Source organism: Cydia pomonella, chromosome 7, assembly GCF_033807575.1.
Source record: "Cydia pomonella isolate Wapato2018A chromosome 7, ilCydPomo1, whole genome shotgun sequence".
Taxonomy (NCBI): Eukaryota; Metazoa; Arthropoda; class Insecta; order Lepidoptera; family Tortricidae; genus Cydia; species Cydia pomonella.
In genome coordinates this window covers 14,601,945-14,671,250 of record NC_084709.1, presented here as the reverse complement: position 1 = coordinate 14,671,250, position 69,306 = coordinate 14,601,945, and the positions used below count along the sequence as shown (strand labels likewise).

Sequence of the window (69,306 nt, the reverse complement as noted above, 5' to 3'; positions counted from 1 at the left end):
TAAGATGCTATGGGACATGTTTTTGAGTAAGATGTGTACACCCATATTTTTACACTTGACTGTACAGTCGATCTCCAAGATATTTCGCCTTATTACAAAGGAGTAAGCTACGAAAATGTAAACATTACTTTTGGCGTCGACTGTACTGCGTTGAGCCATTATCACAGTGAACTCACAACAGTCTTAAGCGCCATAGATCCTACGGGCCCTACATTTTCCAAAAAAACGAAACAACAGAAAAATTATATCGAATTATCGACACTGCTCACAAAATTTATATGGAATCGATTGAGAAATGCAATCTGGGGAGGGGGACATCCGGATCCGGACATACAAAGTCATTTTTGCACAAGCTGAACCGGAAACCTTTGCTAACGGTTGGTCAAAAAAATTAAAGTATGGAGTGTCCCCATTATAATTTATATTTTTCATTATTACTTCCAAACTTAGCGGGTTGTAAAATATACCTACGTATATTTCAAATTTAATTCAAATATGCCTTATAGTTTTTGAGAAATGGATTTGACATACGAATAGATGGACGGATGACGGCCGGACAGATGAACATGACGAAATTATAAGAGTTCCGTTCTTGCCAATTAAGGTACGGAACTCTAAAAATTAAATTCTAAATCAATCATTTGTTTCACTATCACGATACCTATGTATATTGACTGCCCAGTTTCCATCAGCAACATTGAGATACACGCGAGAGTGATTCGAACTTGCGAACTTGAAATCAGTAAGGTGCGTTGGGGTAAGTTGAAAACAGGTGTAATACAAAAAGTCCTCCGTAATTCCAAATCACGTGTAATATTTTTAGCCCCGAAAACATTTCAACTACCATGTAGTTCACCCCATACCCCATCGCTCAGCGGTCAATCCCCACTAGAAAACCGAAATATTTTTAAATTTTATTTTATTTATTAAATCTAAGTAAGGCTATTTTTCGTGCCTAAGGATTAAAAACACGTGTCCGTCTTAACCCAGCAAAATTTCGTGGAGTAAGATAAATATTATGCGGTTTTTTCACTAGTACCTATACTACCTATATTGCATACTCTGCTTAGGTAAGAGTACATATTTAACTAAATATGTTTTCTCCTTTATCTTAACGTTCAAATATTGAGTTCGTAACATTCGAACAATTTATCATATAGGTAAGTACTTGCACAGCCGCATCCAAAGCGCTCACAATTACCTGGAAAAAAAATACACATAAGATACAATGTTGCGACCCGATCCACTTGCATAATGTTTTAACTGATAAAACGCCTAGAAATATACAAATTTAACCTAAAACATTGAGCTCATAAACATCGATTCTTATAGGCATATCAAGAACTAATTATCCTCTTACTTCGTGTATACATGTATATCTAATACTATATACATATGACTACGAAAATGGTTGCGATTATTTGATTTCATTTAAGCTTCCTAAAAAGAATAGCATTTTCCTCTGATACCAGTTTAGAAAAAAAAAGATCCTACTTTAATTTTTTTTACTTTGTCGCCTGTTATGTAACACACTGATTTATTACACGATGTTCATATATTATGATTAAATTTAATCGGAGTTAATCGCACATACTTAAGAATTAAAATTTCTTCCGATGTTTCGATGACCGGAGTGCCGTCCCATTAAAGAAAATAATAATGCCTGATATGTACTTATGTAGTAAATACAGTTTAAAAATTATATTTAAATTTATATTAATAACATTAAGAAGTTAAAGAAAGTATAATTAACTATTAGTTAATGAAAATTTGGCTTGAGTTTATGTAGGTGTCACAAGATTTAGTTTTTAATATATATAAATATTAAAAACTACGGCAAGCGAATACAATAACCGGTGTTTTAAGTTTTCATACAATTAACGCGAAAATGCTAACAAGTACAAGTACTCTTTAGGATCAAAACATCGTGTAACCTGTTTGATACAGCGCTCCGATTTTTTATCGCTTCCTCGCTATTATTCGGACTGCCTACTCGTGGACGCCCACATTCATAAGGAGTCATGTTTAAATTACGAACCGGTAATCGGGGGCCTGCGAGAAATATCAGCAATACATTACTGATTGAAATTTCTCATTACGAAATTCAATTTATTTTGTGAAATGACTTGTGTAAGTTATCTTCTTACTGCATTTTCTTAAAGTTTATTACTGCGGGCGCTACAAAACTACAAACTACATTCATTTAAACCTACATAGCATAAGTAACTACAAACTTTTTATTAATATTGTTATTCAAAATATAACATTTATTTTTCAATAAAGTAAGGATGCTTCCACATTTCAAAATAATATAATGTTTCATACAAAATTCAAGGTAATATTGAATACTCCGATGGCTAACTGATAAAAAATAACAAGTATATGTTTTTGTTGGTTGCTGAACCCTTTATGCTTCTTATCGTGTTACACTTCAAGTATTTATTTCCACAACATTGATCAACTAAAATCGAGTAAAGAAGAACGTTCGCTGACGCGTTCAAGGTGAGTGTTAACGGAATCTCCCTTGAGGCGTTTTGACTTCCTGGTCTATTAACTGGCGATGGGGTTCCTTTGATTGTTTCTTTGAGGAAGTATCAATGTTTTGTTCATTGCAAGTGTAACTAAACATTTCACGCATTTTTCCTGCAACACTACTCAGGTATTTCAAAGATTTTCCGGATAAGAATACCTTTTGATTTAGAAATAGTAGTGAGGCAATCTTTCTCCTTCCGTTTTTCATGTGTGTTTAAATACAAATCATTTTTTTCTCCAGTAACTCTTCACGTCCTGACTTTTTTCATTAAAACCCTTATAAAAAAATTTATAGTGCGCAGGCAGAAGACAGAAGTGGTTGGTTTAAAAATTCCTATAAAATTTTGAAATAATTATGTACGTAATTAATTCATAAAACAATACCTAATTAAAAAACAACGGTTAGCGATGCCGAGATTTTTAGTCATTTTTATTAATATTCATAATTTATCTCATGGTGAAGCATACGTAAACGGCACATTAATCGGTCAAAATTTTATTTTATTTCATATTATCAAACAACTATATTATCACATGTGTGAACACATCGTAATAGTATAAGATAATTATATAAGTAATATGCAGTAAGTATGTAATATTATTACTTTACAAATTGGACTATGAGAAACGGACTTAAGTTTATTGAGTGGATATTGCTTAAAGATTACATCCAGTCTCCTTCGATATTAGTGATACTTTCATAGTTTGACGAGCACCGCACAGCTAGCGCCCTTGAGAACCAGACCGTCGCGTGCGGTTCATTGACATCATTGTTTACTTCGCTATATTTTTTCTTACTAGCTATGTTTTATAGATTCAACGTTCTATGCTCAATTACTTTAATGACATAGTTGCACTCATACCTACATACAATATTATACAAATTAGTTTAATAAAGAAAATATTATTAATTAGGTTAAAGCTGGTATGTACTATAGTACTTTTATTTTGTGAAGTAAGTATTTGATATTTACTGCCGTATTGTGCCACAAAAATGAAGTAAATATAATGGTGTTCCCACATTAGCTGTTATAAAATGTTGTATATGTAATATCGTCTGAGAGAGTGTGTGTGTTATTAGTGTTTTATTAAATTGTCCCTGCCACACAATGTTATATAACATTTTATAACAGCTAATATGGGAGCACTATAAGTAGACACTATAGTTTTGGAGGAAATAAGTTTAGACTGTAAAGGGTAGTTACTCGTATGTGACCTCTTTAAGAGATGACGAAAGCTCCCTTTAGCAACATTGTCCGCATACGATAGTCCGGCCACTTGATTGTCACCGTCTCGTATCAAAAACATTTAAACCACATAACATTGTAATAGGTTTATTTACATTTGTAATTAAAAAAAGTTAAAAATTTACATCTTCATGAACGTTGCCTCTCCTACTTTCATACTTCGCTAAAGAGGTATCTAGTGTCCTTAATATAATTTAATTGATAATAATTACTCACATCTACTGGTACACATATATGTTCGACTAAGTACTGTCGTGCTCTAATATGTCGCAGTAAAAATAAGTTTTTTGCTTAAACTCCCACACAGATAATTAAAAATAGGCATTCAACTAATAGGCCTAGACTTTCAAGCATTGCATTGTACTGCATTCATCACTGATGCAGCAGGCGTTACGCTTTTGGCGCCCTCCCACGATGTCACTCAATCATTCTGACACCCAAATTTGTATATAAGAAACGTCCAATCAAATTTGACCTTTGTATCAAAAGACAGTTTATACTCCTTTAAATAACCTCTGCCTCGGTTTGATAGAATCAAGGTCTGTTTTAAAATGGTTGGTTATAATTGTTGTATAACGCACTTTAACTCTTGAGCCTACCAAGCGACCCGTAGTTGACATCAACCGCTGTAAGATTTATGGACTTCCATGGGCGGTGATAATTTAATTAAAATGGGTGACGTAACAGAACTTACAGTGTTGCCCAAGCGGGATGTAGGCTGTTCAAGCTGCCAAGCTAAAGGTTGCAGCAGATGATTTAGCTTCACGTAAAGATCGCCCGCATCTGTGCGTATGTGTATAAACGCAATCGCTTTTACTACCTGTTTTGTCCTGTTTCACTAGTAGGTGTATTAAGTATCACCTCATACATGTCAGCGGCCGGTCATAAGATCAGGCAGATCGTGATATTCGGAGTCAAATCGTGAAAAGTGATAAATCATTGCCTCGTTCCCTGAGTCGACTATTTCTGGACAGTTTGCCATTCAACAGTCAACTTAACGAATCCATCCTACCTATCTATTGTTTAATTTGACTACCGTCAAACAATAAGAACATCCCGATCTGCTTGATCTTACGACCGGCCGCTGACATACACACAACTTGCTTTTAACTTTATTCATGGAAACACATTACTCACGCTTAACACGGATCATATTAATCATATCATCTTCCGCGCGCGATGATCGAAGTCATTGTCAAGAGTAATTATATTGACTGATGTTCTAAGTCATGCAGCCTGACATACCAAGAGTATCTGATCTTCAATTCAATAGCCGTGTTGTAATCGAACTCCAAAGACAGAAAAGCCACGGCCAAATGCCATCAAGATTGCTTTCGTTGTATAATTTATCAAAGACAATTTTTGATACTGATTTACCTGTAGCTTCGCAGTGTTAGCCTTCATGTTAGAACTCAGCCATACAGAGGCTCATTGTATGATAATATACTCGTAATGACAATCAAATTTGAACCTCCCATTTAATGCTCGCCCATATATTTGAGGAACATTAAATGTGACAGTGACAATGTCCGCCCACCTCGATAGTGCGTGCAGTCGACTGGTAGCACAGCATCACTACGCAATTATTGCACAAAGATCGTTGCATACGCATAATATGTCGCTTGTCGTTACATATTTATAAGCCGAAAGCAATAAAGTTACCTATATATTCTACCAATGCGACCTCAGGCGCTCAATTCACTTTGTCGTAAATTAAAGTACAAAATGACTTCTCAAAATAAATGCCTTATAGAATATTAAGTTCATTAGTCCTTCGCCTTAGATTAAGTCATCCGTTCTTCAGATTTACTTTCATAAGTACAGATATGTTCGGCCATATGCATGTTTTGGGTCAGATGTAACGTAATGCCTGTTCTTATTTGGCAAAAAAGAGATTTATTTCGGACGAACACCAGTAGCGAGCCGATTACAAACGACTGTATTAAAAGTCCAAACGCGTACTCCGGCAATGGATCAAATGCTAGCTGAATGTATATTAGGCAATAGTCTGCTTGCTGAAATTATGTCTTGTTCTGTACTCTTACGTAAAAAAAAAAATTACAACGATATAATTTCACTGTATTAAGTTTGACCCCAAACTAATTGAAAGACAAAAATATTTAGGTATCAATAATACTCATTAAGCAAAAACCGACCGGTCTGGCCTAGTGGGTAGTGACTCTGCCTATGAAGCCGATGGTCCTGTTTTGTGATGAGCACAGATATTTGTTCCTGAGTCATGGATGTTTTCTATGTATTTAAGTATTTGTATATTATATATATCGTTGTCTGAGAACCCAAAGCACAAGCCTTCTTGGCTTACCGTGGGACTTAAGTCAATTTGTGTAAGAATGTCCGTATAATATTTATTTATTTCTTATTTATTTAAAAACAATAACATTTCAACTGAAAACGTCCTTGTTTTGGGTTGGGGTTATGATTACGAGTATGTGCATAATATAGCAGATTATGAGATTACACATTTTGAGCCCGCACACATCGTCTCACTTTAATACATTAAGAAGAAATACTAGTGGTATTTTTTTCAGCTGCTATTTTCTCTTAAAACTTACTTAATGGTAGAATAGTAACTATATTATGAGCAACTTAAATGTCAAAATGATATGTAACGTCATCTACGACATTGACGTTGGCAACATTCACGCAGCGTTGTATGTGCCTTCTTTATTTACTAGACTGATATATTATAATTCATCAAAAGAATTGAAATTCTTGTTGCACAATGTATTTTATTCTACCAAATCATTAATAATACAGCAGGTTACATATTATTAGCCCGTATACATCGTTTTAAATACTTCAATAATTTAAAATCTATGTAGGTACTTAAAGTACTTAGTTAACAACACTTGTTAATCGCGCTTGTAATTTTGCGTGAATTTAACTCGAATAAAAGTTTATTTTGAACTGGTATAAACAATTAAACAGGTCGCACACGAGAGAGGTCACACATGTATAAAACATTAATACATAGAATTACCAATCTAGTCGGATTTTATGGAATTTGTATAAGTGTTTTAAGTAATTTTCTTGTCCAATATCGGGAACGGCAGTAAGATTTACAATGTAGTAAGTATACTGTAATTACCTACCTTTAACAACTATTGCTTCAGAAATATGCCAGAATTCTTTAAACTTTTTTTAACTACATAAGTTGAGAGCAAATCGCTCCTGCTGTACTTTCCTACCGACGTCATAATGTAGGTATCATCCATATTCTTCGCCAACTCGCAAAACAATATAGAAGATTGTTAACTAAGGGATCAAACGCTCTCATTTTTGATGAGATATTTTGAACCGAATGTTAAGACGTAATACGAGCGAGACTCATGGGCAAATGATGTCTAAACTCGATTAAATTAACATCAATTTATAGCATCTTTTATATTACAGCAGTCTCCCGCAGCGTTTTCGAGTAAGTGAGTGGAGTGAGTACTCCGAGGAATATTCAGATTAATCCTTGCCGCTTCTTTCCGCCATCGCTCTAGGCGACAACATTTTCATCTTCACCACTTAGATGATTGGCAGTCCTGAACTGTGTGTTTAACCAGAAACTTCCTGCGGCACGCAGCGAAACTGTGGAATATACTGTCAGCCACGGTATTTTCGGACCGATACGACTTTCATACCTTCAAGGAAATATCATAATACTCCTTATCTTAAAGTTCGATAAAGTAATTGCTTACCATCAGGCGATTCGAAAACTCAATACTGGTAGCAAATAATTATGACTTTAAAAAATAAGCAGATCAGACAATTCTGCCATACATTTTAGTAGGTAAGTGTGTCGAGTAGGGTGCCGCAGCTTTGTATAGATACACCTTAGGCTGCTTGACTAACAGCGAGGGATAGTTAGTCTATCATTATTTAATCTACACAACGACCACCTTAGACGTTTACAACACAATTTGACGTTGATTATTGTTATTAACACCAGAAGCAAAAAGCAGCAGTAAACAAGTACTTACTTTTGTTACTCTGAAAATACTTGTTAACGCATAGCGACACCCTCTTGTGTAGCAATTTTCTGCAAGTTATAGTGTCACCTTACCATCTTGTGTAGCATTGTCTGCAGGTTATGGTGTCACCTAACCTAACCTCACCTAACGATTTTTTGACAATTGTCGAATAAAAAAAGAACAATTGACTTATAAGTATGTTGGGATTGTGTTGCATAGCATCACATTTGTTGTCAAACTTATAATTATTAGCTATCTACTTATGCATTAGTATTTAATGGGACAACTTTTTTACAACCAAATAATGCTGTCGAAACTATGATTACAATAATCAAGCAGGAAAAATCGAGTATTGACGCCACTTGACCGTTGTGACCTGTCTTTACTGCGTAAGTTTTTAGTAAGTACTTGAGTATTTCTTCCAATCTTACTAATTTATACCAACGTAAATGCATTGCATTGTATACCATACACATGCAAGTAAAATAGAAATTTTGCGTAGCTAAACCGCGGATTATGGGAATGGTTTCTTCATATTATGTAAATATCACGAGTCGTAAGTCAATAAGAATTTGTAATTCACAGTTTGGTAATCCACAAGTTGTAGTTATATTCGAACTTTAAAGAGAAAATGCGGAGTGATCGTTAGTGCTAATAACAGAGCCTCAAAGATCAGCAATCTACGCATTGCAGAATAAATGGAGCAAACCACAGTGCGCTAAGTTCTGAAGGTACTCTTTCGTAAACCAAATTGCATGCAAAATCTATCGGGTAATGGATGAATAAGCAAATTGCAATGCATCTCTTCATATGCACCAGGTGATTGGATGACCAGATTAATCGGTATATGACATTAATATTAAACTTTAGCATTATGACTACGATTTTCATTCACAAGCATTTTCATATAAGCAGTGCTAATATAACTGCTCATGAAGACAAGAATGACACTCCTCCAGAGCAAATTTACGAATTGTAGGTAAATAGGTATTACATTTTATTTGGTGAGTTCTTTCTTTGAGATTAAAATCCACCTCACACAAGACAATTTGGAATCTATTTGACGTGTTTAAAATTCTCACGTGCGTCTACTATGTCCCTAGGTATAGCACAGCGGTTCCAAACCTGGGGGTAATTACCCCCGTAGGGTAAGACTGGTTTTACGAGGGTAATAAGCTCAATTAAACATAACAAAAATAAAACCTGTAAGAAAGAATATTAATAATTATTGGGAGCAAGGGTAAAATCAGGTTCCTAGTTAGTCATAGGGATGGCAGAACTGAAAAGATTAAGAACCCCTGGATAGCACGTCTTCCTGTTGTAGTCCTTGAATAATAGGATCTTTGTTTTATTAGTTCTCCAGACATTAGTACCTCGTAAACGTCAGGAAACTACTTAAATGCTTAAGCGTTCGTGACGATTGCAAGGTTGTTCAAATTAGGTTTATGATTTACTATGATGATGCGGTCATCCACTTTTAACCAATTAGTATATTCAACGACGGGATACGAAAAGTTGCAGTTGCTAGTAATGTTTTCTGCTGGCTAATTCAAAGAAAATATAGCAATAGTTACTTCGTAAACAATGTATACTACACTATACAATATACATACATTGACGACCGATTTGGCCTAGTGGGTAGTGACCCTGCCTACGAACTCTACGAAGCTGATGGTCCCGGGTTCAAATCCTGGTATGGGCATTTATTCGTGTGATGAGCATGGATATTTGTTTCTGAGTCATGGGTGTTTTCTATGTATTTAAGTATTTATAAATATTTATATATTATATATATCGTTTTCTAAGTACCCTCAACACAAACCTTATTGAGCTTACTGTGGGACTTACTCAATTTGTGTAATAATGTCCTATAATATTTATTTATTATTTATTTATTTATTTATACATACCTACATTTATAGTCAATATTTTTAAATAAGTATTAGATGTGGACATAATTCGTAAGATGGCAACATGACGAGAATGAGAACAACAAGACGCGATAAGAAATTGGTGCCTAAATAAAAGTGCAAATCAGTAAAGTTATTTACAATTATCTTTCAAACATTTATTCGAAATTAATATTTTAAGCTCACAGTAATCGGTATAAATGTACCTAGGTATATTCTTCGCATACTGAAAGAGTCAAAATCATAAGGTTACCACTATTGTAACTATAAGTTACCTAACAACGTTACCAAACTCGAATTATTGAACTACTATTAGTTTCGAACAGCAAGGGCTACTTTACATCAAATTGAACGAGAGCGCGAATCTTCAGTGTTGCAACTATTGCGAGAAAAGTCGTGACAAATTATAATAAACTGAGGCCGACGCCATGACTTTGCACACGATAAGCAACTGATTCTGCAACTTATATATGTTTAACACCATATTATAACTCGACTCTAACAATATTCGAGATTATACGCCGGAATCATTCATACTTAAGAACTGCAATACCTATCACTATAACTTTAACACATGAGTATGAAGACGTATATTCTCAGAGATCGTCTGTAATTTAGACGGCAATGTGATCGCTTTCATCTCTTGACGACTACGAAGAAGTTTCTTTTTAAATTGGGTCAATTTTAGATGTTGAGAATAGCACTTTAGTTTGATATTTAAATCTCACGAACTGGAAAACTTTCCTTATAAAAGCTGTCAAGGTCATTCATAACCCATAAGCCCATAACCCAAGCGTGTATTTTCTTTAAACTGTATTGCAGAATTAACAAAAAAGAGTACACATGGCGGACTTTCTACCAATCCATCCAATAATAGGGTTGTTTCCATCTACAAATCTTAGGACAGAATTATATCCCAATAAATTCTGCTGGATTATAAGAACATGTTAAACTACTTTTAGGGGACCTGTAATGTAATGACCATATTTTTTTTAAATATTGAATTTAAAATATCTTTTGGCACACGTCACGTGACCAAACTCGAAACGTCATTGAAGATTCTGATGAAGTCACAACTCTCGGATTGACACTGTTAACAGTTAGGCGATAAACAACAAATGAGAGTCAAAATATATTTTGTTAATTTAACATATTTAAAGGCGTTTTTAGTATACAAGTTGAATTTTAGGGCAACTTTTAGTTAACATAGAACGTAATATAATAAACAAGGGTTTCAAAAATTTGGAAACAACCCTATTACCATTTAAAAAGAAACAAAGTTTTTTTTTATTTATTTAAATATGTTATTCCTGCATGATTTTTAGGACTTTATATTTTACATTTTGTTAAAAATATTTCGCGGAAATACTTTATCCACGAGTTCAGTGACATTTACTAGAGATGGGTAAATATTCAGTATTTACTCAAAGCACCCGATACATACCCGTATTTACTCATTCAGATGAGTAAAAACGATTGCTAATAAAATATATAAAAAGTAAGATTTAAGAACTAAATTAACAGTTGCGTATTTACTCTGCACTTACGACCTTTTATTAAGGGAAGGAAAACTCAAAAATGGCTCAACTGATCATGTTAAAAGTATTTTTAGTACTCTATTTTACGGCTAATCTCCCGATATTTTATCTTTTTTTATCTTTGGTTTGAAAATTAAAAAGGGATAAACATTATTTCGTCTTTTAGAAACGGGGTTTTTCCTATAAATATTCAATTTATCCAAAAAAAAGTTATTTTTAAAGACCCATTTAAGGATGTGTAACACGTTGGTGGTTTCTGATTTTTATTTTTTGTGACAATTAGTTATATGTATGGAGTGCCCCCCTTAAAAAATATTTCTTACAATTTTGAGTACCTACTTACTTAGTCCAGTAGCGGCTTACTTAATACACCTATTGGGTGGTTGCATTAATTCCCGCTGTTCACATATAGATGTGGGTAGCAATTTTAACAGTGAACTATATTTACTGTGACATGAACATTTTTGGAGCTTGAAAGTGTATTAATAAAATACAGTTGACAGTCGGCATTTTAATATTTATTTAGTGATATTTGGTATTAGTTGTCAAGCAGACCCCAGGCTCCCATGAGCCATGGCAAAATGCCGGGACAACGCGAGGAAGAAGAGGGAGAAGAAGTGATATTTAATATACAGTGAAAAATGGATCGCGATAAGTTGTTTTTTCGATGTGTACACAACGGAAAAATTTCGATTTGAAAAAAGTGTGGCTGAAGCTCACCCATTACTCGCGACATAAGTTTTTAAGGGGAATCTGCTCCATCCGAAACAGCATGCAGAGATTGGTACATAAAGTTTAAAAGCGGTAATTGTGATGTTTATGACAATGAACGGCCAGGCCAACCGGAAAAATTTGAAGATGAGGAATTATTCTTTATTCTTTATTCTTTCTTTATTGCATCCATGGTTTGTACAGGTGTTACATACTCGTAGTAGTTGTGAGTTTCACATGGACCCTGATAGGGTACAGCAATAGTCTTAAATCTATGTTATGTACTTAATCGAGGTTTTATAACAATGGTTAGTGGATTTTATACTATACTATTCTATTCTATACTATACTATTAAAAGCATTATTGGATGATAACTCCGCTCAATCGCTTAAAGAATTAGCTCAACAACTAGGAGTCGATAAGTCAACTGTATCGCGATATTTACATGCCATTGGGAAGATACAAAAAGAAGGAAAATGGATGCCACATCGATTGACCGACAGTGCTATTGCGAATCGGCTAAAAATCTGCATTTCATTACTTGCAAAGCAAAATAAGAAGAGTTTCTTATGGCGTATTGTGACCCAAGATCTTTCTTCCTCCTCCTGCTCTTATCCCACGTTATGTGGGGCCGGCACAACATGTTCTTCTCTTCCATTCTCCTCTATCTTTCGTCACCTCAGCACTCACTCCTTTCTTTCTCATATCCTATTTCACACAATCCATCCATCGTTTTTTGGGACTAACATCCGCTCTCCGTCCATCAACATTCATTCCTAACATTCTTTTTCCTATATGGCATTCATCCCTCCTCATTAAATGCCAATACCACGCTAACCTACCACTCCCTATCTTTTCCGCTACCGGTGCTACTTTCAAACTTCCCCTTATATACTCATTCTTAATCCGATCCTTTCTCGTGACTCCACACATCCATCTCAACATTCTCATTTCCGCTGCGTGCACTCTTCTTTCATCCGTCACTTTCGTCGCCCAGCATTCTGATCCATACATTACAACAGGTCTCACGATCGTCCTGTAGATTTTCCCCATAAGTTTAAGGGGCATTCGTGGATCGCAAGTTGTTCCAGAGACCTGTCGCCAATTCATCCATCCCGCATTTATTCTATTTTTCACGTCACGGTCGATGTTGCCGTCACTTTGGATGACCCAAGGTACCGGAATGAAAAATTGTTTTATTTTGAGAATCCAAAAAAATAATATTCATGGTTTGACAACAACGACTCCAAAGCGAAACATCCACGCCAATAAAACGATGCTCTGTATTTGGTGGGATATGGAAGGAGTTGTCTATTACGAGTTGTTAAAGCCGAATGAAACAATCACCGCTGAGAGTTATGAACAACAGTTGGGGAATTTGTACAAATAAAATTATGAAAAACAGACCATCGATTGCATCGAATCGACAAAAAGTTCTTCATGATAATGCTCGACCTCATGTTGCTTTGAAGGTCAAACAAAAACTGATGGAGTTTGAATGGGAAACCCTCCCCCACCCAGCGTATTCTCCAGACCTGGCTTCATCAGACTATCATCTGTTTCGGTCGATACAGCATGATTTAGAAGACAGGCATTTCAAATATTATGAAGAAGAAAAAGATAAAATGGATTGTTGATTGAATAGCCTCAAAAGATAGAGCTTTATTTTCGCCGCGGTTTTCAAATGTTGCCAGAAAAGTTTTGCAAGAAATATTTTGATTAAAGTCATTACAATTGGTACCATAAAAATGAATGCAAACACATAAAAAAACAGCGACTTTTAATGCAATCATACAATATATTTCAAATTTATATGCCCCTTGCAGCACTCTAAATAGTTTATATTATTTGCGAGTAAATACTCGAAGCGCTGGTGGCCTAGGGGTAAGAGCGTGCGACTTGCAATCCGGAGGTCGCGGGTTCAAACCCCGGCTCGTGCCAATGAGTTTTTCGGAACTTATGTACGAAATATCATTTGATATTTACCAGTCGCTTATCGGTGAAGGAAAACATCGTGAGGAAACCGGACTAATCCCAACCAGGCCTAGTTGACCCTCTGGGTTGGAAGGTCAGATGGCAGTAGCTTTCATAAAAACTAGTGCCTACGCCAAATCTTGGGATTAGTTGTCAAGCGAACCCCAGGCTCCCATGAGCCGTGGCAATATGCCGAGACAATGCGAGGAAGAAGAAGAAACGAGTAAATACTGCTAAATTGAGTACCTAAATATTAAGTATTCACTCACTACCTATCTCTACTCAGTACCGATATGAGGTTGCACTTAGACAAAAATATTAATGCGGTTCATAGAATACATCTACTTACCAAGTTTGAACAGTATAGCTCTTATAGTTGCAGAAAAAAGTGGCTGTGACATAATCGGACAGACAGACGGACATGACGAATCTATAAGGGTTCCGTTTTTTGCCCTTTGGCTACGGAACCCTAAAAATGACATGTGGACACATGACAGCAAGATTATGACAATGTCCGTCTCTTTTAGTTGCACAATGTTAAAAGTGATGGATATTTTATCCCATCGATAACTTCATCCAACATACGTCCGCAAGTTGTTCAAAGATGTCGTTTCTTGTCATCAAGCCGCTTACGCACGCGTCTCGTGAGGAAGCAATCTCGTACCGCACGTCTTCTCTGCACGAACGCTACCCATGATAGCACCACACCAATAATTGAAAATCATTCCTTCACTCAACCTCGACTTGCTACAGTAACTTAACTGAACGATCGACTCTTATATTAAATTTACCCAATCCTTTAATTACATCTACACCTGACGCGTGCAATTATTAAACACGATGCATAAACATAAACACCGGTAATGTAATACAATTTTAATGTCATGGTCCGTTAGACCAGCTTTATGCAATCGATCAGGCTGCGAGTTTATTTTGATTTAAAGACGTGTCCTCAAGATAGCAAACCAGACAGCTATCGGTACTATAATTATCTACATTGTTACATTCCTTGGCTGGACTTTATTATATTTATGAATAAAACATGCTGCTTATATGGAAAATTAGAACAAGGAAATAAGTTTTTGCTTTGTCTTAGTTAAGTCACAAGGACAGTGCGATAAACATAAAGAACAGACGGTCATTTTTATCTGTAAAAAATCTTCACCACATTGTTAATGTCACTGTGAGATGTTTATTTACGTAATTTACACTACTTAAATGCTTATCGTTATTATTTTAAAACATTAAAGCATGCCAACAGTATTTTAAATTTTAAGATCTTCTCGTAAGTACCTACTGCCCATATATGTTTATATCAATTATATCAAACATTTTACTTTGTAAACATTAACGATATTTTTAAAGTGTTGTCAAAGAACTAACACGAAGGTACTACTTATTCATAAAACATCAACATAATGATCGCTTCATATATGTAAGTGGACTAATAGATTCAGACTTCAAATTACGTATAACTTAAGTACATTTAGTTCTGTGTCACAGTAAACTAGGGACGAGCCAAGCACAAAATTTTTAGTAAATAATAAATAGGTTGAAGTCGATGAAAAGACGAACAAAAAGCTGGGCCGCTGCGAAGGCCAACTGGTAGACGTAACACAATTATACATGCAAATAGTTCTTCACCGCCATCTGATAGCAGCAGGCAATGCAACCCATCGTTCCACGTGTTTGCATGCTTGCAACATTATTAGCCTGTCAAGGCTTGCCCTATAGTGGACCATCTTGTTCTTTATTGCCTTTTACAACACAATATAGTCGCATGAATGGACACAGTTGGCCTTTATCTGGGCTGAGCTCGATTCTCAATTCTTCTCTGAGTTTACTGAAAATAGATTTAACCCTTTAGTGTCCAGCGAAATATTATGATGTGGGTGTAAGACATATGTATGGTCCCGAAATATTAAATTAAGATCTATAAGCTACACGGCGTACACGCCATAGTACAGAAATCATTTTAATGCCTAAATATTTGCGCATTACACATTCTACTGATGCATTATATTTTAACCATGGCAAGTCCCTTTCTCACTAAAGATAGACAATCGAGTACTTACCTACTTTAAATGTTTATTTTTATTAATTTTATATTGTATTCAGTAATGGTACATGGGAAACAAATATAATTGAACAAACAATTGTAATTGATTATTGAAGATATTGCACAATACACCGGCATTTTAAAACGTTCCGTCATCACGTTGCAAATCGGACTGAGATTCGGTTCATCTTCGATTTGCCACCGCGAGATAAGGGTATTCTGTATGTAATACTATTACTAATAGGCCCGAATCGAACTTTAAGATACGTCAAAAATGTCTTAAAGATACGATATGTATTGGACGTTTCGTCAAATTAAAACGTCATTTTAGACACTGCCATATCTAAACCATATCGTATTATCTTTAGCCAATGTATAACGTAGGTATCTTAAAGTTCCAATCGGGCCATTATTCTGTGGATTAGATAGGTAATGTCGTTATATCTATGCCTTACAAAAATCAACGCCAGATAAATTAAAGCTTTTTCTAGGTCCTTTCAATGTACAAATTTTTATTTAATGTGTATTAAATGTTTACACGTACCCACTCTTTCTTTTGCTGGCAATATACATTGCACCTCTTTCCATGTTATCGCAAAAGTGATCTTCCATTTAATCAAAAATACAACAAACAAGGTGCTGTAGACATGTTATATTATAATACTGTGTTTCACTGTGTATTTGATATTTAAATAAAATGTCACTAAGACGACTTTTTGTCAACATGTTTTATTAAAAAATAAGATTGATCTACTTATCGGTGATCATGCCTCAACCTTAGGACAAAGAGGTTATTTTTTGCAATGACTTGTTTATCATCTGTTAGTTTTTTTGTGCGCAATCTAAGCAATCAAAGTACGTACATAGGTACGAGTATAATATAAGTATTATTTCGACGTCAAATTTATTTTAAGTTAAATGATAAGTCAATAAATAGTAGGTAGCATTCGATTTGTGGTTCTTCATCGTAACTGGAAACGTTCAATGACAGTTTCGGCATTTGCTGCTGTTTTTGTTGGCAGTTTCTGCATTTTGCTACCCGGGCTTGAATTATATTTTATTTAAGTATGTTCTGTTCTGTACGTGTTAAAAAAAACTTCGAATGTGTATTTGAATGCCACAGTTTCATATTTTTGAAATCATTTACGAAGATCTGTCATATTATTGCAAAAACACGTGGCGAGAGAAATTTAAGCGAGGACAACTCACGGCATGAGAAAAACGTACCTAAACATTCAAATAACACATTTTTGTAGTATTTGACAGACGTCAACTGTCAGATAATGAATGTGTTCGATGCCCGCCGGCGCCGAGGCGGCGCCACAGTCACGCACGCCACTAATAATTGAAAATGCCTAGCTTGCTAACTAAATAATACTTATATAAGTTTTAAGTAGGTAATAAAAATGTTTTTCTTCAAAATGCAAAATTTTAAATGCACTGGCAAGTTTATGACAAGGCGATCATCATCTAAAATGTTTAAGATTTATAATGTCAGAAATAGACAATTGAATGTGGAATTAGTTACGCTTTTCTGCTCTACTATTGGTTAACGATATCGTCATCATTTTCATAAGTCGTTGCCTTTTAGCAGCACAATGTAAGTAACTGTGCCTATTAACGGATACGGCATTGATCAATATACGTGAAGTATCCTGGACGTACGCGTCCTTTTTTTGTCAATTACTGAGGGTTCAGGGAAACGATTATTCGTCAAAAAACGGAATGTTCGCTTTTCCACCTGCCAACTTTATCCATGCTTACCGCTACGTTGTTAACTAATGTAATAAACTCTTTGTATATCAATGCATCTTTTCATTTGATCCCAACGTTAATACATAATTATTTGCTTTGGTTTCATTTCACCTAAATGTCTTAATTCCATTGCCTTCGTTTATCCTAAATTTTACAGGCATATTGCGACTAAGTTAGTCGCAAAATGCCTAAATGGGTATTTTTCTTCCTTCTTAAAGTAGCCGAATGTCAAAACAACATCCAAATGCTGATTCTCTGAATGCTGATTTCTGGATGAGACTTTTTCTTCAAATATATACGGTATATATTTGAAGAAGAAGTCGCATTTTTATCACTTTTCATGTCATGTGTCACTTTCGCACTAACATACTTGTTAGAACGGACAGGCATGATAAAAAGCCGACCATTGTAGCCCTACTGATTTATTAAAATCCAGTAACATTTACCATTGGTTAAAAAAACACAATTAATTTATTTTGTATTATATATAAACTTCCTGTATTATTTGTATCATAGAAATATCATAATGTGATTTTAATTATAAAGGGTTTATCTGAACACGACGCTTGATTCTATGAGTTCTTGGCTCATTTTTAAAAAGTAATTGCTTTACTCACCTCCAAAAGAGATAATCAAGTGATGTGAGATCGGACGAACGGGGGGCCATTTAGACGCTCTTCTGTTTTGAGCTCTAGGAATTGTGTTCAATCCTCCAAGATTACATGTGTATAACGAAATTCAGCTACAATGAAAACAAAGCAATTATTTCGATTGTCGTGATAACCTGCGCGTTACCCTTACTTAATTGATTACGTGTGAAAGGGAACTAGAACGCCGTTAACTAGAAGTAGCTATTATAATCACCGTATAATTTTGACGAGCGTTATAAAGGGGCCCTAACTACGCCTGCAGTATGATTAGCTCGTGACTGTTAAGTGTTCTGAATATAACGAGAATAAATGTGGCATGTATGTATGGCACACCAAGGCTCCGACTGAATATTATCGTCAAATCAAAATCATCAGTTGTTGAAACTCCAAAAATATAGGTAATAGTTTCCGACGGAGGCCTAACCAAATGACAATCGTAAATCCCCATCGAAACTTTAAGACAAAGTGGAGGACCCGCGCGAATTCGCCCTATTATACAAACATAGTCCTCATTTTTCTGTCTCGATATTAACATAATTGAATATATTTTGACACATTTTGTTGTATATCTACCAAAGCTATGGCCCTACGTTAGATTTATTCCGGATTATTAATTATTATAAGACTTAGGAGCATTTAAATATTTGTATGAAGTCTGTTTTTCGCTCCTAATTTTTAAAATAATCTAAAAAAAGTCAAACTTTGGGGCATAGCTATGATTAATTTACATCAAATTATGTAACATATTTTTCATAGTGCCAATAACCAGAGAGAAAAATGGGGACTACGTTTGTATGGAGAAGCAGCCGTCCCCTTTCCTCTTAACAATGTATGTAAATAGTCACGCCGTGACTCTTCGTAGCATCTGTCATCTCTATCTATTCTATTTCTATTCGTTTCGCGTTTGTCGATGTGCGATTATTAACATTGTCTATGTATCGATTAGTAGGGTCGACAACGCGCATGTAATATCTCTGATGTTGCAGGCATCCATAGGCTACGGTGACTGCTTATCATCAGTCGAGTCGTATGCTTGGCACCGGCACCTTCCATCCTGAAAATTATCTCTAGCAGACTGGACTGTCTGTACATGAATCGGTGCTGAGCAGTCTCAAGTGCAAGCGTTCAGCGGTGATCCATGAATGGACATCGATTTAATTTAATTTACAAATTAAGTAATTTAATTTGATTTTCAAGTATATTTTATTTCATTTAATTTACATTTTTATTATAAACCAGTTTTTATTTGTTACACTTATAACCAAGCTTGTAGTGGTTAGGGATTGCAAACCGGATTGATTTTCAATCCGGCCGGATCCGGCCGGATTTTGGCCATAACCCGGCCGGATCCGGCCGGACCGGATCCGGTTTGGTATAGGGATATTAAAGTAAATTAAATGGCATATTTTTCTAGTTTTTTGCATAATACGTATTCCTAAATCTATAATTTAAAGTTAATAAATAACTTCTTAACAATAAAATAGAACTTAGTAGTAAAAAGTGTGACACTGTCAATATCACATTTAAAACAAAATATGAAATCGGTCATTTATTATATTTAACTATTCACAAGTGCTCAAATTTTCGTTTACAATTGTATATTTGATTAGTTTCCAAAGCCCGGTAATGGGATGTGGGGTGGGAATTGGAACTCCTTAAAAGGACAAGTTTTCGTAACTGTTGTTTGATTGAATTCTTTGTAACGTTGACATCCATTCCAGTAAGAAAATAAGATATTTTACTATTAACCAAAATGATATTAAATTTGCCCCCATTTTTTTGCCCGAGAAAGTAGGAGACTATGATTTAAAAAAATTAACTTTTTCTAAATTTATTTCTTATTCAAGTAGGCATATTACAATGCGCTTATGAAACAAAAAACTATATTGTTCAAATTATAGGGAATGGACCACGACACGACGATCTCATGCGAAAAATAATAGAGTGTAGGATTGAAATCCATCGCGGAAAGAGACTCCCTAAGAATAGTCACATGAATGAAATAAAGAATTGGCTAGACGTAGAGTTGCATGTACCAGGAGATGAAGGAAATTGCATAAGATTAGATGAAATTGTAAATACAAAAGATTCTCTCTTAAATTTGAATAGAAAATGCTCAATATTTTATCATATATATATATATATACAGTCGGAGTAAACTAAAGATTATCAATTTTACCAAACATTCATTCACACATATAACACATATTGATTAGCCCAACTCTAGTCGGTTGAGTACCGCCGACTTAATCCTGCTCATTTGTTTACTTTTAATCTCCTCTAACACAACATTAACCTTCTCTTTAGCATAAATTACATACAAATGCCTTCCATGGCATCTCCATCCTTTAATTTTTCCTTCTATAACAGTATTTATATAATCGTCATATCGTGCCACCAACATGAAAGGCAACTTCTGTTCCCAGTCATCGTCATATATATTTTTATTTAACTAAATTTAAACTTTTTCATTCGTTTTATGTTCTGTTCAACTTCATACCTCTCATCCGTCGCCTTTTCCTTATCTAAAACGCACAGTGCGTGCTGTATTTAGGAGTTATTTTTTATTTTACCGGATCCGGTCCGGATCCGGCGATTTTTACCGGATCCGGTAGCTCCTGAAAGGTGCCGGATCCGGCCGGATTACCGGATCCGCCGGACCGGATTGCAATCCCTAGTAGTGGTAGAATGTTCGCGATCCCATGACGCCTCCCCAAACGCCGGTGTGGGTTTAGTGGGTAGGCTCCTCCCCCTCTTCTTTCGAGGTGTGAGTCCCACATACCCCCCAAAATGGCCCGTTGCCGACCCTAGCAACTTTACTCACCGGCAGGAACACAACACTATGAGTAGGCTTTAGTGTTATTTGGCTGCTGTTTTCTGTAAGGTGGAAGTACTTCCCCAGTTGGGCTCTGCTCTAGATCTGGAATGACGTTCGGTGCGCTGTGCCTTACCACACAAAGCAAGATGACATTCACAATGCCTATAAATTTCTGTGTGGTAATGATGTTTGTTATTGACTAAGCATTCCAAAGTGCTTGTTGCTATAAATTATTGAATTTGACTTTGAATAATCTCACAATCTCCTTCAGATCTAATTACTTTATTAAATGTTTAGATTTGTTTTTTATAAGTAGTCATACTACTTGAATATAAACCAAAATAGATGTACATATACTTGGATGTTTTCTTTTTTTTTAAAGATCAAATATAGGAGTCTCGGCCCCGAATACGATTTCTTACCTTTTGGCGTCGAGACTCTTGGCCCGTGGAGTCCGAATGCGTTTACATTATTCAAGGATTTAGCCAAAAAAATAGCAGACGCTACCGGTGATCGTAGAGCTGGAAGCTTCCTTGCACAGAGAATAAGTATTGCAATACAACGAGGAAATCCTGCCAGCGTCTACGGCACCATGCCGCAGGGGGATAGTTTTTAATTATTTATTTTAAGATTAGTTTTATTTCTTTTTAGATTTAGATTTTAAGTTTTATATGTATTATGTTGTTGTGTTTGTTGTGTAATAAAAATATATATATATGTTATATACTAAAGAAGAAGTATCCAAGCCCAGCCACTGGATAGTGGCTGAGGCCGGATTCAAACCGGCGATCTTTAACTTACGTGACTAACGTCACTACTTACCTCTAAGCCACTCGGTCACTGCGCTACCCGTTCGTAAAAATTCACGGATGGATTAAACGCTAATAAGAAAGTTAATAATACTGTGCAGTATTTTTTTCATCATCGTATGGTGACGAGCTTCACAACACGCCATTCTTCTCTGCTGCCTTCCTGGCACATTCGTGGGTCAACCCGTCCACTTTGCAATATATGATAATATTAAATGGTAGCTAGAGTCAACCCTAGCAAAGATGAGACTCCGAAGATGGCGCGGTGATCATGAGCTCGTCGGCCGTCTATCACACTCATGGCCACTCGCCACACGATCCGATATCTGGTCTAAGCTAATGGCCTCTAAGACAGCGCTTACAGTTAATAATACGAATAAAAAAAATGTTGTGTTTGTAACTGGAGAAGTGTTAAATGTGCGTTGCCGACCCTATCATACCCCACTCTCGTTGAATTATAAGTACTACTTATATGACCAAAATCATAAGTAAGTAATTCACATTGTGGAGTTCAATGTGTCGCGTGAAAAGTGCAATTATAATATTCCACTTGCAACTCACTACACCTTCACGTTCAGTACCGGCATTTGACATGGGAAGGCCTACTTGATCTTTATTTGTTGCAATTTGCAGTGACTTTAATTGATGGCCGTGTGACATTTTGAAGATGAAATATGTACTCGTAAGCTTCCGCGTCGCGTCTGACAAGTAAGTAGATTATACGGAAGCTTATCACAACTTGAGTGATAAAGTTCTTTAGACCATTTCGTGGCTAAAGATAGGTAGTCATTTCTTGTTTAGTTTTAGTTGTGTTTTGTTTACTATATGCCATAAATAAATATTTTTCTATTTTTATTACCAATGTAATTCTTAAAGGAGTTTATAAACATAATTTAAAAAATAGCTAAATTATCTTAAGTTTCTTGTAACACGTTCTTAGGTCATTCTTAGGCTTGATGGTACTATACAAGTCTACAGTAGGTACACATTTGACTTGGTTTACGATTCAGTTTAAACCATTCCATAAAAGTTTTAGTTTAGACTTTTAACTTACAAAAAATAGAGCTAACCACCATTTTAAGGATTATTATAAGTACATACATGTGACATTTTAAGGATCCTGCTAATTCATGTTCTAATCGGTCGTGATTAAGATCGCGCTTAATAAGCAAACGAGGAAGAATAACACGAACAGATAGCGGGTTACAATTGTTAAATTATGCACTGTAAATGCTTATCTTAGGAGTATACAGTAGTTAAGTTCATACTATTTTAAATACTAGTTAAGTTTCGGCATTACACAATTAAATAAAACGGTTATTTTATACGTATTATTATTTGTTTCCATCCTGCTTGTTAAGTATATAAAGTAGCACATTGTGGAACAAGATGCTGCAGGCGTTTTGTAGTTAAATATCATATTGTTAAAACTTATTAGCACTTTACATTCTTGTTAATGCATATTATTCGTAGATACAATGCATAGCCTACAGTCTTTTAATATTTTGCACAATTTTGCCGTCTTTTAGTTACTTCAGCATGAATTACTGAAAATCTGGCTGTAAAAAATGAGGCAACAATAGTAACGTCGCTTACCACGGAAATCGACAGGGACATCTCTTATTTCTCGCTACTAATACTGCAATGCTGCACTAGTAACGCAGCAGCAGTAACACGGCTACAGTCGCCATCCGAGTGTAACCTTATGTTTTTATTTATTTATAGAGAAAGACTGATTAAAGTTGACATCAACATCTTCTAGCTGCGCGAGCTTTTCAAACTACCAGCACTTTATTTTATCTTATTTATTATACTTTACACATAGGTTAACCCTTATGTGGTATGCATATTAAAATTAAAATAGCAATTACATAAATCAATAGAAAATTAAACTACAAAATTTATAACAATGAGACAGGAGATATCATTTCACTTGGTATTGTAACAATAAGAATTATAATACATTTTATTATCAATAAAACACAACAGAATATGTCAGGGGTCTCCGCACTAGGGTACGCCTGTATCGCGGGAAACCAGTTACAGATAAAATTATTGGACTAAGTTACACAATAAAGTAAGTATTAAGATAACAAACTTATACATATAGTAGGAAAAAGAATACATTCCTGCAAATTTAATAAGTATTTTAAAGTATTTTAGATAAAATATCTTCTGTCTCGGCATAAGAAAGTGAATGTAAAAATTTAAACAAGAGTTTCTTAGCTTCTACGATGGTGCAGTCTTTAAGGTTACGGTGTTTAAGCAAAGTTAATGCTTTGCATACTAGGTAAGTTAAACAAGGCCAAGTGCGGGTAGTTCCAAAAACTCGTGCAGCTCTAAGTAGATGTTGATGGCATCTATATTGTCAAATTTAGCGACCACGGGGACAATACCGTTCACGAAACGTCGAGGATAATTTTAAAGCTTAAGTATAGGTACGCGATTCAGTCCCGTTACGGTAAATAATAATGTGTAAGAATTGGGAAAGTTTATTAAACACTAGTCAGTAATTTAAGTAAGTATGTGTTTTTGGTTACTATATTTATAAATAAAAACATCACAATACTAAATAAAAAATACTCTTTATTTCACAACTATAATATCTAGTGCATTTTACCCGTTCGAGCCAAATTGGCCTCTAAAGACTTCTAAGGTAAAATTACTCACTCTCAGGAGTACTATTCGTTACCTGACTAATCAGCTTTAATATCTTGTATTTCACCGTATTGGTTTCGTAATTTTAATGTAGCTTAGGCTGATTAAAGGTTGTCTGCGTCTAAAATGCACCACGTCAGATCCATAACGCATTTGATTGTTTTGAAACTCCCTAAGTGGTAAACACACTTCGCTATCATCACGAGCCGAGAATTTTAATTCTTCCGTTCTAAAATAATCCATGACCCGGATTTATTTTGCGATTGTTATTCGCTATGAATAGGTAGGTACTTGCTAAAATTAAAATCAACTGATTCATACATGCCATAGCCGAAGATCCTTATCTGCATCCTATTAGAAAATGCAAAAGGTTTTTTTTACTTAGTCAAACGTTTAATTCCTAATTGAGATTATTGTATTTGGCCTTAATCAAAGTTAATTACTGATTCCCATTAGGCTAAGACTACATCGACACCAATTTGTTAGAAAGAAAAAGTAAAGTTAGTGACAAAAATGTTGTATGATGGTTGACGGGTGGCTAAGCGTGTCCGAATAAGTACATTGGGTTACTATCAGCATCGGGCGACATAGTGCGCATAGCTAAGCCAAATATGGTTAGGCAACGCGTAAAAGGCCGGGTTACTTAAGCCCAACATCTCGGTGATGGCTGCTTCGGAGACAGACGACCGGTGCTACGTCACCGTCCTATTATTGTCGCGTCGGAAGCGTCGGGAGGCAATCTTTAAAAGTCAAGGGCAGGCTGATACTGGACCAATGTTAACTGGTGTTATTTAAAGAGCATACTATCGGCTAGAGGGACTTTCGAAAATGTATTTTTCCTCCACTCGTTACATCAATTCATATTGCACTTTAACAGTATTTCAATTCGTGGAAGCATTGGTTGACATTACTTATTTACTTATATATTCATATGTTGATACTTAGTACGTAGATATCGCGTCCGCGGCACCTAAAATGTATTAACGTGCATTTTTTTTGTACAAAAATTAATCAATAATAACTAGTAATTCGCCCCGAACTGAGAACTCGCGGTTCGCCAAAAAGCTACATCAATTGAATGCACCTACTTAGTCGGCAAACGACAGGTCAAAAGCCGCGTGCGATTTATTGCAACATCTGTGGAGCCCTTAACTCATAGATGTAAGTTACCATAGAGATTAAAATAATCTGTTTCTGTGGTAAGTCATAATCCTTGCGTTAAATGCCAAATACCTATATTATATTTATTTTATAAAAATCTTACTAATTATGTTAAAATCATAAAAAAATAATAATATTATAAATGTGTACACTGAGCACTTTCATTTGATACAACACTCGACCATACTTTCTTGGAAATAAGATGACCAGAATAGCAAGACCGCTCACAAATAGCCTTTTGGATTTCTAGGCTCTTCTAGCTCCATAACCCCTTGATCGAGCCTGCTCATAAATTAATGACTAAAATATAATGCCCTCAACTACACGTTTACCCAATTTCATTTAATTTAGAACAAATTTACTTTAGTTATTATCCATCAAACTGTCCTCTGATAGTTCAGCTTAAAAACATCGAAATGCCGACGACGTGCCCCTAGCCAGCCGTATGTTCCAAGTCGAATGTAAGAACTTCACTTCGCTTCGGTCGCTCGTTCGATTATCAAGAAGGAATGTAGAAAAAATGCATTCTTAGGCGTATGTCCGCGTAGCATGATAATTTAGGTAGGTATGCAAAAAAAAAACATGCCAAACAATTAATGGCTCAAAAGCTTATTAGATTTTAAGATTGAATAAATAGCAAAACAAGATTTAGCTACTTATCTTCCGGCATTTAGATGCATATAGCCGAGAGCTTTAATTACTTCGATTTGATTTATTAATCACTAATACATATAATATTGATTTATTAATACATATAATTCAAGTAGCTTACCTGACTACGTGTGGTCTACTGACCATCAATATTTAAACTTTTTAATTGGCCCTTAAATATAAGCTATGGGGTTGAATTGCATTTCAAACTGTTTTAGACGGTTTTATATTATATACTATTTTAACACTTCTGATGGAGCTAAGCTTAGCTTTAAATTCAACGGTATACAATATAGATTTCTGCAGGCTATGTAATAATTTTAGCTAGCTGCCATTGGCGTAACGTTCCCAACAAAGGAGACCTTTTTAGTGGAATGCCCTAATTAATGGTTAACGGCCAAAACAAAAATTAATGCCAGTTGTACATGAAAACCCTAGCCCAATTACCTTCTCTCAGAGCCTATAAAATTTTCAACAAAGCGTAATTGGTAGATCGAGTGGCTGATCGATCGGTATCATCGTAATTGGCTCAGTAAACTTGGAGCGCAGGTATGTAATTATAGTCTAAATCAGAAAAGAATGTCAGAGATCCGAGTAGGAAGTCAAGAGGAAGCACCTTCACGTTACGTCTCTTAAATCAAAAAGATTGGTTACAATTTATGTCGATGCGATCAGTGATAGGAACAAGGAACATTGTTTTCCTTACATGATGGATAATAACTTTCTTTTTTGAGCTTTCACTTTATTCATATATTATATATTACATGATATAAGTTAGTTTTCCGGTCGAAGCCTACCTCAGCACCCACAGAAAGGGCTTACGGCCCGATTCGAAGAATGATTAAGACAAGTTTAAGATCTTTAAAATATCAATAACTAAACGACACGTCAAAACTGACGTTTATTTCGATTCCGCTGTGATCCCAATAAGATCTACGATTATGGAAGGTAGAGACAAGGAACATAAACTCCATATACCAAAAATTGTCCGATAAAAAACCATAAATAGGCGCTAAAATACCTAGAATACTTGAGAAAAAAAATCTAATCATAGACAGCGCACTTCACTCCGTCAATAACGCCTCGGTTCTTAGCTACTCTAGCGCTACTCTGGAGAGATCTGGAACTATTATTTATAGCTGACAGCTGGACACTTTTGCAACAGTTCTGCCTAATAAGGAGATTTTGTTCCTTGCCTCTACCTTCCATATCTACGATATTTCTAACGTCAAAGCAATATTGCACGAATCGAGCTGTTTCTATCAATGATACGACATACAAACGATATCTAAATGAGAACTAGAGAGAGTCTAACATAGGTTGTAAGAAAATGAATGTACTTAATCAAAAGAATTAAAATCTACTTAAAATAACATAGATACTAAAAAATTCAGTCTATAAATTCATTTAACGTTGTTTACTTATGTTTATAAATTATGTATTTCACGAAAACTAGGTCAGTTTCAAAGTCTTAATGGAAGTATAGGTAGACTTGCCAATTTAGTAATCTGCGAACTTCAAACAATAATCTTAGCAAAATTCGCAGCATGACACAATTGGGCAATTAAAGTGCATCAAATCAACAGAAACGAAACCACAACTAATCATTATTGCTATCGATACACTTGAGATGTGAGTAAGACGAATTCTCGATGGCTGTCGTAGCAATAGTTTACAAAAGGTCTTCGGGTTCTCATAGTTTTTAATGTCAATAGTCAAATAACGCCCGGAGCTTAGCGCTTATGACAGATTACATGTGACGTAATTAGTCCTGCAACCAGCCTATTATTAACGTGCCTACATTAACACCTACGGACAGATGGCATTATGCATGAATAAACCACGATTTTTTAATAGCTACTCGTGATGAGATGATATATGCGTGATTTGCATTTGAGTTTAATTCGAGGGCATTTATTATTCTTAATAGAAACACTCACTATCTACCTATCATTTTATAGATATATATAGATGTATGCGTGAAGATAATTAATTACATTATATATTTTAATTATAATTAACATATTGGAAATGAAATGAATAATTGAGTGCTAATATGAACAGTTAAATTTATTTTATTTTTAATTTGTAATCAGGCTAGTCATGGATACACATACTCGTACGATAAGTAATCACTCGTCGCTTAAATAAAAAGAGGTTTTGTGGACATTTTCGACGGTGTCCACTACTGGCTAAATAAAATTGTTGAAGGCCTCAAGATTAAACTTAACAAACAATACAGAATAACGAAAATATGTTTCTACCTTCCGGTTTCATCATCATTCGGAAGTTCTCACTCGTAATCATTTGTAAGTCCACGAAATAAGCACCTACACCTTCAAAACCAGTATTTGCAGTTACTTTAATTAGGTATACCATATTTGGTTAATTAGTTGTGCCCATCTGCAGCTTTTATTTTACCGAGTAATCAAAATTACAGGTTATTATTGTTTATGTAAGCATCCCTTTCATATTGATTTATCTATGTCCGTAACAACTTTGACATAACAGCTGTACCTTTAATGACAGAAGAAGAAGGAAAGTCCATATTAGTGTATTGGTTACATTTTATATTGTGTTGAACTTTCTCTTGCTGGAGATATAATCGGCTTATTATTGTTATTGTTAAGGAACTTAACCGCATAATGGACTTCTGTACCAAAGAGCTAGTCCATCTGAATCAATTTATTATAAAAGCAATTAAGGAAGTAAATAAACAAAGACAGTTATAGACTGAGCAATTCATCTGAATCAGAGAAGTTATGTGGCAATCAAACAAAGACCCTTTAATTTGTACACTATGCGTAAGTGTTAAATTAATACTTGTGTGTTTACTAATATACATTTTTGAATACTTATTAAATTTAGTACCTAAATATTTGGCAAGCCAGACTTTATTCCCTATTTTATTTAAATGGGATTGCAAAGTTAGTACGAGAGTACCTACTACTTAAGAAACGCGAGGCAAGGTGAGTCACTGAGGAGTCTAGAAATATAATAATAAATATTCTTATTATATAGGTATGAATAAACGAAACCTGTATTTTCCGCAATCTTATTGTATTGAAACCAGAAACATAATAATACGTTCGCAATGTCATCAGGACACATAAATAAATCAACCTAACTTGTTAAACTTGGCACCTAAATAAGTGTTAATTGGTGTAAATTGTAATTCAGTTTAATTCGTTAAAGTAAAATAATAATTGTGTTAACATATTGTAAACTGTCCGAAATTATAAGTAAATTTTTACACATTGTATAAGTTTTAAATAATCATCATTTAATAATAATAAAATAGGTGTTATGAAACTTTTAAACATCCTCATTCTTTCTGTTTTGCAATATCAAAATGTCATGCATCCATCGACGTCGACAAGAAGATGAGCACCTTAGGCATAAAGTATCAATCAAGTAAAAGAAAGATGATGTAATATTTGACCCACAACGCAAAAACATTTGACCCATCAGTCTCAGCCAGCCATCACTAAATTTCAAATCGTCTTGCCCTCTTGCCTAAGTTAAGAACGCTGAAAGAATAAGATAATTTAGCTCAGCTTTTCTACTACAAAGTGAATTCCAGTGAATTATACACTCGCAACAAAGAATACGGGCATGAATGAAACTATATATTGTAGATAATTCTATAGTTAATAAAAGCGCTGGTGGCCTAGCGGTAAGAGCGTGCGACTTGCAATCCGGAGGTCGCGGGCTACAACCCCGGCTCGTACCAATGAGATTTTCGGAACTTATATACGAAATATCATTTGATATTTATCAGTCGCTTTTCGGTGAAGGAAAACATCGCAAGGAAACCAGACTAAGCGCAATAAGGCCTAGTTTACCTCTGGGTTGGAAGGTCAGGTGGCAGCCGCTTTCATAAAACCTAGTGCCTACACCAATTCTCGGAATTAGTTGCCAAGCGGACACCAGGCTCCCATGAGCCGTGGTAAAATGCCAGGACAACGTGAGGAAGATGATGAATTGATGATTCTATAGTTAATAAAATAACACCAAAAGTTTACAACGTTATTAATTTGTTCATTGAAGTTACTTAGCAAATAAAATATCAACAAATCTTATGTAGAAAAATTAACATTTGGTCCTCACATACAACACGAAAAAAGCTTTAAACCAGATTAATACTTCGTGTTGCCTCCACGATTCTTACAGCTTCCAGACGATTGGGCATGCCGTTTATTAAATTTCTTATGCGATGTTGCGGGATATTGGTACATTCTTCCACTAACGAATGTTTCAGTTCTCTAATTGTAGCTGGTGTGGGTTTCGACTTCTTACCCGCCTCCCAAGCTCGTCCCTACATGCTCAATCGGATTTAAGTCCGGGCTTCTCGAGGGCCAGTTCATACAATTAATGCCAACTTTCAACTTCAAAATTTACAAATATAGATAGCATTACTAATTCTAATGCTTCCATTAGTTACATGTTCCATACGTCATGTCCAGTCACATATACATAGTTATAAATAATATATATATGCGGTAAGCCTACTACCGGCCGATTCGAACGTACTCGTATACTGACATCAGAATGACATCTAACTGGTGTCATTCTGCTATCGTGCATTTCGCTCTAACTTATTCGTACATGTATTCACGCGGGCGAGACGCATGATAACTAAACGACATCATTCACATATAATTATGTAACCTACGTTCGAATTATCCTAATAGTAAAATTAATTCCGATCCGATAACACATTTAAGTGTCCTCTTACTAAGCTTAATAAAATTATCTGGCCATCAGCACGAATACTTAACATAAATTTAAAACAATATTCGCACTGTATCCATTTTCATTGCCATAGCTGTCAATAAATATGCGGACATATGGCCACATAGCAACTTATGTATATTATACACATGGGTAATTCAAAGTCTTACAATATTCAGAATAAGTTACCATACTCAAGTGCGTGAGCTTGATGAATTCTTCGAAAATCGTGGTACGATAGTTATCGAATTCCTTTTGCTCCGGCGGTATGAAGCTATGAAGTTTGCCATCATTATAGGTCACGACCCTCGCAATATAAAAGTGTACAATGTCTGCAAAGCTTGCTATGTAAGCATTCGAATGGATATTTTACATCACTTCATTCTTTAAAAAGATAATTTCTTACCATGTAATTTATAATTAATTTGCATCTCGTGTAATTTCATAATTTACGACATAAATATATGAACGTTCCCTGGATTATTATCTAGTTGTAGAGTTCCACCATGCACGATCAACAAAATTATCAAAGTAAAATATGGTGGCGGCAACTTGGCAACGGCATATTGCGCTACATACAAGAGCTGTAGAAGTAGCGCTGTATATGAAAATAAAAGAAAATTTTAGCGAACCACAATGACCTTTACAAACGGTTCGGTACAACAGGCCCTAAATTAAATGAAGCTATAAAGCCGCATACTTACGATGCTAATATTTACATAGTTAACCTGGGTTTATTCCATAAATTATTTATAGTATCGAGACCGATATTACACAGGATGGCCAAAAATACGTTGTTTCTTTTTAACAGCGACACATTGTTAATAAGTTTAGCACGTTTGAGTTTTAAAGCTAAAAGTGGATATTTTGAAAATAATATTTTGTTTTATTTAAAAGAATGTAGTTATAAATTTTAATGATATGATGTATAAGACGTGAAAGTATGAAATAGTTATTTGTGTCCCAAGGGCGGAAAAGTAGGACATTGCGTGCCGCGTGTAAAATTGGGGCGGAAAGCATCAACTTTACTCCCGCTGCGCTAAACAAAGTTGCCGCTTTCCGCCTCCGACGAGCAGAAAAATAGTATGCGCACCACGGGAGGAATCGCGCAGGACATTCCATCCCGCGTGTTTGCCAACATACACGCGGCACACAATGTCCTACTTTTCCTCCTTTGGGGCACAAATAACTATTGTCAACGTACTATTTTGGACCATGCTGTATGTCCGCGCGCATTTTAAGAATGCTATGTTTTACAACTTGCCACTTTAGCTTCACACATAAAGTGGATGTCTTTACTTCAAACACAAGTTTTTACACCGTGTAAAATTAGCATATATGCAACAGAATACTATGTAATCAAATCATATGTTAGTCACAGTTGCTCGTTATTTTAACGGGATTCTGAAATATCGAATAAAGATTTTGCAACCGGCCTAAAACGGTTGACTTGCAAAATACCTGCAAATCTATAATTGTTTATTAGGTGATTATTTTTATACACAAAGAATAAACTGTTGTGATTATGAAATACGGAATTCACCTATTGACAGTGCAATAATTTCTTTTTATAGTAATTTTGTGTTCACGAGGAGGATATACTCGTAAAACTAATAATAAAAATTTCAACATTTTGTCTTAGGCGGAATCATTATTATACTTTTTCCAAATAAATCTGTCTGGTCTAGTGGGCAGTGACCCTGGCTATGAAGCTGATGGTCGCAGGTTCGAATCCCGGTATGGGCATTTATTTGTGTGATGAACACAGACATTTGTTCCTGAGTCATAAATGTTTTATATGTATTAAAGTACGAGTATGTATTTATCAATATACGTATGTATCGTCGCTTAGTACCCATAGTACAAGTTTGGGGCTAGGTTATGTATTTAATTGCCTGAGTACCTACAATTCGTCGAAAATTATGGCACAAAACTCTGACTGCAATATGCATTTGCTCGCGCTTACAATGGAATAGCAATAATCGATTAATACAGACACCTCGTGGCAGATGAGCTTGCATTGGATTCCGATTTCAATTATTCAGAGTCACGACTTGATCTTGAATTAACTTGCATACCTTGCATAAATATTATTATAAAGGTATTTCATGGTGGCATGTTAAGCTAAACTTTTGATAGGTATTGCACTTTTATATACTTATAGTTATAGGATTATTCATTGTAATTGTTGAATTGGATTGCTGGATAACTATTTAAAAAAAAATCTTCACAAGTCTAAGGCCCAAAGAAGGACTTTTTTATATGAGTTTATGTAAATTTCGCCAAAACCAAACGAAAATTTGACTAAGCTTTACTTTACCTACCCCTTACCACCGTCTCTAAGGGCCACTTGCACCATCCAGGGTTTGCGACTAGCTCGGAGTTAACCGTTAACACAAGGTTAAATTGTACTGGTAACTCCGGGTTTAACCGGTTAACCCCGAGTTAGTGGCTCTGCCCTGGATGGCGCAAGTGACCCTAACAAAATCCTCAAACTCTGTGAAACCTCCTAAAAACTTGTATATCAATGACGTACGCTGTAGATTTGTGGATTACATTATTCAGGCGCTGTATTGATAACTTACACCCTATACAGTTGGCTGTATTTACATCGAGCCCACTTTGCCATGCCTTTCACATAAGGCGTTATTTAGCATTTGATAATAATACAGGCTGTAAATTTAGTCACCTACAATAATTTACGGGGTAAATATATGTATAGGTCACAAAAAAATCGACTCTCCCATAAATTTTTGCTGGCTGATGTTGATATCTTGAATGGGAGAGTCATTGTTTTTCCATTTCGGTGTTGGACAGTATGACCTATATATTATTCACCCTGTTAATTATTGCAGGTTACTAAATATACACCCTATATAATTTTGTTTTTTAATAATAAACAACAATTAAATAGACGCTAAACTCTTACCATTTTGGAACAGCGTATGTGAGTTTAATTAATCGATAAGATACAGATAAGCGTTATTAACTCTAATTACTTAAACATTTCAACTAAATTGGCTATAGCTATACCGATTTTTTTAACTCAAATAAGCTGGGACCCTGCCAGTCACCTCGTCAGAGTTATTTTGATTTTGATAGCGAGTCCGGATATTGTATTTTTCTTAGTCGTATACTCTTGTCATAGTTTTTGTAGTCATTGAGGTCATTTCATGGCCTTTTTTATTGTATTGTATTTCGAGGGCTGAGAGGTTAAACCCGATAAATCAAAATATTTTTTCATTCAAATTAGAACTCCACGATGTCACATATAGTTTCAATTTCAAATACCCTTTTGCTCGAGTTTGACCACCCACGACTCGATTTTAATGTTTATGCACACACAGATGGCGATTATTGCTTGCGACTGCGATGGCAGATTAAGGGTGGCGTGAGGGTTGAAATATTATAGAACACCGAAAACAACATCAAATGATATGCCTACCTCCAAAAATCCGTGGCCTCTTACAAAGATGTTGCTACGAATTTACTAAGTATGTCAATAAGTCTCTCAACGATAAGTTCTCAATGAAGACGACGGCTCTACATTAAGAATGAAAGTAAAATTTGAATGATTATTCAAAATAGCAGCCATTTTTGAGATTAAACTATCGTGAGTAATAAAACCGAAGAATCTCATTAAAGGGGCGTGATACAGTTCCATGAAAAATCCATATTTTAACTCAAAATATTTTTAAATTGGAAATTGTCACTAATACCCGATACTAAAATGTGCAATTCCCAATAATAGTTTCCATCATATTATTGCAAATAATATTTTGATTTTGCCAATCCCTTTTCTTATTCTTAGTCTTTACCTATATATGAAGTAACAAAATAAGGAAAAGTGAGGTAAGCGTATTCAGGTGATTCCGAAAGGAATAAAACACTAATATATACTATATACCAACAATAATTCCTAAAAGGGACTCTTATTACAACGGAATGTGCGATTTTTTTTATTAGGAAAAGGTAAGCATTTGACCACAATTTCACCTGATAATAAGTGCCGATGCAGTCTAGGATGGAACATGCTTACCTAAAAGATGTCTATTCACTCTTGATTTCAAATGATTTTCGGGTAAGTAAGGGATTACCCAATTTCCGAAATTACCCGAATATATCTATCATCACAGACCCTTGCAGATGTTTTTGACAAAGTAGAGAATTAAATCAAAACAAACACGTGTATTGAATAATTTAATATTATTAAGATATACAGTTACTATCTATACTAACTATTCAAATTGGAACGGGTAGGGTTCATACTCGTCGATGCCGAATCCCTCGTAGTCGGGAAACTGTGGGCCAACCTTGGCAACTGCAAAAGAAGCATTCCTTAACAAACAATACAAATGAACACAATAGGATTACGAATCGTTTACTGACGCTAATTGCATCTGATACGCGTAACGTGTCTGTTTGTTAAATGTGGTGTTAATGGCCTAGGTAATCATTAGCGGTATTGGGAAATTGAAATTCGCTGTTTAGAATATTACGAAATAAAAAGTTGACTTAAACTAAAAGCTGGCTTATTATGAAGAATAATTTGTCTCATATCCTATACTCTCACATGTCAGCATTATTCTGATTGGATTATTAGTGATCTATACCGTTTAGTTAATTATTATCTTTGAGTAATAATGATAAAGTAATTGATTCATTATAATATGTCATGATTATTTTAAAATATAGGTTAAGTTATAAAACTAAAATGAAGTAAGTCTGGCGTCTACTTTTACAAAAAATTGTCAGAACCGGGTTTTATTCTTAAATAATTTCCCTATTTTCTTCCACAAAATTGTATCCATTACCAAGATACATACGGCATGATTCGGACTTTAAGATACGTCAAACATTTGCTAATACGATGTAGATTAGATATGTTAGTGTTAAAAGTGACGTTTCTTCAAACAAAACTGTCACTCTTAATCCAATCTAATCCATATCGTATGTTTGCGAATTTTTTTACGTATCTTAAAGGTCATATCGGGCCGTTAGTATTATTAAAAATTCTCAGATACTTACAAATAGGGCCAGGTCCAAATATTCGCTTAGGATAAATTTCTACGGGAATGGGCACAGGTTTTTCTAAATAGCGTACGACTGGTCCACGAGCGACTACTCCTTGAGGTAGGCCATGTGGAATTCCTTGTGGTATTCCTTGAGGTACCGCTTGAGTTATCCCTTGATGTATTCCTTGTGGTATTCCTTGAGGTATCCCTTGGGGTATTCCTTGGGGTATTCCCTGGGGTATTCCCTGTGGTATTCCTTGATATCCCTGAGGTATGGCTTGAGGAATGATTTGCGGTGCAGGTTGATGTTGACTATGATGAGGCGGTGGTGCTGCGTGAAGACTCGGTCCACTTTTCGAGACTACGGCGTTAAATCCGTGGACAGGGTCCGCCGTGTAATCGACCGTCCGAACGGAGCCGTCGGGTTCCACTAGGGAATATTGTCCTGGAAAATGTTAATTTCACTTTATTTGAATGGTAGATTAGATAAGATTTTAACTTTTGTATTTGTAAGAAAGGGAAAAAACATAAATTAACATATTAAGCCTTGTAAAGTTTTATGAATAAGGGGGTCAATATTTAAAAAAAAACACTGTTGATTAGATGGATTTTTGGTACAGTCACGTCTAGAAAAGCTTGATACGAACAAATCCCCAAAAATATGAAAACTCCACCTTATTACCCATACATTAGGAGGAAAGTCTAGCACGTGATCGTTTTTTTATAACTACATTTTTTATACTACGTCGGTGGCAAACAAGCATACGGCCTGATGGTAAGCAGTCTCCGTAGCCTATGTACGCAACTCCAGAGGAGTTACATGCGCGTTGCCGACCCTAAACCCGCCCCCCCCTCGTTGAGCTCTGGCAACCTAACTCAAAAATCAGAATCCATATAAAAAGAAAAAATGTTTTTCCACTTCTAAATACTTTCCATTCTTCATGATTTTTAGTATGTCATTGGAACAATGAAAAACTAGGTTTATAGTTTTTCTTTTTTCAACTTTTTTTTTGTTTAAAAAAAGCGTAACCAGTACCTAAACCGATATACATATAATAGAATATACTATGTTGGAGCGATCGAGATCATCATCAAAGTGATTAATTAAGATTTAGTTAGTGGAAACCATTTTCTCCCGAAATGGAATTTCATAGAAAAAGTACCGTTATTTCGATAGGATCGCAAATCTATTCTTACCTCTTAAGTGTGGCTACCACCAGTTCAGCACTGACATAAATGCTATCGAGAACGTAACTTACTTTCCATGCCATTTCGTACTTGCATATAAGTGCAAGAGAGATGTATAGAAAGTAAATTACATTCTCGATAGCCTATATGTCAGTTTTGACATTGTAAGTGACTCATGGTACGGGTAAAGGTGTATTTTTGGCACTTTGTCATCTGTATCTATATTTTCAGACTTGACCGTACCTTTATATTGCAAAATACATATAAAATTTTGCCGTTTCTCCTGACTGACAACCAAACATTTTCCGTTTTTCTAACTAATCGTACTCTAAAATTTCTAACTCGTACATAAAATAAGTATATCATACCGATGCGATATTTAAAGCAATTAATGCTCAAAATAAGTAACAGTTTAAAAACGGAGAGTTTATATTACTAAATTTACAATTCAATGTGTCATTATTTTTAACAATATTTTCCCATTGCTAGAGCCTTTTTCCGTGTAATATATTGCCCTTTCCTAAACATTGCACTATTGTTTAATAAATCGGCGAGTACAACGTAGTTTAGCAAACAATGCCATGCAAACAGTCAGAGATCAAGATAAAGTAGTTACTGTGCCTCGTAGTTAATACTCTGGGAACTGCGATTGTATGTGATGTACATTATTGTTTCTCAGCTGCATAACTTTTATAAGTATACATGTATGTACTTTTTGATGTTGAATTATGATCAAAGGGTAAGTTTGGTTTTTTTTTAAATTATGTACTTATTCAAAATATCAAACCTGCCAATTGTGGGGCATATTAAAAAAAACACCTTATGTGTAAACCGGTTTTAAAATGCCGGGCAACAATTATCTATCGAATAGTATATCTACTTCCCTTTTTTTTAATTTTCCCGATATTACTGTCTTATATACTTCTAGGAACTTAACTTACTGTAATAAAAAACTATTTTTGTTTATTATGGGTACCGAAAGATTATTACTATGCCCAGGAAAAACACTTATTCAAAAAAACGTTTTGATTGCACCAAAAATCTACCTAGGCGGCTACTTCAATCAACTTGATAGTGTTAGTAGTTTATTAGTAGATTGTGTCACAAGGGAGGAAAATGACATGTACGGCGAGGGCGAACATTGAATTCTGAATAAAGCGAAGGATTCTAAAATAGAATTCTGAGCGTAATGAGGGATTCAAGTGTTAACGCCCATTGTGTAAATAATTTTGCTACCATGTGACACATACTGGTTTTCACATCACGTATATGAGGAAATTAAGTATTATATTTCAAAATATTTTTTAAGCCAAAAAATCCATGTAAAAAAATGTCCTAGAAAAAAACAGAAAAGTGCTACTTTGATCCCTCCTAACAGGGAAGAAAATCCCTTTCCTGAATAGGTAATGTGAAACAAATTATTATTTCATATACCTTTGACAACATCCCCGTCTCGTGTCTCGTGTTGTGACTTCACGTCGCCGGTGCTATGATCTGCGACTCCGTAATTGAAGGCGTATCTGGGACGATCTTGCTGAAATGCAGTGAATCTTTTGTAAAGCACTTGTCAACATCTCTTAATCATTGTGGATATATTCAATTCTGACTAAACGAATACATTTATAAAACAAGCGCAACTTGACACCGACCGCCTTTTTATGTCCAGTATTACCGTTAAATTATATGTGCGTTACTAAGAATTTATATTTTTCAGGTTATATTTCATCCGAAAATTAACAACACTAAACTTTTTTTCACACTACTTGGTACGAATGGAACATATAAATTTTAATTTTAAAGTAAACATGGCTATGTATTAATACGTCACTATAGACTATATTGATTAAAGTACCTTAACTATTTCTTGATGATTATCAACCCCTCACTACAAATAAATACACTTACATAATATCCTTCATAACTTCCAACTTCTATCGGCGGTTGAAAAACTCCTTTATATTTGGGATTAGGAACCGCCTGCGCCACTGCAGCTATCACCACCAACGTTACACACTCTAAGCAATACATTATGCAAACACTACTCAAATGCGACTGCGGAGCTGAATGGCTGATCCCTGAATAAAACAATAGAGGGTGTACGGGTACTTATATGTGGCCTTATTTGTCAGTGAGCGCCAGCCTTGGGCACGGCTTCCGAAAATGAAGTTTCCTTGCGCGGACGCGGCGGCTAATTGAGAAAATTTTCGCAGGCCACAATGGTCGCATGTAGATTACGTTGCAACACCATACTGCCTTTATGGGAGCTGTTCCATCTCGGGACAGGTGCATCGCGTGGCCAGATTTTATGAAACGAGTTTATATTTCGTTGTGGATTTAGAATACTCATGATTACTATTTTTACACAATGTAAATCGAACTTGCTATGTGAACATCAGATTTCTATTAAGGTACCCTTGTACGAGTACAAATATGTATGCAAGGGTGCTAACCTAATATTTTTTCTGACTGTGACTACTAATTGAAGTCCTCCGCAATGCTGGATAAAAAAATATAACATCCACATATGTAAATAGCCAACAGTTCCTTATAAAGGTCTAAGTAAGTCTTGAAATTATATCGTTTAAATTATAGTCTAAAACAAGTATATCCGGTTTTCGCTGAAACTCAGCGTATATATTTAATATTTGATTATGAAGTGTGTATTGATTTGATATCTCTTTGGAAATATGTATTTTTTTATTCTATTTCCTTTACATACACAGAACATTATATATTTGATTCAGATATTTTGGAGGTGTGTGTGGAGCTGAAGCCAACATGTAGATCCCCTTTCGACAATTTAATGAAATGTAAGGGATACATTGTGCCGATGATGTCCATGCCTACGTATGCCCCATGCACGTAGAGGCAGCAGCAGCACCCGCCCGGGTGTATAAGTAAAGACTATTGAGAGTTGATGAAATCTAAAATATACTAGACTACTACTTGATGGAAGCTATATAATAAAACTATATTCAATTTTATTTCCGACAAACCGTAACTCGCCTTTACAAGATGGACCCCCAAAAAAACCGGCAGCTTTCATTGCTCAAGGGCAACATCGGTGTAAAAGAATGTGGGTAGATTGTAGTAACACTGGACATTAAACATGTATGCATCTGGCTATTAACATTTCCAAATTCTAAATTATTTTTTATCATACCCAATTTTAAGTTGAAATTAAATTTTAATTGAAATTTATTGTCATCCTACCAAAGATTTAGCTAAAGAGATCAAAAACCTCTTTTCAAATTAACAGTCATAAATAACTAAAGCCTTATGAGCAATACGCTGTCAATTTGTCACTGTCAAATTGTTAAATTTCCCGCCAAAGCGATGGCACTTGACGTACACCTACTTCCCTTCAATAAAAATAGGTGTCCATATATCCAGTAGCTATTTAGTTTAACAATATCATTAAGTGTAGTTAATTAGACGGCGAAGTAAATTTCATGAAATCTTGCGTATTGAATTCTATTTAGGTTGGTAAAATTTTATATTTTTGAACTCCTGATCACCGATTAAATTTCATCGTATATAGATGGTTAGGAAAACCATAGAGCCACAGGCATAAGTTAGGTAAGGTTTGAGGAATCCAGGATCGTAATTTAACGAGTCGACATCGTACTGTGATTTATTTAATACGATTATTCTTGTATCCTCTTGTACTGGAGATTAAATTAAACGAAGCAGAATCATAGCGATAGTTCAAGAACGCGATATAATTTATAAGGGACAAATATGACGGTTATCAATTAGTAACATAGACCTACCGGGATTCATAAAGTGCACATTTCACATGCAAGAAATAATTCATTCGAATTGATTGATCAAAAACCAAAATAGTAGTAGAGGTATTAAGTACTTAATATTCATTGCAATAAAACATATAAATCAGGTGAAAACTTGGCAGATTGCATAAAGTATTCTAAATTGTACTGAATATAATACGAGTATTCTACCTGATAAAAGACATCCGGCTATTACCGTCAGGCATTAACATACATGTGATAATTATAATATGGCTGTCCCTTATAAAGGACTCAGGGACCCAAGAGAGTAATCTATTCATAATTATTTAAAAGAGTCATGGACAAATTTGTGATGGTATGTTTATGACAAAACAAACCTTAAATCACAGATGGTAATGCTAATATAATACCATTTGCAAAATTATGTTACATTCATTTCTTCATTAAGAAGAGGTCCTCGATAAAACAAAACTATTGAATTAGTACCTTCATGCTGATTTAACTAGACGTTCTTTTTTTCGATGAGACAGGATATCCGAACCATTAAACCCACAAGGAATTGTTGATGTTTAACTTTAGCTAATCATGAATGACGAAAATTAGACACGTCGTGCTGTTGTTTTTTTAATTACTAGGATTTACATCAAAAGGTGTTTACTGTTGACCTGTTCAGCTTCACCCACACTTTGTATTTAAGATATATATTTTACCGGTATTTGTTGAAAAAATTGGGTTATTGCAACAATAGATAAATATAGGTAAACGTGAATATGTTTGTTTTTTCATTGCAAATCCTGTTAATTCCTAGTTTTCTGCAGTTTTATTTCCTTAATGCGGAATACACATACATATATTGGGCTAACGTAGATTAATATAAAAGCCAGTCTGATGGGTCAATTTTTAGCTACCATGTGATTAAATTGATAATTTTATTGTGTGGTGTGGACGCAATAATGAAATCCATTGGCTCACGGAGTACTACGAGTGAATTTTTTTTACGAGTATTTTTTTTGGATGAGATTCAGAATCAAATTGCCAATTTAATTTGTGAACAAATTGGTACTTTGATTGTCTGGTTATGCATTAGAGGGAGCAAGCGATATTTCGTTTTCATTCCACCTCATAGCTGCGTCTTTGATTGGTCTACTTTGGCCCACTATATATAAGTACTTGGCACAAAATTAGGAATAAATATAGAATTATAGACCATTGTTAGACAAAATGTAGGCTTAATAGTCTGCAAGTGTTTTATACGAAAATTTCGAAAAAAGTCGAGTGCTGGTCCGAAACCTTTTGGTTCCAAGTCAAAAAACATTTATTTTTGCATAATAACACTAAAGTTGATCCCACCAAGTGGGTTATGCGTAGTTCACTTGGAAAGTTGGAACAAAAGGGTAATAATTTATCCAAACGCTATTATTTGTATAACACCATGACTACCATGAGGACAGCCTTCGCATGTGTTTGTATCTACTCAAAAGCATTATCTCAATGTAATCTTTATAGTTTCATTGTTAAACACGGTTCCGTGTAAGTAAGTGTCCTTGCGAAATTTTGAAAACTCCAGTTAATACAAGAAAATGTCAAATCTTCTAATAACCGGTATTATAAAATTTTTACCACAATCTTATTTGTTAATAATTACACTGTTCATCACACACATAAATGTCCTTACCGGGATTCGGACCCAGGACCATCGGCTTCATAGGCAAGGTCACTACCCACTAGGCCAGGCCGGTCATAGTCATAGTCATACTAATTTATTAATAATATAAATATTACACGTCAGGTTATTAATCAAGGCATTATTCAGTAACAACATAGCATTCAAATTAATTAAAATATTCCGATAGGTATAATGTCAATTATTCAATTAAATTATTAAAACAGGCATTATTAAGTAACAATATAACATTCAAAAGGTCTTTAAAAGTATTAGTATTTAGTAGTTTGGCAGTTGATATTAATGCGTCATTTTTTTAAATCATCACTTACTACTTAGTCCTGTCTTATCATAATTTGATCGAACAAGAGCGTCACAATACAATATCTGAACATTTCGAACCGATGTATTTATGTCCTTCTATTATGAGACTAATTCTAATTACTTTACGTAACAGTACGCAACACAGCATACTCATTCACAAAGAGTATTGTGTAGGTACTTATGACAAATTCTTGCGGTACTTTTGTCGATGAATTTGTTTTTCTCTTTGCGATTGTCTGGCAATAGATACTATTATTGATTTGACACAAAGACCACCTCAACTACTGAGCAAAGCACATAAAGCAATTGAGGTCAACACACACAAAAAATGTGTAGCTGTAAGTAGTAAGTAGCTACTGGCCTAGCGGTAAGAGCGTGCGACTTGCAATCCGGAGGTCGCGGGTTCAAACCCCGGCTCGTATCAACGAGTTTATCGGAACTTATGTACGAAATATACATATATGTGTAAGTAACTAAAGGGGCCCACGTCTGGCAAAACTATTAATCAGTGGGCCTCTTAATATAAAATCGTTATTTTCCAGAGAACGTGAGTCTTTACAATAACATGAGACAAGAACAATTGTTTAAATTTATAGGTACTTTATTAAAGAACTCTCCTTCACATTTTAAACACATGTTAAAGCACAATGAAAAAAAGAAAGGAAAATGTGAAACAAGTGAGCAAAAACAGTTTGTTAACGATCCATTCCATGTCAAAAGCGACCCGGCACTGCCATTCATAACGCAGGGCTGATACCATCGTGTTTCCATACAGACGCAATGTATGCTGACTTATCAGACATCAATATGAATAAATGCAGGGAACGCATTTCTGAATACATTCTTAGTGAAGAAAATTGTATGATGTAAAGTCCTTGTCTATAATGTACCATATATCTTGTGAGAATGTCACGGCGTTTTATGTCTGCTCTGCTTAGTATCGTTTTCTGATTTTCCGTTGGGCGATTTCTGATCACCTGGATCATTGGAGTAAATCGTCGTAGCTTCTTAGATATAGAATAGTTAATGGCTTAGTCAATTTTTCTTTAGTACCTATATGATATTTACTACTTAACTGATGCCCGCAATTTCGTACGCATGGATTTGTATGTCGATTGTTATATATTCTACATGAGCATAGATATAGTAGTAGTTTATAATAATTTTACAACGCATGACACGTCATTTGTCTGTTTCTGACACACCTTCGAGCAACACCGGGAAGGGGGTCAGCATTCGCACTATTTCGTCTCTGCCGAAGCACATGCCCAACTGGGCATAGCGCGGTGCTTGTCCGTACACAAAAAGAGATCGAGGTGTGCAAGAGTTGTCTTTGACGTGTCATTTTTTAAATTTTTCCCCCTGAAAAAAAAATAGCAGAACGATTTGTACGGTAAGATATATGGTTTGAACTCCTCCCTTCCGACGTTTCGGAAACCGGTATGGGTCGAAGGTCACAACTTAACGAAGTGACAGTTTCAAGCTCCTTACTCAAAAAAAACCGATCGACAGACGGTCGGACGGACGAAAGTGTAAGGGTTCTGTTTTTGCCTTTTAGGCTACGGAATGATTAAAATGAAAACAAAAAAACGTATACGAAATTCAAGATGTATTTGGGATTGCGATTAAACTTGTGGCATTTTCAACACGTGGATTCAACAGAACGTTCAATCTGTCATGTTAGGCACCTTTTTTATTTCTCGAGGCACGGGAATTCTCGACCAGGATTTCTCGAGTTTCTCGAGTATCTCGAGAAATTTTGTAAGTTTCAAAATACACCATGTTATTTTCGTTTTATTTATTTTTTGGTTTGTTACAAATTAGACGCATAGAAGTCATAGGTAAGGCCAATAATCAAACAAATGGTAAATTACCATAAATTGCACTTAATAATCAAAAATTCAACAACAAACCCAAAAAAACGACTTATAGGTGCAGGCGTGCACGCAGGCGATGTGATATGCTATAGTGTATTTTCTTTAGGTATTTAACAAAATGTAAACAATCCACAATTGGGAGCGTGCATGAACTGTAGGAGGCAGCACATGAGCTGTCAGATTTTTGGCGCGAAGCGTAAATGTGAGGTTTATTGTTCCGATGTAGCCCACAAGATGCACAAGAAAACACTTGACGTGTAAATGTGCATGTTTATGGTTCCGATTCAGACCACAAGATGGCAGACCCTCCAACGCGCACGGTCCCTATTTTATTAGACAAGAATATTCAAGTCAAATAATTGAACTTGATGTGACAAACTTACAGAAAATTTACTACGTAATATACATACTCAACGTAACAACAGAGCTGCTAAAATTGTGCTATTATGCCAATAGGAATATATCGGAATGATTTGATTTATTAAAAGGTTTTTTTTGTAATATTTGTTTGTATGACCTTGTAATTCATCTTTTAGCATTAGAAAGAAGATAAGCGATCTTAACGTCCCTTTTTATGAAAAACACTTTTGAAAAATAAGTCGAGGCAAATATGTAACAATTATATTATAAATCATATACAATTATTTACATTATTTTTCTTTCTTAAGTAATAGTTACTATTATTTTAAAAGCGTTCTTCAATAAAAAGATTAGAATTTTTAATTTCAATAGAAAAAAAAATGTAATGATAAAAAAAGGAAGCATAGTAATGAACCTAAAACGAGAAGAATTCTTTAGACATCTGAGGGTAGTAGTTCAAAGTTACAAACCATGAAACTCTGTTAAGCCACAACGATAGGTGACGGATCAAGGCAGTTTTTTTATGTAGTTGGTGTAAAGGTTAAAAAAACAGTGTCTTACATTTGTTTAATTAACTAAAGAAATACACTATAGACACATCACGTGTTATGTATACGTGTTTTCTTTTTACTTATGACAAGAAATTTATTACTCGAGTTCTCGAGGTATTGAGGTTTTTTCCCGCCTCGACGAAGGACAAATTTCTCGAGATTTCTCGCCTCGAGAATTCTCGAGCAGAAACCCTAATTAGTACCTACATGATGATGACGAGTCAGATGTAACTATGTATCTATCCCAAAAGTTTATTAAGCTTTTACTTGTGTCTGACAGTGAGGACAAGTATAGTCAGGGAGATTGTTTATAAAATAGATAAGCACTATGTAGTCTTGTATTGTATCAATTTATTCTCACATTTATTTGTGACAATTGTAAATATGATACAAAAGTATTAAGTACATAAAACGAAAAGGAAAATGAATAACCTCGACTTTACATACTTCAGGACATCAAGTAGATACATTTATGTGGTACAGTCAGAATCAATAGTCACGTATGATACAACGTGCCAAAAGTATCTGCCACCCTCCATTACTTTTCAAAATAGCTTAACAAAAAGAAAGCTATCAGAGAATGACAGATACTTCTTTTAATGCAAACTGTACTTGCTCATATATATTTAAAAATCTAGTTAGTCTAGAGTTAGTTATAAACATCAGGTACATCTTGTGAAATTTATCAGAATAAAATATAAATAAAAACAAGAATAATTAATATTTCTCCTAAAGAGAAGTGTAAAAAAATACCTAAATCTAATCAACAATAACCTAGATTTAAATAACAGTAACACTTACAAACTTAGCAAAATCGAGAATAAGGCCTTCTGAGACACAGTACGACTATGAGAGATCGTATCCAATAAATTCATTAAGAATTTAGCAATTGTCAACAATGTTCGTTTGTTTTTCATTACTCGTAAATTAGTAAAGTCAACTTAAATCAACGCAGGTGTGAGTAGGCGGATGCGTATTGCTTAACCAAGACACTCGTATCTGACCAAACAGTTACAACGAATGCAGTCCCTCTTATATTTTACATTTAACATGATCGTTCATTAACTTTAACATGCTAAAATTGTAAATATTAAGTACATACAATAGGTATCCCGTCGTAACTTTTAATATGAGCCACATGATCCACTCAGCCAACACTGGAGCACTACAGTTTTATTTATTTTCCAATGGCATAATTGGAAATAGTAAATTCTCAAGCAACATTATTCTTCCTGCGTTGACACAAGTAAGTTATGAACTAATCTAAATGCTAGTGATGGTGTAGGAGGGCGGCTTCGTGCTGGGAGATGGGCGCGGTCTTGTGCACGACCGCGTTGAACCCGTTGTGTTTGTCGGCCGTGTAGTCCACAGTGCGCAGGGAACCGTCTGGCTCCACGACTGTGTATTGCCCTGGAAACGATGGATTTTATATTATTTTTAAGATAACATAGTTTTTATTTTTTCAAATAGGGTAAAAAATTAAAAATTAATCCGGAATATCGGAAGGAAATCATAAATGTTTATTTTGATATCACAGCTCGAAATGCGTTTTCCATGATTAATTTTACTTCTAGTACTTAAGTATAATAATTTTATGATAACATTAATAACCTATTAAGCAATGCTCGCTGCGTTGTTATCTTTGTAAATTCTCACATTTGCATATGAAATCGAAAGACGTACGAAAAGAAAAAAATATATTGACCCACGGAATCATCTTCTCAAACGTAACGGATTTAAGTATTTTTTTTTTGTATTGGTCGGAATAAAAATATATATATGTTTAATGTTGCCTAAAACTACCGAACTTATCCCACAAAAATGGTTTATTTTCCCGATATCTCGATGACGACGACTAGACCGATTAGTAAAATTGTAAAATATACATACGTCATCAACAATTTTTTTTTTATATATTTTTGATTTGTGCTTTTACGTAGTTACACTACTATATGTAAATTATAAATTGCCATATATGTCATAATTATATGAAATATATTATGAAGTTTATAGTACATGAAATCTATTTCACTTTAAATTAGAAGTCATCTCCCATTATCTCCAAATCGTCAGGAGGAGGAATGAGTCTCATCAAATATTTAATTCCAGTGATTTGGATGTTTTATAGTAACTCGTGCATTTGTTTTCAGTAACCAATAGAACCCCTCGTGTAAATTTAATCGATAGCGAAACGTGACGTACGCGTTTGCGTTAAGTCGAATTTCGTATGGGATTTAGAAGCAGCGCGCCAAGCGGGACGTTATGGAAACTCAAAATCCCATACAAAATAAGACTTAACGCAAACGCGTACGTCACGTTTCGATAACGAATAAATTTACACTAGGGGTACAGTTCGTGAAGTGAAACTTCTGATTAAAGCCAGAAAATGATGTTTTGCGAAATTGGTTCTCATTTTGTTGTAAATAAAGGTACAAATTTCGCAGAACGGCACAAACAGCGATCTTACCTTTGACTACGTCACCATCGCGGCTCTCGTGATGAGTTTTGATATCACCAGTGTGGAAGTCGTTCACCCCATATTTGAAGACGTATTTTGGATACGCCTGAAACAGATAAAAGAAAAATTGTATGAAAAGTAGCTTTCATATAAATACTTATTTATTTCATATACTTATTTATTGGCCCGTGGGGTCCAAGTGCCCTTAAGCTCAATAAGGAACGTTCAAAAAGGTTAGCAGAGGTCGACGGCGACCGCAGAGCTGGCTGCTTCCTCGCTCAAAGAATTAGTCTTGCAATACAGCGAGGAAATGCTGCCAGCATCTACGGCACCATGCCGCTGGGGGATATTTTTTAGTATTATATTTTAAGTTTAGTATTATTTATTTTTAGATTTAGGTTTTAAGTTTTATAGTTTAGTAGGTAAGTAAATATTCTTTATTGCTCCAATAACAATACATTTTACATGTAAATTTACAATGAAATTTATTTCATATTTGACGAACTGTCTGGCCTAGTAGGTAGTGACTCTACCTATGAAGCCAATGGTCCCGGGTTCAAATCCTGGTAAAGCATTTATTTGTGTGATGAGCACGGTTTGGAGCAACATATTGGTTCCTGAGTCATGGGTGTTTTCTGTGTAAGTATTTATAAATATTTATATATTATGTACATATATATCTTTGTCCACCAACAACACAAGCCTTATAGAGCTTATATGTTGGACATAGTCAATTTGTATATTAGTGTCCTATAATATTTATTTATTTCATCTGTTAATTTTAAGGTATATTGCAGGTAAATAAAATAAACAATTTTACTCTACATATGAAGAAGGCATTTGGAACAGTGCCCAAATATTGATCAGGAATTAATTGAAACAAATATATAGTTTTATCATCAATATTATCAAATGCCCCCATAATGAACAGCCCAGAAACACCCAGGTAACTTTTTTTTTATTGGGGAAAAAACAGACATAGGCAGACGATACAGAAAAGAAAAGACCCTCTTCTTTGCCAATAAAACTACCTGTAAATACTTAACATTCCATCATTATACGCACATTTACCTTCCATCGTAATACTTTAGAAGTTTAAACTATCATTATATAAACGATGTCACAGCTATGCACATACTAACTAGCGCAGATCCTCACAGATCGTTATTGTATCACAGTTTCACAGTGAAACGTTTTACGAATGACGATCATTATGTAAGTGCTTCCACTGTCGCGCAATGGTTATGTGACAAGAGAGAAGCGAGCAGGTTTACGATTAGTATTAGTTATGATAATTATAGATATCTAGATTTTTATGGGTTTTATAACTACGACTATTTAGTTTTTTATTTCTTTAGTTTTAGTTTAATATTTTTTATTTGTAAATAATAAAGTCTCATTAAAATTGTATTTTATAAACGCCTAAGGAACATACACAGGACAATTTGATTGTTAGGTATATCAAACTTTACTTTAAAAAAATTATAATATACTCTTAATCCTGATACAACGTTAAGACATTCATCCGTGTGAATGCGATATTTAATTGGAGTTTCTTGCATGTTATCAACATCTTGATTAAGTAAATGGCAATTGTAAATGTTTAAATGGGTCGCGTACTATAAAACTACTAAATTTTAGTCTGTTAGAGGCAAACAACGTCCTTTTCACTAGTATAGTTCGTGTCATCCACAATGACGCGCAGATTTGTCAAATCTAACCTTTAAGAGGATACAGGAGCTGAGATTTAAATATTTTAGGTGAATATATCCGTCTCGCTAACGGGAGCTCTTAACACTAGTGCGATAAGGACAACGCTAGGTTAGGCGAAAAATCCTGCGTAAAAAAGTCGAGTACGTTTGTATAGAGAAATGACCACTCATGTTGCCTCTTAATAATATGATATTACGATACGAGTCGTCGCACACGTCGTCGTAAATGACACAATATATAGCTTTGTAAAAGGTGACCTTGGTAGCCTAATGGTAACGGTAGTGTGCAGCTTCTAAACCTAAGCACCCTTACTAAGATGACGAGATGCGTCAGACTATGTGTAGTTTTATTATTGTTTCTAAAAAACTGATAATTTTTACTTGCACTATTTAAAATTAAACAATGTTCAATTTTGGCTAGATATCAACCGCATATAACTTGCGACAACTTGTCACTGGCACCACCGCCAAAAGTTTGTGAAGAAGCGCGTGCGACTGTCAACTAGCGGAATGCGACACAGGAACTGTCGTTTGTATGAGAATTCCTGTTTATTCAAGAATATAAAAACTGCTTTATATTTACTCTTTATTGCCTACAATATCCCGACCTATACATAAAAGCTAAAGACCGTCATACTAGTAACTTGAACCTAAGATATCGAAACAAGATTGCCCTTCCTGCCAGTAATTTACAAATGAGTAACAAAAGTCCCTATAACATGTCTGTAAGAATTTTCAACAGTCTTCCTAAAGAAATAGCGATAGAATCAAAATATGATAAATTTGTAAATAGCTTGAAAACTTATTTAATAAATAATTGTTTCTATTCTTTACAAGAATATTTAGATGATAACACATACCATAAATAGGCATATACTATAAACTATCTTTTTTTTTTGTGTATTCTGTAGTTTGTAGGTATGTTATAATTGTTTCATGTGTTAGTGTTAGATAAAATTGCAATACCCTTACAGGGTGTCATATTGTGAAACATTATATTATTCACTAAGAACATCTGTATGAACACCAATGTGAAAGCAATAAACTTTATTATTATTATTATATACATTTATTATAATTCTTCTTCTCAACTGTTTTTATTGGCTGAACTTTAATTTGACTAAACGAGAAATATCGTAGTCTCTGAAACCACTTAATTTGTTCGATGAAATTGGCAAATGTTCTAGCTTTTTTTCTAGTGAAAAATTATTTCCTGTAAACACTAAAGTCAGCAAAAAAACGCCTATAAAAAAATTATCTTTTTCGAAATGTATATATTTAAAATTATTTATAACAGTTACGATTACTGATCCATATTTGACAATTAATTTTATGAACATCACCCCATTAAGAAGGAAGAATCGCTTTGCGATCATAACGAAATAACGGTACTTTTTCTATGAAATTTCCTTTTCGGGAGAAAACGGTTTCCACTAATTAAATCTTAACAAATCACTTTGATTTTGATGTCGATCGCTTCAGCATAATATATTCTAGGTTTTGCTTTATTTATTTTTTGGATTGCAAATTTTGAAAAAACGAAAACTTATAAACTTTGTGTCAATAAAATATAAAAAAATCATAGAGAGTGGAGAATATTCAGAAACGGAAAAACATTTTCTCTATTTTTATAGACAATTACGTGATATACTTCTCTCTTAAAATTAAATTAAAAGTCTCGATTTTAAAATTATTAACTGTTTTTATTAGCATATTTTACAATTTACCTCGTTAAGTTATATTTAGTTAATCCACGTCAATTATTATTACATGTTTCAGGTAATCATAGTTCCTAAATAATAGCGATAAAGCCTTATTTTCGAGTATGAATGTTACTAGATCTTGTTTGAAAATTTTACGTACCGTTAGCATAAAAAGTCGTCATGACATTTTGATTATTATAATTAATTCATTAGTTAGTTTATCATATTTCCTCAAATGCGAATACATCTATTTAACCTTATTACTTACCTATTTAATTTATTTTGTTTTCACAAATGACACACGTGGCTTTGATAAATTATCGTTTTTCGGTTGTTTCTAAATAGGTGGTTCGACTAGGTTACCCAAAGCTTAAACCTCACTAGATGGCGCCACAATTGCAAATTTTGAGTTTTAATTTTTTTGTGGAGTAGTCTTGGTATTTCTATACTGTAAATTATATTTAGCGCACTCTTTAAATAAATATTGAACTATTACAACAAACATTGAACACTTCATTGTACAAAAACTACCCCTTAATGTCGACAGAATGTTTCTTGACTCTATTTCTAAGTATCACTCACACATTGAAACAGTCTTACTGGGATCCATGTAGTAGACAATTTGGCACAGCGTGAGTAAGCTTCAATGGCGTTGCGGTATGTACGTGGAAATACATGCAATAGGATGTGGGTTCGAGACTCATTAAAAAATTTTTTGTTATCAGTATTATCAAGTACCTATTATTATTAAATTATTTTATGAGAAATATGAGCGTTTTCCATGAAAATATTAAAAATCTGATTCTCACACATCATGATATTTTTGGGTTCTTCCAACTCAGAATCACTAGCATAATCAATCCTCGTGCTAAAAAAACCCGAAAATTTGTATTGAAATTTTAGTTTTACATTGTAATTTCTTTCACACTAAAATGTGACGTAATGGTATGGATATTTTAGGATATCTTTTTTTAATGCTAGGTGGAGAAGATTCTAAGTAGAATGAACCTAAGAAAGTCTAAATTTGTAAGTCAGATTTTCCGGTATTTTTTTTAAAAAAAACGCTGTTTTGTTCTAAAATTAAAGCAATCCCTTACTGCCCAGCCTTTAAAAAAGCGGCCAAGTGCGAGTCGGACTCGCCCATGAAGGGTTCCGTACCATTTATGACGTATTAAAAAAACTACTTACTAGATCTGGTTCAAACCAATTTTCGTTGGAAGTTTGCATGGTAATGTATATCATATATTTTTTTTAGATTTTTCATTCCGTTATTTTAGAAGTTACAGGGGGGGGGGACACACTTTTTTTCACTTTGGAAGTGTCTCTCGCGCAAACTATTCAGTTTAGAAAAAAATGATATTAGAAACCTAAATATCATTTTTGAAGACCTATCCTTAGATAACCCACACGTATGAGTTTGATGAAAAAAATTTTTTTTTTAAATTTTTATGACGTATTAAAAAAAACTACTTACTAGATCTCGTTGGAACCAATTTTCGGTGAAAGTTTGCATGGCAATGTATATCATATATTTTTTTTAGATTTTTCATTCTGGTATTTTAGAAGTTACGGGGGGGGGGGACACACTTTTTACCACTTTGGAAGTGTCTCTCGCGCAAACTATTCAGTTTAGAAAAAAATGATATTAGAAACCTCAATATCATTTTTAAAGACCTATCCATAGATACCCCACACGTATGGGTTTTATGAAAAAAGATTTTTTGAGTTTCAGTTCTAAGTATGGGGAACCCCCAAAATTTATTGTTTTTTTTCTATTTTTGTGTAAACATCATAATGCGGTTCATAGAATACATCTACTTACCAAGTTTGAACAGTATAGCTTTTATAGTTTCGGAAAAAAGTGGCTGTGACAGAATCGGACAGACAGACGGACATGACGAATCTATAAGGGTTCCGTTTTTTGCCATTTGGCTACGGAACCCTAAAAAGTAGGTACTATTTTACAGTAGAATAATTAAAACATTTTTTTACGATACATTAAATTAAATTACAGTGAGTTACATAATTGCATGGCCTTGTATTTATAACCATTACAAAAAGAAATGAGATATTTACCATGTTTGTTTATATTATTGATTTCCCGATATTTTGACACAACTAGAAGTTTCACACAATGCCTAGAGATAGAAAATTATTTATTTATTTTATTTATTGTCAATTTCATTCAACGGATCACATCATATCCAATTTATTTTCTACCTAGTTGGTTATTAAATTCTGTTACTGCAATAATCTTTATCTACATAAAATATACCAACGAAAGTTTAAAAAAGTATATACTAAAATGAAGTACACAAAATCAGGAATTACATATGACAATATCATTCAAAATCGCCTCCTCTGGCTTTGACACAGGCCCTCAAACGACGAGGCCAGTCATCAATAGCGGCACGCACGATTGTCATGTCTAATTCCGTCACTGTCTTAACTATGGCCCGCTTGAGGGAGTTAAGATTTGTGTGGGGTTTAGCACAGGCTTTCTCCTCAATAACCTGCTATATGGCATAATCCAGGGGCTTAAGGTCCGGGCTGGAGGACGGCCAGTCTTCGTGGGCAATAAAGTCAATTTTGTTCCTTCGAAACCAGGCTTGAGTTGTTTTTGCCTTATGTGCAGGAGCTGAGTCCTGTTCAAAGATCCATGGCTGGTTTTGAAATAGGGTGTGGCTTAAGGGCTTCACTATTGGTTCGAGAACGGTTTCCAGTTTCCGGTTTTCACACTTTTTTCACAGAAATGAATCTGTGTTAGCCCTGAGTATGACACACCCAAAATCATGTTTGGCGGGTGCCCACATTTGTGCAACGCAATAGGGTTGTTTCCATCTACAAATCTTAGGGCATAATTGTATCCCAATAAATTCTTTTGGATTATAAGAACATGTTAAACTGCTTTTAGGGGACCTGTAATGACCATATTTTTATAAAAATTGAATTTAAAATAACTTTTGGCACACATCACGTGACCAAACTCGAAACGTCATTGAAGATTCTGATGACGTCACAACTCTCGGATTGACACTGTTGACAGTTAGGCGATTAACAACAAATGACAAATATCAGTTGACAGTTCGTATCTTCTACGTATGTATGTAGTTATGTGTCAAACCATAAACTGTGACGTCAACAATTTTCAAAGAGCGTCTTGGGCGCGAAAGCATCTGTCAAAATATATTTTGTTAATTTAACATATTTAAAGCCGTTTTTAGTATAAAAGCTGAATTTTAAGGCAACTTTTAGTTAATATAGAAAGTAATACAAGCGTTTCAAAAAATTGGAATACGATTCTCTTTTAGGCCCCAATTCATTATAGATACGACGAGATAAGCGTTATGTGTGGTATATAATTATAGCTCACAAATCCACCACATTATGTCATTTTTTATTTTTTCGGTAGCATTTGTTTTAACGGAAATAAAGAGGTTGCAAATCGAGTAACAGAACTTCAGAACAGATATTATTTGATATTTACCAGTCGCTTTTCGGTGAAGGAAAACATCGTGAGGAAACTGGACTAATCCCAAAAAGGCTTAGTTTTACCCTCTGGGTTGGAAGGTCAGATGGCAGTGGCTTTCGTAAAAACTAGTGCCTACGCCAAATCTTGGGATTAGTTGTCAAAGCGGACCCCAAGCTCCATTGAGCCGTGGCAATATGCTGGGACAACGCTAGGAAGAAAGAAAGAAATCGAGTAACAGAACTTAGTAACCAACTAAGTATAATAGTTATGATGTAAATGTCCATATCATGTTGGAGTCATATATGTATTAGCCAACTAATTATTCAAGATCAATACACTTAGCTCCCTTAGGTATTCGCCTAAGTACAATCTCGGGCAAAATTGAGTTTTATAAAAGTGAACTAGTTTCTAGGTCATATTTTCTATGAATTGGTCATTTTTGTAGACTCCAATTACAGTTACACTTTTCCTGGTTTTTCGCGGACCAGAATATCGATGATTTTTGTAACTTGATTTAGACGTTGCTATCATTTTCAATCCAAAAACACATAAAATCACAATTCAGAACATGCGGCAGCGTTGTTTTCTATCAAGTACCTCAAGCACCAGAGCGGCTACCGGGAAAATCGAAATTCGTCAATTTCGGGCATTTTTCTCTGTCACTCTAATTACGTCTTAGTGAGAGTAAAAGAAAGATCCCCGCAATTTGCGAATTTAGGTTTTCGCGGTAGGCCCCCAAGTCCTGTCAAGTTTCAGCAGTGTTGCCAGGTGAGCGGAAGAGAATTATCGTACTTGAGTGTCGTATATTATTGTACCGTTGAAAAAAATATCGTACGCCAATCAAAAAGGCAGCCCCTAAAAATGTCTAGCAAAATAAGCTTAAATTTCCAATTAATAATAAAAAAAAGACAATTTTCGTCTAAATTGCGCAAAAAATCTGTTTATGTTTGTGTATTTTTGGGATAGACTCAAACGGTATACAGGAAATTGTGACATTTTAAACTTTAAACTTACACCAAGGAGCCGAACACCCAAAAGATACTAATTTTAGCCTATTTCTGAGAGTAAGTGTCATATTTTGCTTCAAATTACTAGAGTTTTAAGGTGGCATCATCCAAGGGCTGAAAGTATAGTACTTTAGTGTACGATAATGCTCTTTGGAACATTACGTCATACCGGGGCCCAAATTATCGTACATGTACGACAATTATCGTACGCCTGGTCACACTGAGTGTCAGTGTCGACAAAGTCAGCTATAAACGCGTCAAACATCGCAACGTCGCGCCGATGGCCGGCCGAGGCATGGAGTGGCAACGCCGCAATGTATTTGTACACGACATTTGTCACACACACATGAGTAAAATTTATAAAAATATAACGTTGATTATTGCATGATTTCTGTATGAAACAAAGTTTTTCTATTAATTTAGCGCAAATGAATATTCGAAAGTAGATAGATGCGCAACTATTTATGTAATAATATTGTGTAATTAATTAATTAATAGCGATTGTTTTTTGTATGAAAATCGAACCACCTTAATCACATTTTGATAATTAGTTCTATAATAAATTGATTGATTGATTGATTGATTTATTTATTGGTAAAATCGTTGTTTTACAAGTCAGGATTACATTAAATATTTACATAATAAGATTAAATAACTAATAATATTTACAAATTATAACATTTACAACTAAATCTTATAATTATGTATAATTAATCAAGCATTAAGATGACACTATTTTTACGCGTTAGTTATGAACTCCACGAAGAAACTCGTCAACGCTGTAGCATGCCTGTGCGATCAGCAGCGCTTTAAGTTTCTTGGTAAACACAGGATCACTTTCCGCTGACTTTATGGCAGGCGGAACCAAGTTGTAGATCTTGGCCCCAATGACACTGAGTGAATTCCTGAGCTTAGCAAGACGCTTTACGGGGGCAACCAACATTGGCTGTCTGCGGTTGTTATCACCACGGCTAGAATTGGTTTTATACCTAGCGAGGTTAGACCTGACATACTGGCACGCTGCCAATATGTAGACAGAAGGTAGCGTTAACACTTTATTGCGTACAAATAGTTCTTTAGCTGGGTGGTCGTGAGGTTTCCTAGATATTATCCGCAGCGCCCGCTTTTGTATTTTGAATACCTTGTCCCGACCCGAAGCCAAGCCCCAAAGGTCGACACCACGGATTAAAATCGAGTGGAAATATCCAAAATAGGCCTTTCTTAGGTTATCTACCGATAGGGTGGGCGCGAGCCTGGACAAAGCAAAACACGCTGACGAAAGCGAATTGCATAACTGATCAATGTGAGGGGACCACGTAAGTCCAGAGTCGATTAAGTATCCAAGATATTTAGTTTGGTTTACTTGTGGGACTTCAATATCATTTATTTTAATATTTAGCTGCAATATGTCAGTGCACCGTAACCTAAAGTGCACAATGTTTGTTTTGTCTAAGTTGAGGAGCATTCCGTTAGCGGTGAACCACTTATCTATCTCTATCATGGTTTGACTCAGTTTTGATACTAGATCATCAATGTTTTCAGCGTGTACTATAATGCATGTGTCGTCGGCATAAATAACATATTCGGGCTCATACGACGCGGATGTAATATCGTTGATTAGCATGAGAAATAGGTTGTTTCCCATGCTTGAGCCCTGGGGTACCGCGCAGCTGCCTACTGGTTCCAGTAGAGACCTTACATTCTGGACGTAAGTACTTTGTTTACGGTCTTTTAAAAAGGAAGCGATTGTGTCATGGAAGCTACCATCAAAGCCATACAGAAATAGTTTCTTAAGGAGGAGGGAGTGGTCTATCATCTCGAACGCGCGCGACAAGTCACAGAAGACCGCTGCGACCCGCCGCCCGCCCTCGAGGTGGGCCAGCACCCGCGCGACCACATCACGAGCCGCGTCCGATGTCGATCGGCCAGGTTGGTATGCATATTGGTGACAATTCAATAAGTCGTTTGTGCGTATGTGATGCATAATTTTTTTACATAACAAACTTTCAAATACTTTTGATATAACTGGAATTATTGAGATTGGGCGGTAATTTTTAAGTTCGTGCATGTCACCTTTGCGTTTATAAACAGGTTGAACTTTTACTTGCTTTAGAATGTCAGGATATTCACCTATCTCAATACATTGGTTAAACAACATTAATAGTAAGGATATAACGACTGGAGGGAGGTAGTCAAGTACGCGGGTTGACATGTCATTTATATCTTTTGTGTCTTTTCGTTTTATACTTTTCCATACCTTTATTATTTCTTGTAAAGTGAAATGTGTGAATTGGAATCTCGGGGGCAATTTTGTTAAGTGTTTGACCAAGTATTCCAAAGCGACGTCACTACACGGTTGCCTATTGTTTACATTTGTATCAATGTAGTAATGATTAAGCAGCGCGGCGGCTGCCGCAGCTCGAGTATCGCCACAGTCATCGCCCAACCCGTTGACGAGTACGTCAAGCGCCGCGCTCCTATTTTTATTGTCACTACAGGTTTCGGACGATATTACGCGCCAGACGCTGCGACACATGTTATCACCCGAGTTCTCAATAATGCTATTTACATGACAACGTCGTGCGTCTGTTAGCTTTGACCAATACTGAGACTCATATGCCAATAACTCGGAATGCAGCCCATTATCATTGGGGTTTTGCGACAATTTGCTTTTGATATTTTGAATATCATTACGTAGTTTCTTTGTGGATTCATTTACCCACGCACGTGCATGGGACTTTATTTGCTGTTTTTTTAAAGGAAAATGTATGTCAAAGTAATGCTTAATAACATGCAGTACTGATTCTAGCTTTTTGTGAGGGCACTTACTCTTGTTTAGCACACTATCCCAGTCATGGTTATTGAGGCCTAAGGTAAAACTACGTTTATTACTATCACTAACCACTCGCCTCAAGGTGTGTCTAGTAGAAAATTTACTTTTTTGCACTTGCACAGTAACACATATGCACAAGTGGTCAGATAGATGCAGATCTAAGCTAGATACGCCTTTTACATTATTTTTGTGCATATTGGTATAGATGTGGTCAATACATGTTTTTGAACTGTTCGTGATTCTGGTAGGAGCATTGCTTACAGTTTTAAACCCATATTGACACAATGTATTTATTAGGCATTGTGTATTATTACATTTATCCAGTAAATCTATGTTTATGTCTCCTACTATTATAACATTGTAATTTTTAATAGCCTGTAAACTAAGTATTTCATCCAGTTTTGAAAAAAAAAGTGAAATATCTCCACTTGGAGGTCTATAAATGCATACAATGATTAGCTCTAATCCGATGCACTCGACAGCGCAGGACTCAAATTGCATCTCTACCGATAGGTCCTTTACTTCAGTTCGTTCCATGGTTAAAATATTTGACTTCACATATATACAGGCTCCTCCTCCATGGCGAGTCGGTCTTGAGTAGTACGCACGTAGGCTGTAGTTTATTATATTTACTGATGATACCTGATTTGTTCGTAGCCAATGTTCGGTCAGGCATAGCACATCAACATTTTTATTAATCTGGAGCTCGCATTCAAGTTTGTATGTTTTGTTCGCAAGTCGATTTATGTTCTGGTGCCATATGTTGATTAAGTGATTATGATTTCTTATTGTGGGGATAGCTTGGCTAGGGGCCCTCACTGCAGCGCGTGTCAGGACAGGGTTGGCCGGGTGTTGTGTTTGTGCGATGGACTTATTCGAAAAAAAGCTGCATTGTCAGAGCTTTTTGTGGTACTTTTCTGCGGGCTATTTTTGGACGGTAAATTTACAATTATATCTGCTATGTTTTGGAGAATATTTTGCACTCCATTATTGTTAACTTTTCCAGATCGAGATAAGAACTGGTCGTGATTTAGCCATGTGTCTAGAAAGGTAGCGTATTTGTAGGTCATAATGTCATGACATAGCAGGTTGTTAAAAAGTTCTACCCTTCGGTTGTATAGCAGTGATCCATGGATGTTAGTAGGCGCAGCTATTATAATATTTGTGTTCATGATTGGTTGCAATATATCTCGGATATTTTTAATGATGACGTTGTAGTCATGAGTTTTGTAGAAATCTACTTCGCCAATTAAGATTACGCAGACATCGCGTTGAGTGTACCCGATTAGTTTTTCATTCAGACTTTTTAACAGTATGTTAATTCCTACATTTGGCGTGATGTAATGGCAGCATTGGTATTTTTCAAGAACGTGATTATTTTTCATATTTTGTAGTATCCGATATCTCTTACAGCTGGATATGATACAAAGTTTGTTTTGTTTGCTAGCTCTGGTGTAATTTTTGTTTGTACTCTGTGCTTGCCTATTACTTTTACCCGTGTAGATCTCTGTTTTTTGTTTATTTGACAAAGCTGGAGGAGATAGTCCATGTTCCAACTTCCTTATAATTTCATTTAGAGCGCGCGTTTCAAGCTGTGCCTTAAGAAGCTCACTTTCTAATTGTTTTACCTGGGACTCCAAGTATAAAATTCTCTCAAGGCTTTTAGGTGTTATATAGGAAGCATTTTTTACAGGACTCTGAGTAAAGCTTGACACTAACATCGATTTGTCCTTTTTTGAACTGCACGGGCTCCTACATATGTTTTTTAGTGTGCAAACCTCGCGTGTTAGCTTCTCTATTTGCCGCATGTACTCATTTTTTTCAAAGATAGAATTATGTAGTTCTTGCTCAGTGCTTGCCAAATTAACTTTCAGTTTTCGGATTTGCTCTTTCTGTTCCGTTACGATGTTTGGATCATTTGTTATTTCCAGGCTTTTTGACAGCTCATCCTCAGAGCTTTTGATAGAGGAGTTGTGCATGGACTCTGGATGTATAAGAGATTCAATTGACTTTGCCTTTACTAGTAAACTCAGAGGGCGAGGTGTTACGGAAGAACAATTTCCAGCTGGTGAGGTGCTCGCGATGCATTTGCAGCTGTTTTGAGCGTTGTCGTCAGTTTTTATCACTGGAGTATCTGAAGAGTTGTTTCTCCCAGGCAAGGTACTTGAGCCTTGTGGACTTATTGTGCTGTCGTCAGAATCCGTTAAGGTAGAACCTGAAGAGTTGTTTCTTGTCGGTGTGGTGTATGTGACCAGTGTACCTGGGAGTTTCTCCGACGGGTTGTTGTCAAGATACATTAGGGGAGAAACTGAAGGGTTGTTTCTTGTCGGCGAGGTGCTTGAAACCGGTGTACTTGGAGTATTTGTCTGACGGCTGTCATCCGGCTTCAATGAAGGAGAAGCCGAAAGGTTTTTAGCTGCCAGTGAGGCGTCTGTGTCTGATGCTCCTCTGGCGCTGTTAACAGGGCTGACGGCCGGAGTATTTATTAAGGAAGTAGCTGAAGGGCTGCTTCTCACCGATGAGGGGCTTGTAACCGGAGTGCTTTTCGTGTTATTGGGAAAGGCTTTTTTTCGTATTGTAACATTTTGCGCATCAGATTTGCTAGTGCCAGGTATTGTAGATGTTTTTTGTGTTGTCCGACATAGTAAGCATGTCCATGCCTTTTTGCTTTCTGTAGACATATATCTAAAAGTCTTTGTCGATTTCCGTGCACATAGCAAGTCGTAAACTAGTTTGCAGTTTTTGCAAGCAAGAAATTCATTATTTTGTATACTTTCATGACATTTAGAGCATGCAGGTGCCATCTTGCGTTTGGTTCATGTATTGTCAGAGTAGATAAGCGAACACCCGTTGTGCGTAGGCGCTGTCGTTTTAACGGATAGTAGCTAGTTTATCGTTGTGGTACTAGATGGCGCTTAAAATAGTTTATTGTTCTATGGTAATTCGGTGCTGTAGATTGTCGCTAGATGGAGTTACAGGTGTCATAGCTGATAGGTCCGTCGTGTGATCGCTGTGTGCTTGTCAATATTCAAAGCAACAAACGGCCCACACAAAGCAATTTTGTTCTTTTTTCAAAAATTTACTCACAGTTTGTTGTTTATATACATAGCAGTCGGATGTAAAAAGGTCCTACACACTCCACAATGGCACTATCCACTGAATTCCACATTTATTTACCGACAACAAACAATCCAAGTTCACATTTCATTTCGGTCGATATTGTCCTTTATCGATAGACAAGTCTAGTAAATAACACTCACGGAGCGTAGTTAGTAGTCATTGATCACACTGGCTCATGAATTACACTAAAATATTTATTTGTTACATTTTAAAAACTTTTTTGTTTACGCAGCTTATTCGACCGTGACAAGTGACAGCTGTCAACTTTTTGAATAAAAACATCGATTACTTTAATAGTGAATAACATTTATTATAATAAGCCTCATTAATCTTACTGTGAGACTAGGTCGATCTATGTAAAATTTTCCTATAAGTACATACATACCCTTTTAAAACGGGTCACTCACGTATTTTAAGTCGAACAACGCTATTTAATTATAATGTAATATTTAATATGTGTGTGTCTCACGGAAGTTTTGCTATTAATAAGTAAACATTTTGAGCTAACATGCATTAATATCATTGCGTAGGTATACATAATATTTTGCGAGCGATGCAACGCTACTTCGTATAACTGTTTGAATATTAGATTGGTTTCATTTCCATACCAGTCGTGCTGCAAATTCGCACATCGCTTTCTGTTTCCGACAATTTGATGTCATTTCGGTATCCGTTAAGCAATAAATATGGCAGTACTCGACGATGTTTACATGTTGGTTGAATAATTATATCCTGGGAACCAAACTGAAAACTTTTTACGAAATATTATTTTTGTACATCATTTAACCCTACATAATTATGTTTAACTCAATATATTTTGTATCTGTGTATGGATATTATTTTACTGGCATATTATTAGTTTATTATAATTCGATTTTAAATGTAAGTAGTCGATAAATCAATCATATATGTACAGGGTGTTTTAGTCACTTACATCATGGGATTTGGAATAAATCTAATCTAAAATATACCTATACGCTACAACTATTGCAGTTTACTAAAAAGACATTCTGTATAAACCAATTATAATAGTTAACTTTCAAGTATTCCCAAATAGGTGGTATTGAAGATGTAATGTTTTGTTTAAGTATATCAATCCTGGTGATAGAATTGCAGTATTACGATTTAACATTTATTCCAACTAAATAGTATGACTGTCCGTTTCATACATCTCGGCTAATACCTTACATGTTTATTATGTACTTGAATAATAACTACATGTTAAGAGATAGTTAAAAGTGAAACAGAGAATATTGAAATGGTAATGGAAAGCCATTGCAATGAAAGTGGTAATTGAAGTGTAATGTAACTAAGCAGTGGGGCATTTATGAGTATGACTGACTTTACGATTAACACTTTTAAAAAATCTTCTCTAGACTAAATTACGAGATATTAAATGTTGGTAGATGATAAAGGAAGACTTTATGTTAGATCCGCCTTTGGTTCATTGACTCTTACTTTTAACATTCGTATTTATTACATCAATAAATTAATACAGCAGACGTATATTTTGTAGATTTTATTTTTATGGTAATGTGTAAGGCGGTTATCACACCGATGCGCTGTCCGAATGCCCGTGCCCGGGTGACATCCGCATTAGTTAGGGAGGTGAAGCACAACGGAAGGTTATTTCAATTGCAACAAAATTAGATATGTAATGCTGTGTTCATGCTTATCGTTTCCAGAACTTCCAAGGAGGCATCTGTGTTGAAATACAGTAGTACTAGTACCTATGTATTTGCCTATGAATCCAGGGACAACAACGAGCAAATGACACCTTTGGAAAAATCCATAGGCTACGGTTTCCATACACTATCAAAAGACACATTTTTCCAGTCACACAATTGTAAGTTATTTTAAATGTAAAAAGACCTTACATAATAGTCGACGTGTTCATCCTCGGAGACGTGGTGCTCGAAGCCCAGGCGAGGCTGCGCGCGCTGCACGGTCGCCACGGACTTAGATTCAGAGGGCCGAATGTATGTGAACATCCGACAGTGCGCGCACGCCACCAGCGCCAGGGCTATTATTGTTACCTGAAAATTAAAACAAATGATATGAGATAAATCAAGAAAAAATTGCGGTTAGAAGCTTCTTTGATTATGCCTCTACTACTAATGGCCTCAGCGTCTATTTCAGACGATCTATGGTGCAATGTCCGAAACACATCTTTTTTGGTGGCTGAATAGACCGATGCGAGAGCGGCATATTTTGCCACAGAGCTGGGCAAGGGAAGTTCGCGACGGATTGCGACGTTTCGCTACGGTGCCTTTTATACCATGTTAATAATATGTATGTATTTTTATGACCAGAAATCAGATTTAGTGCAAGTTTAGTGGTAAATTATAAAGTCGGATATAAAGTAAAGTACTCGGTTTTAAAATTAACTTAATATACGTTCCGGAATGTAGGTACTCTTACAATTAACAAACTTAAAAAACGCAATATATGGTTCCAAATGGTCAAACGATATTTAGTACGAGTATTATGAATATATTTGGAAAGGAAAATCTATACATTTGCACTAATATTATACATTATTTGAGAGCTAAGTAATTCAAAACAATGTTAAACGTGTCATGATAAGATTAAAACACTTATGAATTAATAGTATCAAACTAACTTCCGTAACAGATTTATTAAAGTGGTCCTACTTTTGAATAAATTAAATTATGGCGCCCTACTTTTTCTTAATTTTGTAATGGTTATGGGTTTACGACTCGGTCAAAGATGGGCACCCTACTAAATATCCATTCATCATAGAATAATAGAAATATTCAGAGGTTATAATTATGTATAGATACTGATTAGAGCAATTAAGAGCTACACTATGTAATATAAGTAAGTTACAAGTATAATATTAACCTTTTTAGATAGCTACGGTTTAGATTTATTTATTTCAGAATATGAAATGACAAAATAACTTATACTACACTAATCTATATGAATTAATATTACGATCGTCAAAGAAAAATGATTATAACTATACAACTATACAATGTCTAGAAATACAAACAATATGTGTATTATGTGTAATGAAACTGATATTCTATCACTGATATTCTATTTTTAAATATCTTGTATATCCTAGGTGACATGTGTTAACCACACATATTGTGGCTAAATGTTAACTATAGAAAACTGTAATGTATGTATATTTTTACTGCTGGTGCTGACCAAACCCTGAGGGGTGGATTTGGATTTGTAGGCCATGTATGGGGCCAACCTCGAAATCGCGATAAAAAATCTTCCGTCACATTGCGGTGGATCAGAGCCAATGTTTTCTATGGAACATCTGATTTTTTTCTTATCACGAGTTACTATGGAATAAAAGTTGTTCAGTATGACCTACATATTTAGCCCTCATAAGTGACAACAAAAGCATCCTGTATAATATTATATCATTAAAAAAATGATCATTTAACTATTACTATTGATGCTAATAAGTATATCATCTATTCAAATACCATAACTTACAACTTAACGATATTGAAACCACAACTCGATGTTTCATTCACAAGCAGACTTCATAAAATCATCTTTGAAGTAAACAATGGGTAAATTGTATTATCAATACATCATCGATGAAACAAAGGTAAGTTTTTTCGTTGCACTCCCACAGCTTTCAGAAGATGCCGGTTATTGTCACCGCAGGTACGTGGAATGTTTTCTTGTCATGACACTCATGACTTAAGTTCACTTTTGTTTTCACTTAGGCAAATATGTATCAAGTAATGAGGTAAACGTGCCTGAATCAGCGCGAGTCATCAACAAAAGTTTATTGGGTGGGAAAATGAAATAAACAAAGAAAATTCCAATTTTCATATTCTCATATTCATTTGACTGTTAGGGTGACACTCCCACACTTCGTATATACATTTTTATCCATATAAGAGACAAAACTATAAACATGCGGCCCGATTCGAACTTTAAGATACGTCCAATATTGGTCCAGATAAAACTTAAACGTCACTTTTGACACTGACATATCCGATCCAAATCGTATCTAGACTAAACCTAAATCTGACATATCTTAACCCTTTTCCAGGCATGGTACGATTTATCGACCACATGCGCGCCATTAGAATTTCAACTTTAGCATTACGATTTAAGGTTCAAATTAGATTACACTTTCAGGAAATGTTACTTGTCTTCAAATGAGTCATCAAAGCTGGATTAATTGGAATATATTTGGATTTTTTGGGAAAACCTTGTAGATTGGTGCGGCCTGGAAAAGGGCTAAAGTTCGATAATTAACCTCGTTTATTCGTCGTTCGTCGTTTATTTTTTGCTCATTAATATTATTTTAAAGTGTAATATCGGTAGCTTATTATAGATTAAACTAATATGGCAGTGTGCAGTGAATGGAGAATTATTCTTGAAACGCTTTTAACCCCCATTTAGGAGTCAACGGCCGGTAGTCCACGTGCTACTTGTAAAGTCCAGCTATCGCTTTACAAGAGCTGATAAAATCACCGCACACTGTCACCATACAATTTTAGTCTTATTTAACGCTCCTAATGCCTTGATTCTAGCGAAATAGTTCCACTGGACTGAAGCCATAATTTTAAAAGAATAAATGAATGAATGAATCGGGCCGTTAGTTTTGCTATAAATAGAACATTATTAATTGTAGAATTAAAAAGCTGTACCATTCTCAGTTTGAGCATACTGTTGAGTATTCTACAGTTTATCAATGTGCATCTAGCTTATAAGTTATAATTATACTGTATTAAAGTAACGACTCATTTAATTACCGTCGATTTAATAACCGGGAAGGAAACTTAGGTTATCATTTAATCAGATATTGGCTTGCCTTCAGCTATTAGATTTTTTTTTACATAAGCACTTCCGAACATGAAAGTTATCGAGAATTCATACAACATTCTTCTACACTGTTGGTAGTTTAATTATCCATTCAGCCACTAATAGTTTATGTTGATATAAAAAATATCTTTACTTCACAATTATTAATTTGTCACTTTAAATATGTAAATACTTATGACGTGAATACTTAAGGACATGGTGTTCCAAAAAATTTGTTAATTTCTCCCTTGTCTTAAAAAATAACCATAATCACCTTGAAGGTCATTTTCTCTTCGAACCACTAAAGCACCACACTAAAAACCGAAACAAGGAGTACGCTTTTCGGTAGCAAGTTTACGAATGTGACGAGTGAAACCACGCGGGGACTTTATATGTGGCGCGGTGGTGGGCGCCGGGAAAACACGAGATCAGGTAACGGAGGCGTAACAACCCGCCCGATTGTTATACTTGGACTAGTTTTTAGAAATGAGATTGACGGTACCGTAAAAAAATTGTCTGTTTGTAGAAGACGGGTAATAAGAAGTTGCTGGTTAGGTTTTTACCAGTAGTCACCTATACCACCTATGCCATATTGCTATGTCTGGTAGGTAACTACTTATTTGAATTTTTTTCTTCGATAATTACAAGAATCTATTGGATACGCGCAATGAAAATATTGAGGAAATATTTATAATAAGGCAAACTGAACTAAGCACAGCCTTACTTCCATACAGCATCACGCTTACTGTAGTAATTTATAGTTCAAGACTTAAAGTAGAAGTAAACAATAAACGCATCTGTCTTGCTTAATAAACAATGCATATTAAAGTATACACGTTGGCTGCCCACCATGCTTCACCTAACGTGTTGCTCCCATACAAATTTAGTGATCCCACCGGTGATGCTCACAGCATCGGACTATTACTGAGGATTAATAAAGAGATAATGAGCTTTTTATCCCACCGGCGATGCTCACATGGCCACACAGAGAAGATTACGTGATCACATTGGTGATGCTCATGACCAAATAGAGTAGATAACGTAATCCCACTGATGATGGCAGATGGCCACATGGCAGCCAACGTGTTTACAATTAAAAAGTCTTATCGTTAGACAGCCATAAGCCAATTTTTATCAATTAACACAACCTAAATAAGTTTACCCGAAGATTAAATATAACATGTAGTAGGTATTGATATTTACTTTGTGTTCATAAGTATTTAACTTACCATGTTAATGTCTATCCATGATCAGTTTCGTGAAAACTTAGTACACGCGTATTTTCTTTTTTCTAAAAGAAGACTAAAACTACTGTTACCATTGCTTATGTCATTCCTCACCCATATACATAAATTGTTTATCCAATGTACGCAGTTATCAGAAGGAGTCTGCAATTTGACATGCAACATTGCACTGCTAAGTGTAGCAAGGCGTAAAGCTCGATCTAATTACATACAAAACAAGACTCTCGACTCGATTTTCTATCTTATTTTAACTAGTCATGTGTATATGCGATAGAGATATTAGTTTGCGATTGAGTACGATTGCTCGGTAAGCAGTAGTTCATTGAATAATGTTTGATGATTACAGCACTTGCATCAGTTTACGTGTAAAAATTAACTCAGGCTGTAAGCGTCCACGTTATGAGGAAATTTTATAATTTCGGTTTTGCATATATGCTTCGATCCCATAATTACTGTCAATTTCTGCAATAAAATACAGCTATAAAACAGCACTTTGTCAATTTCAATGTAATGTATCAATGGTGAGTATTATACTTCGTTTTTTTAGCATTAGAGAAAGGGTTAATCAATATTGATGTGTGTTTTATTTGAAAATCGCTATTAATAGTAACTATTACTTATTCGTATGAAACTAAAAGAATGTAAATATATAATTGTTACATATTAACTGCAACTTATTTCTCAAATATGTTTTTCCATAAAAACTCACGTCAATAACGCTTACCTTCTTTCTAATGCTAAAAAAACGAAGTATAGACCTAAATCATTTTATTTTATTTTTTTATTTATTTATAAATCAAAAATCATAGACTGATGGTATCGATGATGTTATTGTTTGTACTTAAATAAACACGAACAATATTAAAAGCTGTAAGGAATTCAAAACTAGGTTACCTCGCTTGACGCTACTAAAAGTGTGTGATGATCGGAATTTTAGATTAAATTTATCACAGCATAGTTTACATCCAAACAAATAAAGAGTAGCATATAACGTAATTGAAACTACAACCGACGGCGGCGGCGATCAGATAAT

At 35.1% G+C, this 69,306-nt stretch overlaps 2 protein-coding genes across 2 annotated transcripts; both read right to left on the bottom strand.

Annotated features, from left to right (window-relative positions):
• Nucleotides 1-35,375: 35,375 nt before the first annotated feature.
• Nucleotides 35,376-39,915, bottom strand: LOC133519900 (uncharacterized). The gene is made up of 4 exons (XM_061854095.1): nucleotides 39,297-39,915; nucleotides 38,826-38,925; nucleotides 36,217-36,648; nucleotides 35,376-35,509 (listed from the first exon to the last, which is right to left on the bottom strand). The coding sequence occupies exons 1-4, from the start codon at nucleotides 39,417-39,419 to the stop codon at nucleotides 35,427-35,429; spliced, it is 738 nt and encodes a 245-aa protein (XP_061710079.1). The 5' UTR covers nucleotides 39,420-39,915; the 3' UTR covers nucleotides 35,376-35,426.
• A 6,570-nt stretch (nucleotides 39,916-46,485) lies between these two features.
• On the bottom strand, nucleotides 46,486-67,517 carry LOC133519904 (cuticle protein 19-like). Its single transcript, XM_061854100.1, has 4 exons — nucleotides 67,304-67,517; nucleotides 64,101-64,259; nucleotides 48,386-48,482; nucleotides 46,486-47,328 (listed from the first exon to the last, which is right to left on the bottom strand). The coding sequence occupies exons 1-4, from the start codon at nucleotides 67,313-67,315 to the stop codon at nucleotides 47,189-47,191; spliced, it is 408 nt and encodes a 135-aa protein (XP_061710084.1). The 5' UTR covers nucleotides 67,316-67,517; the 3' UTR covers nucleotides 46,486-47,188.
• Nucleotides 67,518-69,306: the final 1,789 nt, after the last annotated feature.

Bases quoted from the DNA above. Each gene is read 5' to 3' on its own strand.
- LOC133519900 (XM_061854095.1), bottom strand. From the start codon at position 39,419: ATGTATTGCTTAGAGTGTGTAACGTTGGTGGTGATAGCTGCAGTGGCG. The intron at 38,926-39,296 runs GTAAGTGTATTT...ACTGCATTTCAG, and splicing joins GAAGTTATGAAGGATATTAT to CAAGATCGTCCCAGATACGC. The intron at 35,510-36,216 runs GTAAGTATCTGA...CTTCTTTTGCAG, and splicing joins ATTTGGACCTGGCCCTATTT to TTGCCAAGGTTGGCCCACAG.
- LOC133519904 (XM_061854100.1), bottom strand. The intron at 48,483-64,100 runs GTAAGGTCTTTT...TATCTGTTTCAG, and splicing joins ATGAACACGTCGACTATTAT to GCGTATCCAAAATACGTCTT. The intron at 47,329-48,385 runs GTAAGATCGCTG...CATCGTTTCCAG, and splicing joins CGATGGTGACGTAGTCAAAG to GGCAATACACAGTCGTGGAG.